At 41.2% G+C, this 69,297-nt stretch overlaps 8 protein-coding genes and 1 pseudogene across 11 annotated transcripts in view; 2 read left to right on the top strand and 7 right to left on the bottom strand.

The window, feature by feature from the left end:
• The window catches only part of edc3 (enhancer of mRNA decapping 3 homolog), a 3,034-nt gene extending 241 nt beyond the window's left edge, over positions 1-2,793 (bottom strand). Inside the window, exons 1-7 of the mRNA XM_084016776.1 lie at positions 2,663-2,793; positions 2,259-2,424; positions 1,927-2,153; positions 1,496-1,834; positions 1,244-1,397; positions 489-706; positions 1-377 (exon numbers count right to left, since the gene is read on the bottom strand). The exon at positions 1-377 is cut by the window's left edge and continues 241 nt beyond it. Coding sequence (XP_083872902.1) covers positions 43-377; positions 489-706; positions 1,244-1,397; positions 1,496-1,834; positions 1,927-2,153; positions 2,259-2,422 — 1,437 coding nt within the window. The 5' untranslated portion in view covers positions 2,423-2,424; positions 2,663-2,793 and the 3' untranslated portion in view covers positions 1-42. The remainder of the gene's footprint in view (positions 378-488; positions 707-1,243; positions 1,398-1,495; positions 1,835-1,926; positions 2,154-2,258; positions 2,425-2,662) is intronic.
• Positions 2,794-5,044: 2,251 nt separating this feature from the next.
• LOC311018832 (uncharacterized protein) lies at positions 5,045-10,153 on the top strand (the record flags this gene model as incomplete). Its single annotated transcript, XM_084017901.1, has 16 exons — positions 5,045-5,128; positions 5,223-5,348; positions 5,634-5,738; positions 5,824-5,949; positions 6,032-6,261; positions 6,349-6,616; positions 6,728-6,830; positions 6,954-6,999; positions 7,106-7,175; positions 7,781-7,859; positions 7,956-8,038; positions 8,111-8,185; positions 8,533-8,655; positions 8,732-8,884; positions 9,550-9,610; positions 9,945-10,153. 16 exons carry the CDS (start codon positions 5,045-5,047, stop codon positions 10,133-10,135), a joined length of 1,923 nt encoding a protein of 640 aa, XP_083874027.1. The 3' UTR covers positions 10,136-10,153.
• A 38-nt stretch (positions 10,154-10,191) lies between these two features.
• Positions 10,192-14,430, bottom strand: syt18b (synaptotagmin XVIIIb). Of its 2 annotated transcripts, none has more exons than XM_084016774.1 (5): positions 14,085-14,430; positions 12,839-13,848; positions 12,284-12,440; positions 11,173-11,333; positions 10,192-11,065 (listed from the first exon to the last, which is right to left on the bottom strand). In XM_084016774.1, exons 1-5 carry the CDS (start codon positions 14,227-14,229, stop codon positions 10,925-10,927), a joined length of 1,614 nt encoding a protein of 537 aa, XP_083872900.1. In that variant the 5' UTR covers positions 14,230-14,430; the 3' UTR covers positions 10,192-10,924. The 2 variants fall into 2 exon arrangements, with proteins under 2 accessions (XP_083872900.1, XP_083872901.1); XM_084016775.1 differs by having other exon boundaries at positions 13,016-13,848.
• A 1,339-nt stretch (positions 14,431-15,769) lies between these two features.
• On the bottom strand, positions 15,770-26,722 carry LOC311018033 (AT-rich interactive domain-containing protein 3A-like). The gene is made up of 9 exons (XM_084016770.1): positions 26,506-26,722; positions 25,169-25,795; positions 20,860-20,934; positions 20,688-20,760; positions 19,606-19,789; positions 18,636-18,883; positions 18,245-18,514; positions 18,058-18,147; positions 15,770-17,217 (listed from the first exon to the last, which is right to left on the bottom strand). Exons 1-9 carry the CDS (start codon positions 26,530-26,532, stop codon positions 17,087-17,089), a joined length of 1,725 nt encoding a protein of 574 aa, XP_083872896.1. The 5' UTR covers positions 26,533-26,722; the 3' UTR covers positions 15,770-17,086.
• A 1,846-nt stretch (positions 26,723-28,568) lies between these two features.
• Positions 28,569-31,522, bottom strand: cox5aa (cytochrome c oxidase subunit 5Aa). The gene is made up of 5 exons (XM_084016783.1): positions 31,363-31,522; positions 30,414-30,530; positions 29,041-29,162; positions 28,819-28,940; positions 28,569-28,722 (listed from the first exon to the last, which is right to left on the bottom strand). The coding sequence occupies exons 1-4, from the start codon at positions 31,433-31,435 to the stop codon at positions 28,827-28,829; spliced, it is 426 nt and encodes a 141-aa protein (XP_083872909.1). The 5' UTR covers positions 31,436-31,522; the 3' UTR covers positions 28,569-28,722; positions 28,819-28,826.
• Positions 31,523-32,463: 941 nt separating this feature from the next.
• On the bottom strand, positions 32,464-33,390 carry LOC311018042 (ribonuclease P protein subunit p25-like protein pseudogene; annotated as a pseudogene). Its single transcript has one exon. The product of its transcript is annotated as a ribonuclease P protein subunit p25-like protein pseudogene (transcript).
• Positions 33,391-35,059: 1,669 nt separating this feature from the next.
• LOC311018032 (protein mono-ADP-ribosyltransferase PARP6-like) lies at positions 35,060-40,351 on the bottom strand. Its single transcript, XM_084016769.1, has 22 exons — positions 40,269-40,351; positions 39,838-39,936; positions 38,895-38,989; positions 38,745-38,805; positions 38,544-38,634; positions 38,390-38,456; positions 38,091-38,240; positions 37,868-38,003; positions 37,607-37,738; positions 37,407-37,502; positions 37,221-37,313; positions 37,016-37,141; positions 36,866-36,931; positions 36,643-36,710; positions 36,485-36,533; positions 36,210-36,322; positions 36,044-36,116; positions 35,802-35,871; positions 35,605-35,684; positions 35,446-35,509; positions 35,271-35,355; positions 35,060-35,164 (listed from the first exon to the last, which is right to left on the bottom strand). Exons 1-22 carry the CDS (start codon positions 40,269-40,271, stop codon positions 35,068-35,070), a joined length of 1,914 nt encoding a protein of 637 aa, XP_083872895.1. The 5' UTR covers positions 40,272-40,351; the 3' UTR covers positions 35,060-35,067.
• Positions 40,352-44,442: 4,091 nt separating this feature from the next.
• pkmb (pyruvate kinase M1/2b) lies at positions 44,443-51,249 on the top strand. Of its 2 annotated transcripts, none has more exons than XM_084016771.1 (11): positions 44,443-44,496; positions 45,639-45,817; positions 45,941-46,032; positions 47,355-47,486; positions 47,617-47,803; positions 47,923-48,193; positions 48,285-48,435; positions 48,522-48,674; positions 49,537-49,703; positions 50,341-50,522; positions 50,671-51,249. In XM_084016771.1, exons 1-11 carry the CDS (start codon positions 44,477-44,479, stop codon positions 50,775-50,777), a joined length of 1,641 nt encoding a protein of 546 aa, XP_083872897.1. In that variant the 5' UTR covers positions 44,443-44,476; the 3' UTR covers positions 50,778-51,249. The 2 variants fall into 2 exon arrangements, with proteins under 2 accessions (XP_083872897.1, XP_083872898.1); XM_084016772.1 differs by having other exon boundaries at positions 44,471-44,492.
• Positions 51,250-52,099: 850 nt separating this feature from the next.
• LOC311018029 (potassium/sodium hyperpolarization-activated cyclic nucleotide-gated channel 3-like) lies at positions 52,100-67,165 on the bottom strand. The gene is given in 9 exon segments (XM_084016764.1): positions 52,100-55,423; positions 56,157-56,321; positions 57,225-57,465; positions 58,088-58,234; positions 59,298-59,434; positions 59,437-59,515; positions 60,415-60,576; positions 61,337-61,760; positions 65,891-67,165. Coding segments are annotated over 9 exon segments (3,540 nt in total). The 5' UTR covers positions 66,520-67,165; the 3' UTR covers positions 52,100-53,867.
• Between the last annotated feature and the right edge of the window lie 2,132 nt (positions 67,166-69,297).

The following is a 69,297-nucleotide window of genomic DNA, read 5'->3' as shown; positions in this document are numbered from 1 at the left end:
GAGGGTGAAAGATTCAATCTGCCATGTTGACCATTAGTCCCATTATGCAGAGTGCAAGGGGATGACAAATTTGCAGCCAAAAGGAGAAATGTATTTGATTCCCACTTCCTGGAAGACCTGGCGAGGAACACCTATGTCACACAGATAAACCCTGCCAGCCCCCTCAGCCAGGGGAAGGGGGAGGCAAAGAGAGAGAGACCACTTGGCCTCGACAGCCTGCCCCTTTCCACTACCAGGAGGGTCTATGCTGAGCACTGGCGCTCGGTTTTGATTCGCCCAGTCTGCAGCTGCTCGGTACCAAGGCTGTTCCATCAGGAATGTGTTCTCGTGGCAGTCCAGGCAGTTTATGATTAAATCCACTGGAGTGTCTGGAAGGTCTGTGGAGTTAGAGAGAACGAGTGAAAAACCTGACTTCACATAGAATGCAAAATGTAAACAAAACATACACAAAAATAGAGTAGAAAATGTAATCAGAAAAATATGCCCACCTTTGATACTTGACACCTGTTTGCCACCAGTCTTGTTGAAGAGTGTGATTTCGCTGGTGACTGAGTCGAGCATCTTGACAAAATTTGGCAGGAACAAGATGACCTCCACTTCATGATTGGCCAGGTGACGACCACAGCTGATGCCCTGAGCACCCTGAACATGAGGGCCGCACAGAAGAGCCACTGTGGGACGCTGGTGTAAGTTTTTTGGAGTGAATCTGGAAGAAACATGAAGAAGAAACTAAAGTTGCTTTCCTGAATTTTGCAATCTGAATGCCAGTAAATTAATATTTGGCATACAAAGCAATAAGCTTCATGGGTAATTTTTAAAAATGTATGAACAAGTTGACATAAACATATGTATATTAACTGACATAATGTGTCATATGAACACATCATTGAGATCAATATATTAGTTAAACTTTGCTCCATGTTGTGACATCTTATTTAATTCTGCTTCTTTTCTTCTTATTTAATAATGAATTTATTCATTATTAAATATTTGGGGTCTTAAATCAAAACACTACAATAATTGAGAATTTTGTTACATCTGATATTTACCTTGCTAACAACGCTCATCAACTGTAAACATAAATGTAAGTAACCAATTTCAATAGAAATTGAACACAGAACTACTTGGCAGATCGTTTTTGCAGGATACTAGCTCAGCAGGCATTTAAATACAAGTAGGCCTCAACTGTCATCGAGCTAAAGATGTTTCCATCAATTTTTACAAACCATGACTCCATGCTTACCTGTTGGGCCCACCCAGCAAAGTCAGTGCCATCTGACTTGCACACACTCCCGTCATCTCAAGTCTTCGCTCCAGTGAGAGACCATGACGCTCAGCGACTGACAACAGACGCTGGTGTAGTTCATAGGATATACTGGGTACAACAAGCCCAGAGTCTGTGTGGCAAAAAGGATAAAAGTATATATATAACAGTGGATTTCACATACTTTGTTTACTCCTAGCATTTGCTTGCTTACAATGTGAAACGACTTACCAGTGCAGTACTCTGTGGCCCCAGGCTGCGGTACCGTAATCTGTCTGTACACAACAGGTTTGGCCTCCAGGATGTTTTCATCGTGACGGTACCGTGTGGGTGTCTGCTCTTGAGGCGTCCCACGTGACCGTGCACCATTACGGCGCTCTGATGTGTCAATTTCTGAGAAAACCGCCGCTTTGTCAAAAAGAGCCAAGTTTCCTTCAAAATCAAAGTCTGTGCCCAGTCCGTCATCCATGGCGTCCCCAAAGCACTCGTCATCTCTGTGCTTCATCTGACCATTCTTTACCCCGTTCTTTTTCGGTGTCACTTGGTTTGCCCCTCGACTACTTGAAGACCCTGATGGGGAAAAATACACAGTAAATCTCAACAAGGCAACAATAGCAATATAATAATTATTATGGGACCGAGCTGTACTACATTGCACTTACAGGAGTTGTGTCTTCGACGAAATCCTTTAGGCTGGCCAGGCACGTCCAGGTGACGATCTCCGTAGCTTTTCGAGCAGTGCTGAGGAGAGTTGAGTTTCTCCAGAGACCTGGGGTCAGCCTTTGGGACTGTCACTGGAGCACTGCCTGCCTTCGTAGATGCAGAAGAGTTGCTCCTAGCGTTGCCATTTCTGATATCTAAAATCTTCAGTTCCTTTATGTCAATGGCACTGCAGGGGGAGAGAGGTAAAAATAAGATATTTAATTTACAGTAACAAACACTGACTATCAATCAGCCCAATCTGTGAAACGCATCAAACGTAAATGAGCTTTACCTGAATGTGACCTCGCGAACAGGACACTTGACGCCATTATGGAAAGGTTGCCTTAACGAGATGGTTTGGCTGGACTGGTCCACAGACACCACCTCTCCTTGATAGACTCCCAGCGTTGGCCCACAGTTAATTGACACCAAACTTCCCACCCAATCCGCTGCCATGACTGCACAACGTTTAAGGACAGAAGTTTTAATTTCATAAGATTTGTAAACAAAAAACCCAAAGACGTTTAGTTACATTTACAAATCAACTTTCTGTCAGTAGGACATTAGAAATACAAATGGCTTGATGTTATCGAACTTATGCTAACTGACTAGCATTAGCGTCGGCCTGTTATCGGTCGTTAATTCCAAGACGCAAAAGCTGTATTTGATGAAAGACGTGGGGTTAACGTGCTGTACCTTTACGAAACGGATGCAGAGTACACCTTTCAAGAAGACAAATAGATGAAGTGTCAAATTTAGCACTGGAAGGAAAGCTGTAGCTTCTTTAAACGGCTAGCTTTTAGCTTATTGAATGGTCAAAAGATGCTACTGCTAGCTTCTGGATGACTACTTCCGGCTTCCCGTATACGTTGTTTTCAAAATAAGAGCGTAACTGTGAACATTTTAACATAAATGAAAATAGTCTAAATCTTTACGTTTACTACGTAGCGTGTGTGACTATTTTAACATTAATCTGGATGTGGAAACCTTGAAGGATGGAGCTGAATAACTGTCTAAGTGGCCTATGCAAGAAACACTCTGGATTTAGTCAGTTGCATGCAATATTTCACACTGTGCTGAAGAGTATTTGCATGTTTATGCAGCCACTAGACTACCATGGCTATAGACAATTCATTCAATGCATACATGCAACATAAAAATCACATACCTAAAAGCCTAATTTAAAAAGCATTTTTTTCTGTGTTCCTAAAGGAAATTATAATCAATCCAGATCCACATTCACTGACATAAATAATTAAGGGCTAAGCTTTGTGTATTATGATCAGTGTTTGTGAGATGTTCTTAACAACTCACATCCACAAACAGTCAGCAGAGTGAGTGAGATCATGTGGAGACTATCTCAGAAGTGTTAGCACATGACACACCCATCCTACTTCCTCCTGTTTACCTGGGTTACCATGGATTTACTTCGAGGGCTGCACACTGAAACGCTTGGAATCAAAGCTGTGTGTCTTACAAGCAGAGCAGGTGGACAGGAGAGGGTTTCTGCAGCAAGGTACTGTGAGATAAAGCAATTTTGTGCAGACTGCAGCTATTAAATCAAAACATTTCAGTTTATTTTCTTAGCAATCACATAATTATATAGACATACTTGTATTTACATTTAGAAAATGTGTAATTAACCAGTTAATTATAAGACATCTTAAAAAAATCTGTAAATCACAACCACACACACAAGTTATAATTATGTGTTTAAACTAGTTGTTGACCATCATGCAAGCAGTGGAAATATTAAGACACAGATCCAAGAATAGCCACAGACCTCAAGCTGTCACCTTTGTGCGAAGACCTATCCCGGATACTTAGGCAGACACGTGGGGGGATGAGAACTGTAACTTCTCCCATACAAAAGGGAAGAGATGATTCGGATCTAGGAAGACACTCTAAAATGTTTAGGCCCTACAGAGGTGCAAGTCCATTTTCTCTCAACTCAGACCTCGACATGTGGGACACTAAATCACGCTTTACAGCTCAGGTAAGAACTGGTTCTGTAGAACTTGTTGTTGTAGCTTTTTTTTTTATATAAATGTCTGTTTTTCTTTCTTAGACCTCAGCATGGTGTGGGATGGCATCTGTCTCTGGGACAGGATTTCTAACCAAAGTCAGCACAAGGTGAGAGGGAGATTTATATAGTTTTTATGTGAGAGTGTTCATTTTTAAAGTCAGGCTGGTGATATATGTTTTGGCTGATGCTCTTTCAGCACATCTGGCAGCACCAGTGGCTTTAGGCAGAATGACCCAGGTCTAAGGAAGTGGCAGTCATTGTCCCATCTGGCGCCCGAGGGTGCTCCACGATCCTTCCCTCCATCTCCAGGGGCCGAGTTAAGGGCAGCCCGTGGTGAAAGTAGCTTTAGAAAAGCAGGAGGGGTGCAATGGCTGCAGGATGCTCACGAGCGTTTAGACAATCAGCTGGACCGCCTGAGGACCAGAAATCCACAGCTGAACAACAACATAACTACCACACAACTGCTTGACATGAAATATAAGGTACGTTTTGAAAAACATGGAAAGAAATTGCAGTCACCCCTTTTTTTGTTGCACTTTTCTCTCTCCTCTCCGCTGGTGGTTTGGAATGGTTTTAAAGTTTTTCTGCTTCATTCATTCAAACCTTTATTAAAGTTCACTGACGTTGCCCTCATTTACAGTGATGAGTGACACAAAAAGATAAACTACAAATGAAACACAAGATAAAAACAAAGATTAGAAAAAAGATGAGATCAAAATGTTATTGATATACAGTGGTTTGAGCTCATGGTTATGAACTGCTGAAAACAGTCAATCCAGCATTATTGTAAAGTTGAAATAAACAAATACAAATGAGTGTTTGTTATGTGTTTCATTTGCACTCTGCGTCCTAATATGTTTGCACTAATGCGTTTCAGGAGAAGGAGGCAAGTGAATCATCCCAATCTGAAACGAGCCGGCAACATGGAGAGCTTCATGAAAAGTAAGTGCGATAAAAGACATGGAAAATTTGAAACACTTTAGAAAAGATTGAAAGTCCTCATGTGAAATTCACTCACAAGGGTCCTACAGCTTGAGAAGGAGCTGTTGCGAATGAGGTCTCCTTTGGTCAAAGGAAGCAATGATCAACCAACCGACAGGACATTCCCACTGCGTCAAGAAGACTTTAACCAACAGGTGTGTAAGTTTCATATGCCATGGAAATAGATTTCTGTTATAAATAATACATTATTCTGTATTTTGTTTGTCATGCTCTTACACTTGAATTCAGCTGAGGCAGAGGGTTGACACAGAGCTGTGTCAGCTGAGAGAGGCTCTGAGAGATGCTGAGCTGAGGGCAAAGACACAAGAAGAAGAACGAAACCAGGAACTGCAGAAACTCCAGACGTCTACAGAGGTCAGAAATCTAACATTTTACTGCTGATTCTTTTTATACTCAATCGCAAAGATATGCTGCAGCTGTCTGTTGCATTTCATTTCTGCGTACCTAGACGCAGAGAAGACTGTTGAGTGAAATAGAAGAGTTGAATCAAAGAAGACAGAATCATTCTGAAGTGCAAGAACAGCTGAGTGACGCTAACAATAAGATCAGCCAAGCATGCCTGGTCAGTTTCCTGTCTCTGATTCAGTATTACACCTATGCTACAGGAACTTTACCACAAACATCTTTAATTCTTCTCAGGAAAAAGCCATCTTGTCAACTCAGGTGCTGAAGCAAGAGAATGAGATAAAAGAACTGAAAGTCAAACTGACAGAAGCCCTGTCTGACCAAAATCATCGGATACAGGTATATTCCTATATTTAACATGTCTGACGTATCTAAAACCAAAATATAACATGGGATTATAGGACAAGCTTTTTTGCATGTGCAGGAGAGGGCAGATCTGCACCAGAGGGCCCCGGAGCTACAGCTGCACACAGCCCAACAACAGTCCCACAACACCAAACAGGACCAGCAAACTGTTCTAATGAAGGGAGGATTACAGGCTCTCAGAGAGGTTGCAAACTTCAAATGTGCATATTTTTGTTAAGTTTCACTTTTTAGGAAATCTTTATTAAATGATCCCATCTGTCTTCCAGGCAAATGAAAAGCTGACACGTGAGCTCAGGATAATTAAGCAGGAAATGGAACAAGCACAGTCTCAGCTATGGGATTTAAAAGCAGAGAGGATCACCAACTCCAAACAGATCACAGATCTGGAGGCCCAACAATGTCTGCTTATCAGAGAAAAAGAAGAGCTGTTGAGTAAAAGTCATGAAGGTGGACATGAGGAGTTAACCGATATGAAAGAACATTGCCGCCAGCTCAGGTGAGATGTTGATCAAGCACCTTTCTTCATATTGTAATGTAGTATATTTACCCTCCCTTTACTGAAACTCTCAAACTATTTGTTCAGTGAGTCTGTGGAAGTTTTGGAATTAGAAAAACAGAAACTGCAGGATCTGTGCCTGTGTTTGGAGGCTAAGGTCCTTGAGAAGGAGGAGAAGCTTCACCTGCAAGAGGAAACGCATCGGAGACACAAAGACGCAGTGAGAGTCCAGAGCAGCAAGGAACTGAAAGCTGTGACCTCACACTGGGCAGAGAAATGGCAAAAGGTGGCTTTGACCCTGCAGTCCACACAGAAGGAGCTGGAGGAACTCAAATGGAACAACTCCAGGAATGAGGTAAGGCTATCCCTTGGAAATAACTTTATACATCAGTTGATTTAGTCTAATCAATCTTATTACAGCTCCAATCTGGCATCTGGGGTTATTTAACAATGTGAACTTTAACAGAAGGAATCAGACTCGCTGCTAAGGGTTGAGCTTGATGCATGCAAACAAGAGCTGGAGCTAGAGAGGAGCAGTCAGGCTCTGCTTCGCCGGTATGAAGATAAAGGTGAATGCACTTCTTTCTGAGCAGAATGTGGCACCTACAAATATTCTCAACAAGATTACACAAATTGTTTTATTACTTAACCACAAGGGGGCGTTAAAGTGCTGTGACCTTTTGCGTTTGCAGGCGCTAAGAGCTCAGCACAGACTGAGGACACAGGGACACAGACAGTGTGAGTGGATTTTGATGAGATTTTCATTTTCAAAATGCACCATCAGCAAAAAATGTTCAGAGATTCAATTCTGTGATGTTTCTCTTTATCATGTACACTTCATCAGCTTATCACAATCCTCTTTGTTATGGGAGCCGCCGTCGGACTCGCACAGCAGCCAAAACAAAGCCCCCCAGGTAACGAGATGTTCCTCCCTGGCTGACCTCAGTGTGAACTTAATAATAATAAGGGCGGTGGGGAGTGTGCAGTAAAGATGCACTTACATACTATGATGTATTTTTATGTAAACGTGTTCATATTTTGTGTGTGCATACTGGCAGTTAACTGTAATGACTAATAGGTGTGTATACAAAGCAGTGAGATTCAATGGCGGAAGCAAAACCTGTCAGAAAAAGAGAAGGACATGAGGGAGGAATAAGCCTTGTTTGAAAGTTGGTGATGATTGTTTTAAAGACTGGGAAGTGAGTGTGTAACAGGTTTTCACCAGCTGTGAAAGGAAGGAAAGAAGCTTTTAAGTGAATAGAAATGCGGGGAGAGATAAAATTAGGCTAAACTCAAGGTTTCTGTTCTGGAGCTCAAGGTGTGGTCGCTATATAACATGTTGTCTCATCAAGCTATGAATCAAATACATCATAGATTTTAACCAGCCATAAACCAGCAGCTGTGTTGAATAATCAGCACATCTCATCTTTCTTTATCATAACATAAGTTAATCCTTTTCCATGGCAGGGAAATTAACAATTTGTTTATTGTCTTCTTTTCTTATGAACGCTCGTGATAGAAGTCCTCTGAAGCTGATCAAGACAATGGAGGCCAAGCAAATGTTTCCACCTCTGACTCACTGAGGGCCCAGCTGGAAGGTATAGGAGCCTGCTTTGAAAAGAAACCTACAAGGACATTGTGCTGATGTTACTGTCTGGCTCACCTCTACAACTTCTACCTCCACGTGTTTCCAGTGAGCAGGAGGAGGACTAACCAGCTGCAGCAGGAGGAAGCACCGGCAGTCCAGAGGCTTCAAAGACCGAGGCGGCTTTACCCGGTAACAGTTTGTAAAAACAACATCTTCAATGTTGGTGAGGAACATTATAAATGACAGACTCCTCGTCTACAGGTTAAAGATGAGAAACCATCTGTTGAAGTCAGTCCAGTTCAGACGGACCAGCAGAGGAGGATGGTCACCGAGCAGGTACAGTATATATTGCATGATGCCTTTCTTTTTTCATCCAGCATAGTGGCTCTGTGGATGGTAATGTCAGACTTGCCATCCGCTACTTTGGTTTGAACTGAAACCTCTTATTAATTAATAAATCCCACAATATAAAATAAATGATTCGGAAATAGCCCATTCTGCATAATGGCTGCTTTGACTTTTGTGTTTTTACTCCACTTACTCTGTTGAGTAAAAGTTGAGTTGAGCATGTAGTTTAAAGCTCAGCCTATGGGGCTGCTTGTGTGGCTGGTCTTGTTTTATAGCTGTCATAAATGCCAACACGCCTTCCAAGAGCAATATACTATATTGTACTATATTTGTAGTTAAAGAGTCTGTTTAAGGAGCTCGAAGAAAAGGAGGAGAGAAAGGTCGACAAACCATCAGTAGCAGGTCAGACTGGAGCCTCCTCACTACAAGACTGGTCCCAAACACCTAAAGTTATAAAGGTAAGGAACAAACCAACATATTATTTATAGAGATTAAAGAGATTTCACTAATGTGAATATGTTTTTTTCCATTCAGAATTCAGTGGAAAGGAGGAGCTGGCAACAGGGCTCTGGTTTGATGCCAGTATTCGAGGAGGATGAAGAGGGCGGTGACCTGCCAGGAGGGGAGGAGGGAAAGCCCGCAGACGAGGCTCATGCTGAGGAAAACCTCCACAACCAAAGCCAACAGGTTGTACAAGCTTAAATTACACCGAGCGTATCGGTTATCAAGTCGAAAAATCCACAAACAGTCTAAACGGGTTGTATATGCAACAGCTAAATGACTACACCCACATTAAAAAACCTCCACCCACCACACCGTTCAAAAGACCTGCTGTACTCGCCTGTCTGCATGCTGGCATTTTCATAAATAATGTATTAGCATCTGCAACTGATGCAAATTAATATAATTGTTGGAATAACATATCATATCATAAAATGACCGCATATTTATCCATTACACACATACACACGCACACACACACACACACACACATATGTGCACTAATCCCAGTTTCTGCTTTAATCAAAGAGCCCACAGCACACAGTGAGCGGTGTCAGCCTGGCTGCATACTTAAACTCTATGTGAAACAGCTATAATCTCACATATGACTCTTTCTACTGGGTAAATAATCGGATTTGAAGCCGAGGAGTGAACCGGTCAGCTGGAACACATCTGACTCAATGATTAGAGGCGAGGAAAGAGTTACAGTGTGTCACTGTCTTGTACTGAAGGCCTGTGACTACCAAAATATGCATAAGCAGTCAAAAATACAGAATTAATCTGCAACAGAGGTCTTTTCCTGCAATCTAAAGATGAATTGAGAGATTTGAAAGCGTTATCTCCTCTGCCAGATGTCAACTATGAGTGCAGAAATCCACAATCTGAAGGCAAAACATGAGAATCTGCTACCAGGTAAAGTTGTTCATAAATCAATGATCATTAGTGTAGAAATGTGCTGTGATCTGTTTATAGTTTGGAGCTTTTGGGAAAACCATGGGATGGTCTTTATCTCGGTCAGGGACATATCCACAAATACTAACGTGTACTAAATAGCATGGAGCACATTGTTTATTCAACCAACAAGCTGGTATTCTCATCACTATTGGTGGATAACTCCCTGATCTTTATCAATTTCTCTCCTTCTATCCGTTGCCTTCTAATTTCTGCATGGCTTTGAATATAAAATGGATATGATTTTGAAATAGTATTCTTTGTATAATTATCTCCCCCATGCTTTCTACTTTAGACACACTAACGTGCAAGCAGCCAATCCAGGACTGCCCTCCTACAGACCAGTCTCACTGTTCAGATGAGATCGATCTGCAGCAGAAGAGGCACCCCTTCCTCTATCCTGATGGAACATTCCTGGCTGAACTTGTAGATATCTGTAGCCCTGATGAAGATGAAGAGGAGGGAGTCCACAAAAATTATGTGTAAGACTAGTGCATTGGGCAAAGGTTGCTGTCTTATCATTGCAGGATGCTACAGCAGTGGACGCTAGTATTGATAAAAGTCACGAAGCTCCCTCAGGCAAAAGTGTGTTATATTTGACATGATATGGTCCGTCACATCATTTAATCATTCAGAAAAGCATTACAGATGCACATGAAAGATTGTTTTGGGGAAGGAGATTGCCCTTCGACAGTGGGAATCACGATGGAATGCTAAACGCCAAATCCAAGGAGCATCATCGAAAACATGTGAAAGGGTTGCAGATCCAAGATTTCAAAGCCAAGGAGGACGAAATACTAACATTTTCACTTGTATAATTGGCTCACATCACAATAAAAATTTGTATTCCATTTTTAAATGACTAAATATTAGAATAATCCTTCAGGAATTACAGATAAAAACATTACCTTCATGTGTTTCCTTTGTTTACATTACATTCTCTGATAATTCTCCTGGCTCCCAAAATCCATGTAGAAAGTCTGTTCTAATGTTTCATAAATGCATTGTTGTGTTATAAGCCTCCACGTTCAAAACTCACATCTGCAAATGTTAATTTGTCCACGTCCCTTCCCATAGGATAATTAAAAGGTTCATACATTGAAATAAGGCCATTGTTAAGATTTCGTTGCTGAGTGCCCACATATCCACCTATTAGAATTGTCAATAAACACATAATTTGATATGCAAAGGGAACATTAGCTTTGTACAATTCATGGCAAAGGTGACATATAATATCTCATTTTCGTACAGTAGAGCAGCACACCTGTCAGATCTCTATAGGGGCTCTGGTTGCACAGTGTGCCAGCGTGCCTGCTCCACCTGCAGGCTGCACATGTCCCGCCAGTGAGCACGTCCTGCATCTGCAGCCTCGGCTCCGATAAGGACTCGACCGAAGACTTCACCTTCTGAAAGCACCTGAATTTGAGCAGGAATGAAGATTTTGCTGAGTTACATTTTAAATAGATGTAGCGATGATGAACAGAAAATTGCATTTGAATCTGGAATCCCAACGCAATCTTTACCTGCACGATCATGAACTCGAGCATAAGGGGCAGCTGACTGATGTCTCCTGGAGGCAGGTCAAACAGGAAAGATGTGTTCCACACATTACAGGACCCTACTTCAGTTTCTCTGCTGCCGATCACAACTCCTTCATGATGCAGGTTGATCATCACCTGGTATTCTGTGCACAGGTAGTAAACATTATGAAGTGTCAAAGAAACCCTATTCTGGAATAAACGTTAGATAGGATAACTAAGATTCAAATGGATGCTGGAAATAAAACGTTTATGTGAATGAGCAAAATTAGAAAGAGTAACACTTTAATGTATAATCACAAGACAGCTATTAAAGTCAATATTTATATCAAATCTTTTTGCTTGCTCTATCACAAGCCGCCAACCCCACGGTTGCGATATCTTTTCAAATTCATCAGTTTCTTAGTTATTTAGATCTAAAACACAAATCAAAAGGTGAAAATGATGAAAAATCCCTTTTACACACTCTGTCCTTTACTGGGTTTAAAACAAAGGAAACCAAATCATTTTTACTGTCCTATACTTTAATGTATGATCAAGTAAAACAGCAGCGAGAACGTATAAAATACATGTTTTCCTCCTGTCTTTATCCATAGTAATGCATTTCTGTCCACTTGTAAACTTTCGGAATATAATATAAAACAAAAAGAGATGATCAAAGTCAAATTTATGTGACATAATGTACAATAAACGGATATCACAAAATCTATCGGCTCTTCATACAGGATGTGCTTGTCTGCAATAAAAGTATTGCCTTGACTGGCTAATGCAAACAAAGATTAGATCTGTCAGATCAGAGAACCAGAGGAGATTGGAACATTTTTTTCCTGAGGATTGTGAATAGTGAGGGATTATGAGGGACAATGTCATTAAAAAAGGGGATGATCTCCTGCTGCATTTGGGTCCTGTAATACATCATTTAATCCCCTAAACATAAAAGCAAACATAGGGAATTACTTTACCTCTGCCCCTGAAAGGCAAAAGTTAGTTCTGCCCACCCATGTTTGCATAATGCCTTTATGCATGGTGTCCTTGTGGGATCTCTAAAGCATATATACATTTCGTCAGTTGAAGTGACATCAAACGCCGGTTTTACCTGCTGCTTCCAGCGCGTGAACGAGGCTGTCTAGGTTATCTGCTCTGAGGACTGTGACTTTGATGCGGTGGGCCAGTGTCTGATACTGAAGCAAAATGAAGATCTGTGGAGGACAGCTAAGCCCCTTACACATCGGTGCATCTTGTGAGATCAGACTCTGCAGTCAGAGAGCAGAGAAGGAAACCGCGATCAGCAGGAAATGCAGCATGAGGCTTTTGCTTTGCAGAATACAAAAATCAAAGGAAAGTAAAGGTGTCGTTGCAGTGACCACAGAGATCACATGCCTATATGTATCACAGCTACACAAAATATAAAACAAAATACACATTTTAGCCTCCATGTGTTCCCATTTTTGCTTGTTTTATCAGATAATTACTACTGGGCACAACAGGCAACTTCCCTCAGACACACATCGGCTCCTAAATCCCTTCGCTAGAACTTCAATGTTCATTCTTGACTTTTAATCTTCAGCGGCCTCTTCAGAGGTTAATCCGTCCATACCACATATCTTGAAAATAAAACGTCCACACGTGTGTTAATTCAATACACCGATACCTTTTGGGGATTCCACCTGTTTGGGTTAAGCTCTCTTGTGAAGTGAAATGGATGCTCTGCTCTCCAGTCTCTTCCTCCACAATCAGCCTCCAGTTCACCCAGTGTGTCGCTGGGAGGTTCCCGTACGTATACAGCTATTCTCAGTACACTCTTTTGGAGCTCCTTCACAGAGCTCACCTTCAAACGCAGCACCAGGCTGTGGGTCTCGGGGCCGAGGCTGCTTTGGGCCGAGGCCCGCATGGGACAGGGGTACAGAGGTGGCAGGCTGCCCAGCACGGACACATCCTCCAATCTGTGGGGCGTCCCAGTGAGACTGAGGACATGGACTGCCAGGGTTTGCTGCTCTAGAGAGAAGGCCATGCTGAAATGGAGGCAGGGTTTTTGTGATATTGACCGTTGGCAGCTGGCACTGGAGCCGTAGCTCAGCGGAGCCAGAGGGATTGTTTCTTCAGGCATAGAAGGAGAGACAGCACTGGGGCTGGTAAGCCTGCTGTGTTCATTGTAAGACATTTTATCTCCAGTCACCATGCAGTGCCTCTGCAGAGCCTTACATGTTTTGGACAACAGCCCTAGTTTGGGAAACACAGACAGGGAGGCATGACTGTCATCAATGGGTTTATAAAGGGGTGATGTTAGTGGTGGTGTGCTGAGGCGGCGCAGTGAAAAATAACAGCTTGGCTGCTCCTTCTGTTCAGAGCCAGCTCGAGCTCGTTTAGAGAGTGGCAGAGAGGTAAACTCTTCCTCCGAAGGGGCAGGGCTGGTGAAAGTGGAGGGGTACTCCACGACGTCTCCGTCCAGCTCCTCGTATCGCTGCCTGGACGCCGTCACTGCTGCTGAGGGAGGCGGGCTCTGGGCAAAGGTCACAGGATCAGCAGGAGCTGGTGCTGACGTCACAGGATCTTTGTCTTTCTCCGCACAAATCTGGCTGTTCCTACAGCACAGAATACATCCCAGGAGCAAACTCAGACAAAAGACTATCAGGCCGACCACAAGAAGAATTTGGAGGTGAACTGTAGACAAAAAAAGAGATGAATAAAATCATTCAGATGGCAGCTTAGAAACGTTTGTAATTTACGCTCATGCATTACATAACAGAACATGTACTATTTTACCCCATTTGCCTGAAAACATCTGACTAAAAACACAATTCACATGCCTCGGCTTATTTTACCAATAACTCTTTTAATCAAGCACATAAGCATATAGTTTTAGACTTATTTAAAAAACATATCTCTTAAGACCATACCTTCCAGTTGTTTGGTGAAAAGGACCTGCACCAGAAGCCAGAAGAAGAGTACAACCATGATGCCCTCGATCATACCCTTACAGCAGAAGAGCAGCACCGACTGCCACAGAGGCTGACCTGGGTACTCGTCGTCATGGTAAGGCATGGTCCCAACAGTACGCTGAAGGTTTGTCCGTGCCTATTTCAAAACATCCAGGGAGAGTTGCCCAGAGGTCCCAGTAAAAAAGGTCATTTGTTTGACTTATGAAAACACATTCTGGCGTTCAGTCCTAGAGATATCTCCCCAAAGGTACAAAAGACATCTGTATTCCATTAAAACATCTTGGATTTAGAACGAAAAGTTTCATCGTTAGTAGTCACTCATACAGCTACAGCCAAGCGATCTTTAGCAGCTGCAGGTGTCTTTCCTGGTTCAAAGTTGATAAATCATCCCGTTGTCCTGACACGCAGACAGCGTATTCCAATCTTCATCCCAGTACAGTGACCTCCTCATCTGCTGAGTGACTTTACCAGCATTAGTCCTCCATGGCAGGCGGGGGCTGTGGGCGGGGAGATATCATCTCATAATACCTCGAAATTGTGCTTGTAACATCTTTCTTCTACAGTGTTCCAGATGCCAATCCAGCAGTGTCACTATAGAATAACTATCCCAACAGTAAATCCTGCAACCCATCCCCCGCCCTCATCCTCTGACCCACGAGCACTTATCTCCATTAGCATAACCTCTGTTGTACGTCTGCTGCACAGTTCAGGAATTAACTACAGATACAGACTCTTTCTGTACTTCCTTTTTCACATACACAATGTCTTGATTTTTTTTATTTTTTTTAACTTTTTAACCATAATCTGATGTGAAATACATTGTGAAATTGGTTCGTCACTACTTATGAACAAAACGTAATTGACAAGTTAAAGGTTCAGGACAATAAAAAAAAAAAAGATTGTTCACCGGTTCAGGTTCTTGGTTAAAGACATTAAGAATAGACAAGATGACGTGATGACCAATAAAATAGTAATACATGTACCGATACATGTTGCATATTACACATAAACTTGTGTGCAGTCTTTTATAGAGGCAATACTACCCCCATCTGGCCACTCACTCATTATTATTTTATTTGTGGTGTGTAGACCTCTGTGTTAGAGAAAGTAATAATGAAGACCAAGCCCAGCAGTTCACTACTTTAACATGTAGCTTGACTGTTTTTAATTTACCGTTCATGATGGCCCTTTCAATTAGCTTATGCTAGCACTAACGCCAATTGCTAGAGCTAATCAAGGTTCAATGGTCAATTTATTGTTATTGTACAACAGGGATGTAGCCCCATTATTGCAACATCAGAAAAATAAATAAATAAATAATAATATTATTATAAGACAGTGATGGGTGGAGGATGAATTAGGGAGTCAAAGGCAAAAAAGGCAGCTAGCTGGGATTATTTACACATAGTATAATTAACTAATAATTAACTAAAAAAACGACCACACTATTTTAAAAACTAAAATGAACACAATCATAGGCATGCCACGTGAAATACAGCTGCTACCTGAACAGCTAACCTTTCTATGCAACATGATGATCCTTCGACTTACGTTCATAAAGACAAAAGCCAGAGAGCTTCACAGAGGAAACACTGGCTTTGTGTAAAAATAATTAAGTAAGAGTCGTTTTTTTACAGCACACAAAAATGTTTTATTCCTCATCGCCACGTGTCCAGGAAATACATTAATCAAAGACCAAAATCAGAGTATAACATAACCTTGATTTTTGAATTTCACAGTGACATTTGCTTGCATGATTGACATGTCTACGTGATTGTCCACATACAGTATATTTCAGCTGATCGCTAAATCAACACATGCTGCATTAAGAATTGCATATTTCTCTAGAAGAGTGAGGTAGCACTGTTTCAGTGTTCACTTCAGCTTGAGGTCATTAGTGATACATTCTCTGCCTTTATGCAAATACAACACTGCAATACATTATGAGATACAGTTTGACAGTGATGAGTCCGGAGGACATTCCTGAGAAACTTACCAACATGGGAAGTCGATTGAGGTAAATGTTGAATGACTTCCATCCCACACACACAATTCCCAGCAAAACCTCGTCTCTCAAGTTTTGCCTTTGATTCAAAGCTGACGTGAAATAAATGTTCTGTAGTTTTGAGGTCGAGCCAAATGATTAAATAAAAAAGTGAAATGAAACGATACAAAACATTAAAAAGAAAAATCCAACCAACCTGCAACAATTTTCTCTAGTTCCTTAGCAAATGATGGTGTATTTAATCCCTGAAAGCTGCTATGAAAAGCATCAACTATGAACTTTCTCTCAGGTTAAACCAAATGTTTACTAAGAGGGATACAAAATGGCTTCAGCAAAACGGTTACAGACAGGAACGATGACACTGAGCTAAGGCTTTTTGGTCTTCATTAGCTCCACTTTGGCAATCGGGAAACTACAGGGATGTTAAATAATTAGCTATGAAAGCAGTTGACACCCAAAGAAGCTCTGTAGACACTTCTGAACAAACTTGTAAAGCCTTTTTAGACATGAATGCCAATATATGTTATAACAGAAAAGCATCTAACAGGCACAGAGGTAAACTATGATCTGAATCTATACGCCAATACCCCCTCGACAAGACTCATTTAAAGTACATTACACCGTCAAAATATTCAAAAAACAATGATAGATTTCCTCATGTGTTACAGCGGAGTGTCCCAAAAGTCTGCACTGCTTGAGCGTGAATAAACAGGAGGTGTACTAGTACAACTAGAGGCATATTAGTACAGCTAAACGGTGTACCGGTACACCCAGAGGCGTACCGGTACAACCAGAGGTGTACTAGTACAACTAGAGGTGTACTGGTACAACTAGAGGTGTACACTGGACAGCAGTATAGCTAGAGTTCAAACAGTTCTTGCCTGACATGATAAGTATGCATATTGCTTGAATAACTAATAAATGAGATGAGGACAGCTTTAGAGAGCAGGGAGGCTTAATGTGGTCCCTTTGAGGAAGTGGAAGATGAAGAGGGACTGTGTGAGGACGACATGCCGCTGAAACCATTTGTTCCTGTGAGAGTCTGCGACGCTACAGCAGCGGCAGACTTCTGGGCAAACAGCATTCCTGCAATGCAGAGATCAGAGAGAAGAATGAAGTTTAAAATCAAGTACTTTAGAGGAATAAAGGCCGTAACGGCTACTGTCTACGCAATAGAGAAAGATTAAAAGTGTGTATAAAAGACGGTAAATACAGTAGTATTAAAAGAATAGTTTGAGATTTTGTAAATGCCAAAAAAATGAATTATTGAATAACTTCTTGCTGGGTTTAGATGAGAGGATTGATACCAATCATGTCTGTACAGTAAACTAAATGCAGCTGCCCCCCTTAGCTTAGCATAGAGACTAGAAACAGATGGAAACTTCCGCCCAGATTTAACAAATCCACCTTTAAAGCTCACTAATGAACTGAAATGATATCTCATTTGTTTAATATGTACAAAAACAGTGAAAATCTCTGCTCCTAGCCATGAAATAGTCTGGCACCCCCCGCAAAACCACAACTTTGTACAGATTAAACAGACAAGATATAACATGTTAACCATTAAGATAAATGGTTAACATTATTTTCTGATTGAACCGGGCTAGCTTAAGTTTCGATACTTAACTAGACAAACGCCTGCTGGGTGAACTATTCTTACGCGTGAGTAAACAGTAACAGAGTAAACCAAGATTCTAGTTGTGAGTATGAAATAAAATGCAATCTCACATTGTACAAGAATGTGCATCACTTTCACCATATACAATAAAGTTTACTAAGAATATATATATATATATATATAAATAAATAAATAATATAATCTAAGTTATAATAAATATATAAAACATATTTCCGAGCTGCATCTTTTTTTATTAATTGAAAAACAGCACAAAAAGGTAAAGCCCTTGTTAAAATGTAATTACTCACCTGAGTAAACAGTGCCATTGACCTCCACAGACACATTGATACTGGCTGCTCCAGAAGTGGAGATACTCAGAGACAAATCCTGTTTGCTTTCTGTGGGAGAGAAAATAAAATCCTCCAGTTAATGGACTTTCCTAAAATCATGTTAGGTGAGGACGGGACCAGGATTATTACGGCAAAGCCAACCCACCGTGTCCGTTGTTGTGTTTGAGGTTCATGGGGTTGAAGTGAGACGCAAAGGCCAGGAGGTTCTGTTGGAGGGCCTGCTGCATGAGGCGTTGCTGCTCTTCTGCCATCCGCATCATTTTCTTCTCCGGCCCCTCGGCTGCAGCTCCTCCGGCCCCTCGCTCCAGTCTCTCTCTGAAATGCTCCAGCGTGACAGCTTGAGCCAGCTGCTGCTGCTGCCCCAGGGCCAAAGCCATGGGCAGCCGGCTGGGCATTACAGGGGTTGACATCTCATCTGATCGGAAAAAAAAAGATCAATCTGATGATTAGGAAGTACCTTAACCCCCCCTGGTTCACCCCAAATAGTTAAAACATCCTTTAAAAATCAAGTCGGATTGGTTTAAATAGTGTCCTACCTGTGTTTCTCTTTAGATTTGGGCTAGCAGATGAATTCAGGCCGTTTTGTCCGTTCGGGGTGGTTTGCATGGATGAAGAGAGGAGGGCTTGTGGAGCAGAGCTCGGGGAGGGGGAGTAGCGGTATAAACTGTTGGTGTAGCTGGTACGTCGACCTTCTCTGCGATTACTGTCAATGGCAGCCTGCAGCTCACCTGGAGAACTCAGACCCTTCTTATCACACTCAAACGGGTACAGGTACTTCATATACCTGCAAGGAAATGTTTCACATTAGTCTCAGGATCTGGTGCAAATTAGCACCTTTTTTTAAATAAAGATAATCTGGGTTTAAAATATTAGACATTTAATTCTTCCATTGATACTTTTTTATTGATAATTAAGAAAATATTTTCAGTGTTAAGAAAAATGTGTTTTACTTACTTAAGCATATCTTAGAATGTCACCTAATAATACTGAGAAATGTGGGTTAAATATGATTGAAATATCCATGTTTAAGCTAACAGAGAGGCTAAAACTGACATTATTTTGATTACTATTTTAAGTAGACGTGGACACAGAAAACAATTCTAATTTAATCTGAAGGAAAGAAAACAAAACTAGTGAGTTTAGAGAAATTATTTAGTCATTCTTGCCGCATGAAATTACATTTTGTCATTATGTAGTAGATTACATAGCTGCCTTCAAGATAAAAAAAGGTTGAAAATAGATTAATATTTCTTAATCTGATAATATAATATAATTAATTAACACTACTGTAATACTGTAATGCAAGCATTACTAAAATGGTGTAAAAATATTAAAAAGGGTAATATTACAATTATTGGGAATTTTTCTTAGAATTATTGTTCTATTTTAGCCAATTTAGAGAGACTTTTAATTCAAATTTGGACAAAATATGAATTCAACAACAGCGCCTCTACTTCTTCATATGACACATTGTATTCTTCCAGTTAGGATGAGAGGGACACCTACTGGGTGCGGAGGGTGAAGGCTGCGCTGGTGATGGACGTGGGGAGGTTGAGCCCTCTGGTGATCTCCCTCCAGATCTTCTTGTTAATAACCTCAACCAGGCCTCCCTTCTCTGTCACAAGCTTATAAAGCCTGTACAGGTCCAGCACCTGCTTCGCCATGATGGGGATGCGGTTCACAGGCGTTCCTGAATTAATGAGAGGATAATGACAATGAAGTGTATTCATTTTCTTGAATTCCCTCAGAGAAGTTGGCATGAGGCAAGAGTGTTCTTGTAAGAGCACAAGGAGGAAAATAGTATATTTGGATTTATGCACCTGAGGGCCAGAGATTAATGTTAGGTAATATGGCTTAGCATCTATAATCTGTGTGGATAGACTTCTCTAATTCAGCTTATTTCAGATGGGTGGGGGGTGGGGGCAATTCCACAACAGCAGCTCTGTTGCTGCATTGATTTGAGCACGTGGGGGGAGGGGTGATTTTACAGCCAGCAGCGTCTGCCAATCACAGGGTTGACGGCTAACCCATCCAAACCGGCTTGGAATAAAGCCAATTACACAAAGGGGCTAAAAGCAGTTGTAGAAATTAGATTTATTCCTGCTTAAGATGAACATGTCTGTCTCACACACACACACACACACACACACACACGCAGACGCAGACGCACACAACACACACACACACACACTGACCCCGACTGTGGCACACAACGTTGTCCCGCTGCACCTACTTCTGTCTGTCTGGGATTTGTTTTCATTGGGCAAATCTATCTGCATAACTGTCTTTACGTTAACACCGTTATGCAGAGCTATTGACACAATATTTGAAAATTAACTAAAATTAATTAAAATTAGTTTATTCTACACAAAAACACGCTAAAGGGGTAAATCCTTTTTTTTAGGCAAAACAATTGAGCTCACTCAAAGCGGTAGAATTTGAAAGTCAGCCACAATAAAACATAGACATTAAAAAAGCCTCCAAAAGCATCACTTTTTTGTTAATTTGATGCTCAAAATGCAAAGATCTCCCTTCACCACTCCCAAAAAGAAGAGCTGTTTGTAAAACCTGAAGGCTCTGACTCTTACCTCGTTTCTGCATGTAGACAAAGAGTTCATCAAGAAACTCCTTCCTTTGTGGGTCGTTATCCAGTTCATAAAGCTGCAAGTTAAAAGCAAACTCATCAGCAACAAGCAAGTTAATGTTAGTCTGAGACTATTTCAGCTATTTTCTTCACAGGCCTACATTCAATCTGCTGACCTTGGCAAAGTCTCTAGATGGTTCTCCTCTTATTTTTCCTCCGTCATTCTCCTCAGCCCAGATGGCGTTTCCTCTCTGTAAATGCAATCATACAGAGAAACATCAGCCACATTGTCATGGTGTCATTTTGAGTTTGCTCTTGTATGGCTTCCAGTTTTCTTTGTATTCTTATTTTTACTTCTAAGGATTTGTTCTCTATTTATCTGTACTTATCTGTGACCTTTCAATAAAATTTAAATTTAAAATGTCATCTTATATTTCTGTCTGCTTCAAGCTGGGAACAGTAACAAGTTAGATTAATGAAAGGTCCGATGCTGGTAGTTTAATGTGACATGTTATTCCTCCATCACCTCCCCCTTAACATGACAGTTAAAGGTTAAAAATGTGAGTAGAGGGCAGTGTGTGTGCAACTGTGTGGAAAAGCCTGCTGAGATGTTATTGTCCTGCTGACGCATACCGGGAGCTGCAAGTATGGTTGGTAGAATATTCTGAAGAATGGTCTGTAATTACATTAGGCAGATGATGTCATTTATGTTATTATCCCTCCAACCTTATTCATATACATTTTATGAATTTAAGGACTATTGTGGATCTTGTTGCAGCTTATCAAACTGTTTTCTTCTCAGACCTCTATCATTGCTTTGCTTTCTGGCTGCTTATGAGAGCTCACACACACACCATTCAGTTCGAGCTCTTGTTTTATGTTTTATATTAAAACAAGCAGGTTCGACAACAAACCATGTTTTTGTGTGCGACAGGGCTAAATGCTTCCATTGTCGTGCTTGCGGGTAATAAAAATAATGAGAGAGTTTCTGTCTTTTTATTGTCTTCCCTCATAACAAAGGCGACTCTTCATGGCAACTCCATGTGAACTGGGGGCTTATACCCACAACACAAAATACATGGGGACCAATAAATTGTTGGCTTCCGGTCCAACTGTAACTCACCCCATGTTTACAGTAAAAACACTATTCAAACTGAAAATGCTTACACACAAACAGCTGCGTGATATTGTAACGTAGAGGTTCCCCCTCAGCCCTATCAGAGGTCATTTGAATTTTAAATCATCGCATCTCAGTCATTCCTTACTATTTAAACAATTTATCCATTACTTTGATCCAGCTGTTTAAACTGCTCTACACACTTTCACACACTCTGAATCACAACATGGGTGATAAAATAGTGTTACATAATTAAACAGTAAAAATGTGTGTATCCACTTTACACATAAAACTGCCACTGGGGTGGCAGAGCTATTGACACATCTAATGGCTTCAGCTTAGAATTTCTAATAAAGGACTTCTACTCCCCTCGCAGAAGGCTTATTGATGTGAAGGTAGATAAACTTCCCAGTCTTTTCACCGTGAAATGGAAATAAAACCCTTCCCCCCTTATTGATGAGCAAGTGAGACCTACTGTGGCTCTAATAACAAAGAGCTTTCAGTTAATTGCTCACAGAGTTTTCACACATCCAGCCCTGGGAATCCTGATAGTATTCAGTATGTAGGTCAGGAAAAGGTTTCTTTTGTTTTGTTAAAAAAGGCTACTTTTTATTAGGTTTTAGGTGGTTTTATATTCAAATTATATGACCAGGTTCATGCAAATTACAATACACACGGAATAATAATGTAGCCTATGTAATGTCTGTTTAACCATTCAAGATAAAAAATAAATAAATAAATAAAAAACTACACTTCATTAGAAATACTCAAACACTAGCCGGAAACCGCCTCTTATAATGAGCTTCATTATAATCATTGGGCTGCTCCAGCAGAGCCGCAGCGAAGTATCCCTCTCCAAATGTCAATGTATCCACAGGGGGAGCAAATGTTTAATCCAAATCAAATTATTGAGCCTTTAGTCACCCGAACAAGTCAAGATAATTTATCTGGCCCCTTGCTGTGCGTTGAACTGGGGCTGGGAGCAAACAGGGGCCTTTTATCCCCGCCCACGCTACATTTAAGGGCAGACAGTGAGACCGCACACAAGGAGTGAACAATGGCTGCCCAGCATGGGGAGGCTTGTACAGCATGTCCACATCTTCAAAGATGTTTGATTAATGAAGCGACTGCAAGAAAACATAGAAGAGAAGGAGCCGATTTTAGGCTGGGCAGAAGTTTACAATATAGTAAATCCTTCCAACCAGCCACCAGCAACATGCAAGAGATCACATTTCAAGATAATAGTAACCTTATTTACATGCATGCCACAAACCAGTTCTTTCCTTTTACCAATTGCAGTCTTGATCTGCAATGAATTCTTAAAAAAAAAAAAAACAATACTAAAAAATTTAAAAGAAAATCTACATTTCAAGCAAAGTGGAGAGCATTTTTAAAAAAAATGTTTTTACTTTATGACTTGTTATAGGATGCATACCATTTTACAACAGCTTGCCAAGCCTAGGCTCATTAAAGTTTCCGACAAACCAGCAATGATAAAGAATCCTATCATGCTTTTTAGCTTAAAAAGAGACATATTATTTGAATGTCCAGGGTCATATTGTACTTTGGCTTTCTACTAGAATATGTTTACATGCTTTAATGTTCAATAAACTACAGTTTTCTTATGATGTCTTTCTGAATATACTTGAATTCACCCTCTGTCGGAACCGCTCCATTTAAGTGCATTTCAATAGAATTTCGTTGCTAGGCAACAGCTTGAGTCGATGTTTGCTTCCTGTCAGCTGATGTCATTCACATACAATGCAACCAGAAATTAACTGGGACACATTTAGAATATTAACATTTAAACTGTAAAATGGTCCATATGTTGTACAGTTGTGACATCACAACTGCTGGTGAATCCTGACGGCTCATTTAAAGACACAGTTTCTGAATACAGGCTGTATTTCTCCATGGATTGAGGGTTTCACAGCATTTAGCACTTATATCGATCTGCTTTATAGTAAAAAAGACAAACATGTCATTTTAACCAACTTTACACATACGTAAATAGAATTAAGTTGAATATCAAAAGCAATTCCACCCAAATCTCGACACAAATGGGTCAAAGGAAGCGCCTCACATACATTTATTCTAATTATAAATTAATGTTCTGAGAAAAAACACACACTTACACACTCAATTAAGGTCTTTCCACAACCCGTGATTATGCTTTCATTAAAATAGAATGCATGTTCCTCATTGCTCCGGGTGTTGTGTGCAGGTCTGACAAAGGAAATGCAATTCCCACTACAGTAGCCATATAATGTATTGATTACTTGCAGTTGAATTAAGCTGCCGTTGTGTTGCCAAGCGACGGCTAAATTATGCAAAGCTATCCACTGAGCTTCATCAACAGTGAGGTGTCAGAGCAAACAAATTGTTTTAAAAAAGGCTAATGAACACATAAGTTTGTCGATTCATGTAGAGAAGCAGCAACTTTTCACTCCAAATGTAAAGAAAAGCATAAAATAAATGCTCTAAATAATGAACACGAGTTGTGTCAAACTGTTAACAAATACCAAAAGCCCATTCTGCTCCCCTGAAACTACTGTAAGTAAACTTTATGGGTAGCTGTTTGCTGGTATGCTGCAAGGCACTAACCCAGCTGTCCCTCTGGTCACAGGCCTCATTAATCATAATGTATTGTATTGAAGTGGGGCCTTTTCAAGGGACACACACACACACACACACACACACACAAGAACCAATCAGATTGGTCTCCGTAAAGAAAAAAATCTCTGAAGGGACCTTCTGTTTCCTAGAAGTAATCCAACATATCTGTTGGAAAACTCCAACATCCTAATGCTTTGTCTTATTTAAAGGAGATCCGTCTTATATAATGAGTGAAAAGTCCACCCCCTACCCAGCAGTTCCTTACAGCAGTTAACCCATGAAGCCAACCTTGTCCACAAACACACGTATGGTGCTATTTCATTGAACCACTGCTCTCATTTAATTCCATCCCTGTCAGGCCTGAACCGGCTGCTTTGAACAGGATTGGACCATGGCCAAGACCAATTAGCTTGGACGCATGATCAAAAGTGTGAGACATGAGGTGGAGTACAGAAGGAGATATCTCTGGCCTGGCCAGTAATTAAACACTATCAAGTTTTGGGCATCTTGCCAATAGGAAACAACCCTTTGCCCCTCATGGGCAGTGAGCCTGAATCTCAGCAGGAAGAAGTCAACATTAAATAAGAGTTAGAACACACACCAGGGGAGAGATACAGATGTATCTATGATATACCCAATGGGATTTGATGCATCTGTAATTTATTAGAGATAACATTCCCTAAAAATATATATAAAAAGTGAAGAAAAACGATGTGGCTTTGTTTGGGCAGTGAAATGAAAGGGTAACTTACTTGTTTAAATGGCTCGTCATAGCCCCAGTCAGCAAAGCCATTGGGTGACGTGAATGCGTGTTGGCCTGCAGGAGACATCAGCTCCTTCTCCTCATTCTCCTGTTTTATTGCTGAAGGCGGAGATTCAGACATTTGCTTCACAGCAGATGACTGAGGTGTAGGGTAAGGAGCGAAGGGGAAGCCTGCAACCTGCTGGAGTTCAGGCTGCTTCGCTTGCTGATGAGGCCCGTCCCCCGCCTCTTCCTCCTCCTCCTCTTCCTCATCATCATCATCATTATCATTGTCTTCCTCCATCTCATCATTGTCCTCAGGCTCATCCGAGTCTTCATCTTCCCCATCTGGATCTATTCTGCTGAGATGGCTGCTCAAAGCGTGTTGAGGTGCTTGATAAGTCTGTCCATCTGCTTTGCCATATAATGCAGATTCTAGTCTGGAGCCGGAGGCTCTCGCTGCAGCAGCGTGTTGGGCAAACAGGAGCTGGGCGTGAAGAAGATGTTTCTCCTGTAGGTTCATCTCCAGTTTGGCCCCTTGTTGTCTCTGCAGTTGCTCCATCACCGCTTCCAGCTTCACTCCAGCGTGACCCGACTGTGGACAGCCAGCTGAACTGCCCTCCTCTGATAAGCTTGACTGGGGACAAGAAAAAAAAATACAAATCAACTACTTAATTGAGAATTTTTTGATTAGGTGTTTTTGCTTTTATATGGTGGAAAATAACATGGAGGTGTAGGTAATGAACTGCATGCAACACATAAGAAGGCTAAAAGAAGAAAAAATAAACTTTAACCAAATTGTTGCTTAAATACTTGGTGTTTTGTCTGCATGAGTTGTACATATATATGTTTTGGCCACAAACAAATAGTCAATTAAAGTGAAACTTGTTTTAAAAGAGAGGCTGAATTGGCCCCACGTAGCACAGCCATGGTGGATTAAAATGAAACAAAGCTTGATGGCTAAAGACAATATTTATACACCACACATTAATTAAATTGAGAATTAATTACAGGAGGATATACAATGTTCCTCCCAGGGATTTTCTGTGTCCTCACTTTGTTAAAAGCTACTTAAATATGAAAAAGGTTGGGATTAGGTTATTTCACGAGTCATCGAAATCATTCGGTTTTAATCAGTGAAATATAAATTATTGAACAGGGCCGATACATGCGAAGACGTGGCCTGTAGTGGGCTCAAAGTCACGGGGGAACAACGAATAAATAAAGCGAACGCTACTTCGTCACAGAGCAAACCTTCGTGGAGAAACATCTACATTAATCGCCATTTGCTTTGTTACTGTAACAAACACGAGTCGGAGCGCAACCAAAGCGGTCGTCGACACTCACCATTTGCGCCTTCGAGTAATCCATCATCGCCAACAGGTCTTGTCTAGTTTTTCCTTCTTGCCTCCGGCGGAAATAAATCGCATCGCATGACCAGTTTCTTTTCTTTAACAGAAAAATATCCCTCACATACACACCGAGGTTTAAACCCCCCCGTTGTCTGAAGGCCGGAGTGATCGGAGCTGGAACTGGAGGAGGGGTAAAACTGCTCTGCGGTTTACCTCCCTGGTCACTGCGCATGGAAACTCAAACATCTTTGATTGTCTTTGACTGAGTGGCCTACACCCCCAACTCGCATGAATGAAAGGCCCGCCCCGTGCATATAGGTCGTAAAAAGTGGGTTTTCTTCGCTGCGTATCCGTGGAATACCCTCCCACTTCACAAACAAACCCCACCGTGGCAATCATCCTACACACTTGTATGGTCGTTGAGGAAATAACGTAAATAAAATATGACAAAACATGAGTTAAGTGTGAAGCTGCTTCATTCACGTTGCGACCCAGTCTGACCTCTACAACCCTTCTCCTACACTGTTTAATAGGTTTACATTTCACAGCACATTTTGTCTTTAGAATTTAGAATTTTCCCCCAAAACGTTTTCTTTATTGTCTATCCTCACGGTGGCTTTAACAAATGTGTTTCAGTCAGCTCAACTTTATTTCACTCAATGCTAATTCATATCTTGGAGCTCAAACGAGAAATACGGCTTTTGACTTTTACGTTGGCTGCAATTTGGCACCATTGGTCACCATTTAATGCTTTTATTTTTGAACAACCCAATAGAATATGTGACAAACTCAAGGCAGATGCTGTTGACATGACCTGATTGGAGATCATTATTTGAATTCACACTTTTGAGCTCAATATTTGTTTTCCTGAGCTTGAGAGAAACACTTTACTTAAATTGAGAAAAAAACCACACTAGTTATTCACATAGAGAAGCATTGGCTACCAAACTCATTCCTCTCAAATATCTAAAATGTGTTTTAAAGTGGCTTGGAGTAGGACCAGATGCATTGTGGTAACTAATGCGATTGACAATCATTTATAGCAGCTTCTCCTATTTTTCTGTTGAAGGCATCAATGTTAATGTTTTCAAAATTGTTTTATTCATTAGCAGTTTTCAAATAACAACAAAGACCAAACTAAATGTTTAATATTGAATTATTCATCTGGAGTTTCAGCTACATCCTGACAGCACCAACTAAACTGTAGCAAGATAATTGGAATGCTTGCGCTTCACCTCATAAACCGTCTTTACCTGCTGCCACAAATAAATAAATTGCCTTGTTACTACACATGTGCAACTCTCAACAGAGTAGGACGCAAGATGGCTTGTTCCTTATACTTCCACCATCAGTTCAGTAAAAAAGATGTTTCATTATTTTTCACCAGTGAGTAACTAGATTTACTAGCCCAACATTAAATTTTACCTGCTGAATGGTACTGATAAAAAAAGCTTGTTATATCAAGTAATTGTGTCCTATCCTTCCTTCAGCATATAACACCGAAAGGGACATGAGAGCATGACAGTTTAATACCTTTGACTGAATCGTTCACACTGCACTGGTTTTGCTAGAAAAACCACTTAATTGGGCACATTCCAAAATTGCAAAAGAAAAATGTTCGACAAGCTCATTGAGCAAATAGGCAGTATTCATGGTAATAAGAATAACTTGCCAATTTTTAAATATTATCCATATAATACAAGCCCACTGCACGCCTCAGAAATGTTTTTAAATAAAAATGTAGTGACATGGGGCAATATTCCAGTTATTGATAATAACATTACACCATTTTTCATTTGAACACATTTATTTTACAAGCATGTAAATTTTCCCTGAAATGAAAACAGATGTAATCTATATTGAATACAGTAGAATGATTTGTACATTCATGTGAAAACGCTGCTCCCTGGTGGCAAAATGTGACTCTCACAAGAACGTCCTCACAGAGTGACAACATGCACCGTCACAAGGGACGTTCTGCTTTCCTCTCAATTAAAGCAACTTGAGTGTATGACTCCAAAGAGTGTTCAAACTATTTGAATGATCCCAAAATACATGTGACACTCAACAGACACTTTCCTTTATTATGTTCATCAATATTTTACAAGCAAAAGAACTTAATAAAGGCCAAATTAAATATCACACGTATTATATGAGGCAAACGGTTAAGCAAAACGGTTTTGTGTCCTGGGGAATTCCAACGTCATTAGATCTGAAAAAACAAACAAACAACATCTCTCTTAGATTGCCCCTTTGACAAATCTGGTGTGTGATAATACACACAAAAATGATCTGATCATTTTAATACCTTCTCGTCTACACTTTGTCAATGCCGAGCTCTTCAGGTGTAGGAATGCCAAGCTCGTCTAGTGTTGGCCGCAGCTCTTGGATCAGATACGGGTAGATCTCTTTATGAGGGCCGGATTTATCCTGAGGAAATGAGACACAGTAACCATTAACTTATGACTATCAACAAGCAAAGATGCTGGTTAAAAATGACCAGCACCAGGAGATGCTCTTTTTCTCTCACCTTCACAGCTTCCAAAATTCGGATGGCGCTCGCCAAGTCGTTTAACCTCCGACAGGCTCTCAGTGCTGCCTCGAGAATCTTTGGCTCAGGTACCAGATCATAACCAATCAACGTGTTCATCCCTGAAAGAAAGAATTACATCTTTTAAATTGGAAAACAGAGATGGAAATGAACACATTCACGGCATTTCTTTCTTTCGTCCTATATAAATACATCCCACGAAAAGACCAAAACCAGTAATGAACAGTCCCCACCAAAAAGCACTTTTTTGTGTAGTAGAAGTCTGATCGACTGCATCTTCATCGGCAACATAAATGAGCCACACAGTTACTGGGTGACATGTTCCTTCATTAAAATGAACGAGTTGAGCTTTTTCCACACACACCTTCCCGGAGCTGAAAATACTAGTCCATGTGTGTAAAGGTGTAGACGTTTCAGCAGTAGGTATTGCTCTATTTACTTGAGTATGTTTGCTAAAAGATACCATGATCTACTGTTTCAGGAAATTACTGAGCCCGTTTTAACAATGAAACTATATTTATAACCCATTTAAAAAAAATGCATTTTCAGTAAGAGGCATGAGCACCGAGAGCCACATCTAAGGTTGGAAAATGTGCAAGTACTGAGAGACAGACTGGTTTTGGTCATTTATGGGAAAGGTTTACAACAACAAAAACATGGAATAGTTCCTCCCTTATTCTTGTTCTCTCAAAATACAAGTGCTTTCTCCAGATGTTTTAGTGCAACGTTCAACGGAACCATTTCCGTAAGTTTCTGGGCGTATAATTTGTCACCTTACAATGAGCCTTTCCGTTTTGCATTCCCTCCTGAAACTCAAAACATCTCTTCTGTTGTGTTGTGCCCCCCCCCCCCCCCCCCCCCTTCAAACTAAATATAGCCCTGCATTGAAAGAACGTGTGATTCCTCCGATACCACTGAGATGATGAAATATGGAGAAAGTTCAAGGTCCATAACAGAGTAATGTGTCTGAAGGCTTATCAAAAGCCAAACACTGCACTGCTGTTTATAATACTCTGTGACAAGAATATAATGTATTACTCTGGAAAGGCAGTACTGTGTCAATCACTTTATAGATAGAATAGTAAAGTTAATACCAATAACCAAAAATAGCCAGCCTGGCTATGTCAACAAAGCACAGTGGAGCCCAAATAACTATGTTTACTATATATATATTAATTAATGTTGACATCGGTTCTCAAACTTAAGTAACAAATTAGCACTAGTACTGAAAACTTAATAATAAAACATTGCCCTAGTATTGAATGTACATTGTTACTCCCATTCAACAATGCAGCAAATCCTCAATGTGACCTACTTTACTGAGTAAGTTTCACTGTCATCCATAAACATACCTTTTCTCAGCTCCCATGCATCAATGTCTGACTTGTTGAAATAGGTGACCCAGCGGGCATCAAACTCCTCATCGGTCTCTTGCTTCCCATGTGAGTAACACCTTGAGGCCAGGAGAGCTGCATGATGGGAAACAAATTTTTGTTGGACGATCAATCACCAATAAATTAATGCATGCGTTATTAAATTAGAAGGGCACAGCCTGCCAAGGGTATCAACACTGAGTAAGGTGCCTACGCACAAATGCTGTCTAGTAATGTAATGTAATACTGCTGGATCGCTGCCAACGACCTGACATGACCTACCTGCTGCACCCATCAGACTGAATACCCTCCGATAAACAAACGACGTGTATAGTGATGCTAAGGATCTTATAATACATTTAATAAGATGGGGGACAATGTTAACCTAAATTGTAGTTATCATACATCCGGCGTTTCAGCTGCACTTCCTGACAGGTAAAGATAATATAGCAATAGGTTTGCTAAAACATTACACCAGCCAAGTAACGTTCACGTGATTCCTGATTGTTATTGTTATTTTTGTTGTTAGGAATACTGGTGACTAGTTGGGTGAACAAAGCGATAGTCGACATGCTAACCTAGTTAGCGTGTTAGCACCCAGCATCAGCAGCAGAAACAGGCCCCAGACAGAGCCTTACAACTGGGTCATTGCAAGGACACGGACACCACTGAGCTGAGCACCCGGGCAATTTCACTCGGGTTATGTTTTATATGTTAGTAATAACAGATATTAACATAATTTCACATGTGTAGCTCATGTTTAACAGTGCGGCGTTTATTTACACGCGATAGATATACTGTCTAAGCTAACATCAGCTAGCTATCTTAGCCTTGTGGGCGCCGCAATGTGCCGACAGCCGCACATTACTTCCGTTAAAACTTCGCCGGGACAGTTTCATGAGATACTAAATTACAACATAACAAATACCTTGATGTCCTGGTTGCGTACGGGTTAAACTCCGGACACCGGAGACCGAGAGTCGGACGGCGGCTCTGAACATGATGCTAGACAGCCAGCTACACTAAACCGGTGAGTTGTTCAGAGGAAGTTAGCGCTCGCCTGCTTCTCCCGTCACGTACGCGATCCCGTCCTGCGCATGTGCAAAGTGCTGCTCGGTGGGGTTTTGTCTTATGATGACCCTTTCTCTGACTTTGACCCAGAAATACTTTAATTCTTAGAAGTGCCCATTCCTTAGCCTTGTATGTTTTTTTCTGACTCTATTTCAAGAAGTGGTGCCCCCAATGGAAGCTGCATCGTGCTAAAACCCAATACATATTATTTATGTGTATACAATGTGTTCTAATTTCCTCACCAATGAACCAAATATATATCACAATTCCTTCAAAAAATATCCTATTTCTTTATGTAAGGGTTGCCTATATGACATGTTCTGTCAGGATGACAATTAGAGAATGGGAGTTAAATAGTGCCAACACTTGTGGTCTTGAATACTGTTATTTTTCCATTTTACTGTAAAACAGGAGGGAAAAAAGTCTTCCCAGATAAGAGAGATTATAAACATGAACACAAACCAACTGATCAAAATGAACTGACTTCTGACAGTGTACAAGCTGCAATATGCATACATTATAACATAACATAATAATAACATAAATTTGCCTCTTTAAAATAATTAAATTGTTCTATTGCATAGGGGTTCTATTGCATATTGCACATGCTCAAAAAAGGGCGAAAACCTCAATGTTAAGATGCATGGTAAATTTATTTGAGTTATGTTACATCTTTAAAAATGTATTGCTACAAATCATTCAAATGATCACATCTCTATTCATTTTCAGTGAAGTTTTATGCTGATGCAATATTGTAAAATATGTACTGAGAGAATGTCTTTCAGTTTGGCCATTGGAGGCAGAGGCAATTGTCCACTTTAGGGTCGGGATATCATACATTAGCATTAACATTTAAAAATTGAGATTCAGAGGTATTTCATATTTTAGGCAAACTTGATGCTTCTAAATAATCCATGATCAAAATAATCACATCAAGCCTTAAATTTCTGATCCTTCATGGAGACGGTCATGGAGAACATACACTACTCCAGGCATCCAGACAGACTCTCTTAGCTGTGAGCTGTGAGGAGGGACTGTGAGCTCTGCATCTCTCTGGGTCCTCTGTGGGAACACTCAGGGTTTGGGGGTGTTGGTATCCAGGCTCCTGGGGATCCAGAGGGTCTTTAGAGAGCAGGATACAGATGGCAGGGACTGTACTCTGAATGGTTATGCCTGGTTCTCCCTGTTGTGGACTCTCCCAGACCTCATTCACTGTCTTGTAGTAGAGCTTGGACACCTGGTGGAGTTCTCCCACTTTACGTTTCAGGATCTCCACACAGGTGATGGTCTTGGTGACTCCTCTACCTGAGCCAGTGAAGACCACCTGTCTCAGTGATGTCTCATTGCTGTCTTTCCCCTCCGCTTTTATGCGAGCTGTTGCAAATCGCAGCAAATTGCGTATCTTGCTTCCTTCTTTCACGCGCATGTGCAGGGCGTCTGCTGCCAGGCCCGGGATCGGATAAGGACTGCTGTCCTCTGTGCGGCTGACTCTCCTGAAGTTGCTCTGGCCAAGTTTTGGAGACAGAGATGAAGATGGGACATCAGGGTCGAACGAAGAAGACTGCAGTTCCATTACGATGCTGCTTGTAGCATTTGAACTCCTCATCTGACCCTTGAAAGGACCCCTGGGTTCAGTCATTGTTTAGAAAGCAGTGAAAAAACAGGCAGGAAGCTGTTTCTGAGCCTGCGGTCTCCAATTATTTGCATACCTCCCTCGATATCAGAAACAAATTTCTTGTTCGTTTGGTCTAAGAAACGAAAAACTGATCAGCTTTGTAATCCAAACTTGTGACTTCTGCTCTTCTTTCTGTCCTCTGTCCATATACTGCATTTCCAGTTTTGTCTTCTGAGCACTGAGATGACAGCCAGCAGTATGAAGAGGGTATTTCTTCCTCTAATCCCATTGAAGTGAAGAAAAAGATGTCCTTGCTCTTTTCAGCACTGAGGACAGCTGATGCCAACAAACACATATGAGGCTCAGAGACATGTCGAGTCGGACATAGTGCTCTTAAAGGCACACGCAGCATTTAATAATGTCTGTCACATTGCAGTTTGTTGGGTTTGGAGGGAAGCTTTTGTTAAACCCTGAAGGGTGAGATTTTATTTGTCCATGTGGATGCTTGAATTATACGGATGAATTAACATGAGTTAATGAGATTTAACAAAGCGTGCAGTTGAAACAACCCATTGTTTTAACTGAATTGGTTTTGATTGTTGACATTCTTAATGTGCCTTTTTGCAGATTGTACACCAAAGTGTAATCTCACTGAGGTAACAACATTTAGAAGTAAAATAATAGTTATGTCAACATATCAGGGCTTTTAAGGCAACACTCCCTCTGCTCTACCATCAGAGAGCCATATGGTCCTTGAAAAATGTCTTCCTTTGGGCTATTGCAGCTACTTCACAGTTCTCCTCCCTTCAGTCCATCGCCTGCTGGGCTGACCCAGAAAATGCTTGCAACCTCATTTGTGCCTCTTTTGAATCAATGACATTTATGAGGACAATCATACCTTGGAGCTACTGCTTTTTTTAAATTATGAATTTTTTTTTGCCAAACTTGCATAAAACCAGAATTTATGCAAACATATCTGTATCCAGATGCAAACAGAGGATCTTTAGAGGAGCGGAGTCAAGGGAGGAGGTCAGAAGGCAGCTGTGGGGCTCATATGGAACCAGTACTCTGTTATAATGGTGCATTTCTGCCTCACAGGATGGTATGCACCCAGTGATATTCATTGACTCAAACTATGAGCACAAAGATGTGGTTGTCAGTGGTGGCAATATAGATCAAAACAAAAAATTAGCCATATTGGTATAACATGCACTGCATGTGCCACAAAAACTCATGTGATCATTTTTGTGTGCGACTCCTGTGACACATCTGGAATATTACGTCTTTTTCTTTTTTTATAAACAGGCTCGTGTCGACTCCCACGTTTTGAATATGATCACAATGCTATCTTATTTTAATATCTGCAGCAGCTTGTACATACAGACATTTAGAATTATAAGTGTCATAACAGGGGTTTTGTTCACTCTGTATTAGCAACGAGAAAGCTCTCTGTAACTGTTATTGGTTATACTTCCATCTTGTGGTACAAAACGTGTAGTGCACAAATAACAAAGTGGCCCTTCCAGATTTAAAATTGACAGTTTATCTGTTGGAAAAATAAATAAATATTGAAAATCTTTATTTAAAAAAATGTATGGTTATAAAAACATAAAAAACAAGCTAAAATAAATAAATAAATAAGTTATAAGGCTTTTTCAGGTTCATCACGCAAAACAAACATTCATCCAATATTATTGCAGTTGATTACAGAAAGAATAGATGCCATCTTTTTGTAGTGGTACTTTTCTTCCTTTCCTTTGTTCTCATTCAAACAAAAGCTGATACATGTGATATAAAGCATTATATTATGTTCACATGTCAAACCATTAAAAGCCAAATTCAATATGAATATATAATTATATAATTACAATATATATATTTTATATATATATATATATATATATATATATATAAAATTGATAACATTTTATATATAAAATGTTTTTCTCAGCACGGCTTTGAAGCAATTACTTTTAAAATGTCCCTATGAATCCTGGCTTCCTGAGTGTTGATGTGGACATCTCCCACCTGGCCGTTTTCATACCTGAGAGAGACAAAAGCACAACGTTGTAGAAATCTACATTATGGTCTGGTGATGTATCCTTACACTGGGAGGCAGTTCTGTCTCTGTGGCTTCATGTTATACTCACACAAAGAGGAAACGTGTGCACACATGGTCGGATATCGGACAAACCCAAATATTGCCATGTTTTTGAAGATCCTTTGAAGTTATTACTGTCAAGAAATGCAGACAACGGTTATAAAACACTGTCACAAAATCCTATTATCACATCAAGGCTCTTTGTAACACGTATGTAAATTTACCTTCACAGAGAGCAATGCAGTTTAGATTCCTGTTTTGCAGAAACCTGGCTTGTGCTGGCTGTTCCTAAGACAAAGAGAGAATACGGGATGAGATACAATAGAGAAGGTGTCTCATACAGAGTGCAACGAGACATTTTGGAGAAGTGGATGATAATCTACCTGTTTGATTTTGTTTATTTGGTTGTATTTCATCATGAGCTCTTCTTTGGTGGCCATTTGGTGTCGCCCTTTACCCATCTCTGTACAAAGAGGATGGATCCGTTTATAAAGCATGCTAGAATCCACAACTAATGGCAATCATTGTATACATGTTGTATGCCGAGTATCATGAAAATAATTATAGAATGTATTCATACCAGAATATCCAAATGATATACTTGAGATAGGACTCAGATAGATGCCTTTTCCATATGCTGCTCCATGAAGCTAAAATAAGACACAATGGAACACTTCAGTACATTTAAAATTGTAAATATTTCAGTTCATGTCTGAAAAAAGAGAATCTCCAAAGTTGAACTCTCCACTTTGACGTGACATTAGATTTAAAGTCTTATATTAATATTGGAATCAAAGACTCTTTGGCATGTTCCGACTGTACCTGTAATTTGGTATAAGAGGCATTTATCAGTCCATTTCTTAAAATGGAGTGCCAGTTTTCAATGTGGGAACCACTGTAAGAAGAGATGATAAGGTCTAGATTACATTCTGTATGTAGCGTTGTGATAAAAGTTTTATATCAGTGGCACAGCTTTGATTTTACTCACTGGAAAGCAAAGGTGCTGCCGTAAAGTTTCCTGGCAGTTTGAAAACGAGCTTCTTTGGATGGAGGGCTGCTGATCAACAGGAACTGATGCGGTGTGTGCATGAAGTTAAGTTGCTATAGTGCACCAAGTGATCAAAAATAGACAAGAGAAATACAATTTTAAGTATCAAAGTAAGTATATACTGCATATAATATTTGTCCTTCTTGTTTTAACTTCTACTGCTGTAAAACAAAGTATGTTTAAGACATCATATTCATCTGTAAACTATATCATACCCTGTTCAGTGGAAGCTTGACAATGTGTGATCTGTTGCTTGCCAAAATCCTGTCAGACATACAAACACACACCGGGATTAGAATCTGAATCATTCGGCTATGATGACATATAACATTAATGAAACCGAATAAAGATCTGTTCGGATTGTGTCACTCACCATTGTAGTAAAGGATGAGCGAGAGGGTCTATCTCGTCCATCTGCTTCTTTGTTTCAGAATATGGACCCTGGATATGATAAAAAATAATATATATTTCTTATATTCATGCAGCTGTCAAGGAAACATTCACCAGCTTTACAGATTATTCTCAGACAAGAAATAACCACATATGTATTTTGAAAATGGTGTCATGAGTATACAATATATTTAAAAACCAGTCACCTGTGACATCCTCCGGATTAACAAAACACTGTCCAGTGCTTTTTGCAGCCTGTCATAGCTCTTTCTCTGCCACAACAACAACAATACATTATTCCTTTACAATAAAAACACTGAATGAATTACAAATCAAGTAATGAGTCCAGCTGATACCTTAGGGCTGAAGGCCAGGGTTTGGGGGTTGCACGGATCCACAACAGAAGGGTACGGTTCAAATATGATGCTCTTGCGTGAAGACTGGAGGGCAGCTCTGCACATGGCCACCAGCAGGTCGACTACCTGTAGGACACAACCATTACTGCAACACATCTTGCATAATGATATATTTTATTGAAAATAGTGTGTTTGTGTTACCGACCTCTGCACCGGTGGCCACCTCCTCTGTAGCTCCAGACATAACCCCCAACGTATAAAAGGAAAACACACATAGCTCCCTGGTGCAAACTGCCGGCTAGAAACACGCACAAAACAAAATAGTGACAATATCAGTTAACAGTCCACATTTTGTTGTTATCAGTAAATCACCTATTTTTTTGTAGTGTACCTTTAACATGGTGCCATTCTGAAACACATGTCGCTCATCACAGACCACACAGTACTCATTCAGCGTGGGGAGTCTCTGCTCAGCATACCTCATTAACTGTGAACACAAAGAAAAACATCATCAGATGATTAAAGGTGCAGTTACTCCTTCATTTTGATCTCTGACTAAATATAATAGCACTCAGGGTTATTGGGGTTTACCTGCACCAAGAAGCCGTGCTGCAGAGTTGGGGTGGTCTTACAGTGTCTGATGGCCTGGGAGGAGAAAAGCAGCTCGATCAGCTGTTTTGTGCTAAGCTGTGCTGATGACTTGACTGCTGACGGCACCACCCTCTGTGGAAGGAGGGACACAAACAACTTGTATTAAACACTTACACAAAAACTTGGAAGGATTGTTGCAAACACAGCAGCAGCCATCAGAAATACTGGATTGAAGTCGCAGCGGGCGTGTTTTGAATTCACCTTTCCACTGGGGGTGTAGGTGAAAAGCTCTCCTGTGGGGTTCTTGATGGTGAAGGAGTTAGTAGGATTTGTGAAACGGTTCATCGCTGGTGAAATGGTCTTCTTTTTAATCATGGGTTCCTGGACCTCTCTGGACCTGCTCACAGTGGAGGAGGATGCAGTGAGTAGAGACTTCAGAACAGACTGAATCAGTGAGAAAACTCCTTGATTCTTTGTCACATACTTTGATGGCGGGAGCCAGATGCTAAGTCTCGCACGAAATCTCTTGATGGGTCCACTTGGCCTGAACCAGCTGTGTCTTCGCTTCTGTCGGACTACAACGTTCTCATTGGTCAGATGTTTCCACTCCTGTGATAAGAAGATGTTGAGAACACTGGAGAACAGAAACGAAGGGTTAGCAATAAGTACATCTTCATCCATATTAGCAAGTTTATCATCTAAAGGTGACATCTGTAATTATGTGGAGGGGAGTCTACTGCAACGTGAAATAACTGGCATGGAAATTCTAGTATGAACACTCACTTCTGTAATTGTTTGCTAAGGCTGAAATGATCAGTGCTGGACGGTTGAAAGACTTCGACCGAAGGTGCTGGGGCGAGAAACATCACTTAATCATGTGTCACATTGACTTATAGTATATTTAAATGTATTGTAAGTCTGGTTTGCAGCTGCTCACCAGGTCCGTCCAGATACTGAGATGAAGAAAAGTGCAGACGGATCACGATGGGCTCTAAAGGGTTAATTCTCCAGGCCTTGACCACTTCCTCCTGTTGACACCACACAGCACAGTCATATTAAACACACCAAGATGACACAACAACAACAACAACAACAACAACAACAACAACAACATAGTAGGCATAGTAGGTAAACTTACATCCAAAAGGTTGGCATTCATGTTTAAGTCAACATCCACGTCATCAATTGACCCATACTCCCTGGAAGAAGAAAAGGAAGTAGAAATTTCACAATGTATAGAAGCAGCAGTTTTCCTTTTTAGACCACAAATAAGAAAAGCTGTTCTGACCTGAATGAGACCGCAGAGTCCGAATACAAAGTCCTGACGGCCTCGATGTCAGCATCCAGCTGAGAGTGGTGAGTCAGGTCAGTGGCACAGCTCTCCTGCCGAGACAAACGCTAACACACTTCACCTTCTGGTCCAACAGCTCAGCACCCCAGGGGGCTGATGGACTAAACCAGTCACACATATTTACAACAATGGCTTAAAAGATGGCTTTACTCCTCCTTAAGGTATAAAACGGGAAACACTTTATTGTCACAGACCTCTATATTTTATTTAGCAGTTTATACTCACACTATGCTGTAGTTGTAAGCCGATATAAGGAGCATTTAAGTGGTTAATAATGTATTTGTCAACTGTATTTGGATCACTCTTGTGCAGCATAATGTATGTTGCATAATGAATGATTCAATAACATACGATTCTGACTTGTTTATTGTATGAATTAAGGATATACATATTTATCACTTCATAAATACTTCTTTGCTGCTGTCGAAAGCCATCAAAGGAATCTTATAAGTGGATCTTGAGGACATTTTTTTTGTCAAACTGAAGATTTAAACCCACCTGTGAAGGATCTATACATAATATAAGAGTTAATATTTGAGGATATGTTTGCATGTGTAATCATATATCATAAATGTGTTATAGTGTGCAATAAATCATGTACACCCTGTTTATATTCCTGATGCGTCTGCCAAATGCATGATAAAATCTTAATAAACTGATATGTCCTTATATCTGTCTATAATGTTATGAAGATATATTGTAGTTTTGTGTGTCAAGAAAGACTTGAGTCCAAACTTTACTCCACATTACTCCTAAGGGAACTGTTGCCATCCTGCGACCATATTATTCTTGTGATTTTGAGTCAAATTTCATATGCAACCATTTCTGTAGGTAGCTCTGTGTGGTGATAAAATAAATTAGGTTAAAATAACATTCAAACCTCCACAAAGTAATCTCTTAGAGGGATTCCACACAGGATATCCTCTGAGTCGCTGTCCTCTTCAGTTTGGCTGTCTGTCCACTGCTGGCACCTGGTCTCCTGTCGGGTTAATGGGAGAAGCTGTCAGTCAAAAGATCCTCTTATTTACACCGCTAATTTGTTCCTTCTGTCCACGCAAACAAAGTCAGTAACCATGCAGACCGATTTAAACACATATGCACTTCAGCAATGTATCATTTATGGAAATTGTTGCTGATTTAATGCTGACCAACAAATTGTTTGATTGGCTGATGATTTAAGGTCTAAAAAAAGAGACAAGCCTGTCAATTCAGACAACATACTGCCCTACATAAATCCAGACTGCCATATTAAGAGTATAATATGAACATAATGTGAATGGGAGAGGGATAGTTGGGGCTTATTAGACTCACCATGTGTTCAGCTCTTTGGCACTTTTTCTGCAACAATCAAGAGGCTGACTGTGACTGACAACTAAACACTACGCTGGAAAAACATATGACACTTAATTAGTTCAGCTGCCTCTACAGTAAAAATATAACACATTACTTTCAGTGTGTTCTTCACAATTAAAGCTATATTTTCACAACCAAAATTATTCTTATTGCCTCTGCATCTGCACTATTGAAAATAAGGTCATTCAAAAGACAGGAACATGTAATAATGTGTTAAAGATGTCACTGACAAAAAAGTTCTTACCTTTTATTTCTGAAAAAAACCTTTGGTTTCCCACATAATCCACTTGAACAACCGTCATACTAATATAGTAAATACTAATTAAAAAAACTCTAATCCCTATGTGATGCTGAAAAAACAATGAATAGTCCTGTTTGGTGGCTCGGCTGGCTACTTGTGTTGCCGTCCTCTCCCCCTCTGGTTTTGAACAGCAGGAAGTCCCACATGTCTTCAGTCACATGATTGGCTGCAGATACTGACGGCCTGATCGGCTGAAGCTGGTCCAGAGAGAGGAGAGGCAGAGGATGAGACCAGAGATGTATCATACTATCCCTCCAGACCAGATCAGTCATGTTCATGCATCACTTTTAAGACTACGTTGAGGACAAAGTTCCCTGGTGGTACACTTAAAGGATGGTGATATAGGTGATGTTTGGGATTTATTAGTCTTCCTGTCTGTCTGCTGCTCTGCAGTCTGACCTTAATCTGCAGTTACCCTTGTTAGCAGTCGCCTGCTGCTCTGCAGTCTGGCCAGATTAGACACTTCTAGGACTACATCTGTGCAAGTATTCACTCAACAAGTGCTTTCCTCAGAGTAATCCACTTAGACGTGAGTTGGCTGTTTGTGGACGTGTTTATTTATAGTGGGTGGGCACAATAGCATGACCCCTGTACTTTTACACTTCTTCCATTCTGAAGGCTATGAACAGTAAGAACATAAAGGAACTGAATACAAAGCATCTGACATTTCTGGTGAGGTGAGTCATCTTGTGTCAGACAAAGAGGCAACAGAGCATTGTGAGCTGCACAAAGGTGGCATTGCAGCACAGAAATTTATTTTTATATAGTCATTTTTGAGTCGCACTCACTCTTTTTTTCATTTGATACACCTACTGTTATATCACAGCTTACAGGCTTCATCTGCCCGCAAGATGAACAGTTTCTGTTAGTTACACCAAACAGTCGAAATCAAGAATTATCAGGAAGTAAACTGTAAGAAATAGATAATTAAAAACTTGGAAATCTTTTATTTAAACAGATCTCTAATTGAGGTTATGATCCCTCTTTCTCTCTGGGTACAATTATATGAGTCTCTCAACCAGCTAGACCTCTCAACATTTACAGCATAAAACAAACACAATTTGAACACGACATCCAATCCATCATTGTTCTGTAACTCATGTCATTTGTAGAAAGCATTCAATTTAAAAATAGACTTGAACTTGTGCAGCTAAAATAAAAAAAAGATATTGTAATTAGTGAGACAATTTAGAGGCTTAATTATGTACAAAAACTTCATAAATGCACACAGTTCAGCAGGTTGACTCTCATCCAGAAGACACTTCAACTTTTTGTCCACAAGAGAGAGCTGTGGTTGAGAGAGACGCTTGACTGTATTGTACTACCTGTGAAATGAAACAGTACTCATGGAATGTCACTGACAATGAAACTATATATCAATATAATATATTATATATGTAATTTATATATCCAAATGTTGATTTGGGTGTTCACAACGCTGTTTATATCTACAATTAGTTTGAATTAATGTTTTCAACTATGAGTAATGCTGCTTTTGTGCAATGCATTGTGGGAGAACAGTGTCCAGCCAATCAAAAATGAAGCAGGTTTAGACCCATGAAGAGAACAGTGACAAGGAAGCAGCAGGTGGTGTTAAATGATTTAATGGGGAATACACTTACAGAGGGCAGTCCAAAAAGAGGCAGGCAACAGAAGCAGATCCCAAAAAACAGACCAGGAACACTGAAACAATGGGAAACTAACTTTCTTCAAAATGTGAAACATACAAAGGCAGGTAGTGAAACAAAGACTACTCTAGACTACAGACTCATAATCATAAGTAATAATGTAGTATGGATTTGGCTGTAAATGTGTCTTGACCAGGAGAACTGTGGCATGTTTCTGTGGCCAGTAGCTCTGCTGGCCTCAGTCCATCTTTGGGTTGTACATTAGCTGTACACGGATGGGAGGAGGGTAAAAGTCAGTTTGGAATCAGATTTCCAACTCTTAAAGCATCACAGCATCCACTTTCTCCAAGAATATTTAGGAGTCGTAAATGATGGGGTCCAGAGGAAATATTGCTAATTTTATTCATTCTTATGTTGTTAAACAGCATTGACAAAACTACATAAAACTGCTACATGGTAGTAATTTAAGCAAACATTATTTCATTTTTCAACTACAAATACGGCTATCATTACTTGACAATTGTAAAAATTAAAAATAATTACACACACAGGATAGAAAGAGTGCCACTATTGTACATATGATTGGATTACTGAGCAGGGCTGAGATAGCACATTTGAGTGCACTACATGTTGAACATGGCACTGGGTGGATCTGGTTTTATGTGGCGGTACATCATGTTCCTAATATGTTCCTCACACATACATCTGCCAGAGTACACACTAACAGTGACAAGCAGACATATGGGGTTACACTATCTTTGGTAACAGGGTGCCATGTGTTGCTATGTGATTGAATGTAATGCTGCATTTGTTCATTTGTGTGATATGTTAGTAGATTAAGTTTGCCTCTCTGCAAGCATGTTGCTTTTGACCCATCAGCTGTCATACCTTTCACTGCATAAACCTTTCAGCTTGGATGCATTTTTCTTCTAATTTACAATCCCAGCCCCTCTGAGCTCATAAAAAACCCTAAAATAAAGCAGTCCTGCTCGTCACACTGTATGACATGAAGTCTGAAATGTAAACAAATAAATAAAAGAGATGCTTTTTCAGCTTCCAAATGAGATATCATACTGCAAACATAAAGGGAGGGGACATTTTAGTTTAATTCAATTAAATCATCATTAAATCACAAAAAAACATCTAAATGAAATAATGAAAAACAATAATAATAATAATAATAATAATAATAATAATAATAATAATAATAATAATAATAATAATAATAATACAATTAAAAAATAATAAAAATAATAATTCCTGACATAGTTGTGGCCAGATGTGCATCTGAAGCAATGTGGGATTTTGACAAACAAACATTTCTTATTAAATGTTGCATGATGTTGGTGCTTATTCGACCTGGAAAGATAGATAAAGGGAACAAATCCAAAACATGTGTTTTTGTATTTCTGCACTGTAATGTCCTCACAAGAACAGAAAGTAAGAAATACATTTCCAATACACATATTTAAAGAGCTTTAGCAGATTTACAGTCTGTGTTCAAGTAATAATGAATGAAAGCTTAGTGTAAGAATTGCATTTAAGCATGGCTAGAGTAAAGGTTCGGGTCAGAAATAAAAGCCCAAATATGGGCTGGTCCACACAAGTAACCCATATTAAACAAATATGTATATGTAGTGAGTTATCAAGGCACTCCACCATAAAACATCTTACATTGAAACATGCAAATGACTTAACTCCTTGGTCCTTGAGATAAAATGTAATTATAAATAAAATATCAATATAGTACTATAATTACTAATATACTATACAACAACGGTACCAAAAGTCAGAAAAGAAAATGAGAGTAATAATAAATAATTAGATATATGTAATAAAAGCAGTAAAGCAGTACAGACTAAATTATAGTTTAAGGGCACTCTGTTGCTCATAATTTAGGGTGCCTCAGGTCCAAATTTTTGACCCAGGCTAATATTATCAGCGATTTGTGATTGGCCAGGCGAACAACACTCGCACCTGCGCTATATCCTTCCTCAATATTTGTCCAACATCTGTGGTTTTATCTAGAAATTTGACATTTTATTTTATATTAACGTACATATAGCAATTTACATGTGAAAATGAAATGTTCAACTCACTGTCAAAACGGTAAACGGTGCTTTAACTCTTGCGCCCTATATCACGTGTCACCCGGCGTCGTTCGCACAGGAAAGTAGTCCCGGTCAGTGAGGGGAATAAAACCTGTCGCTCCAACAGAACCATTGGCGTCTTGGTCCATGCAAAGTTCACTCAGTAGGTGAGTAGCAGCAAGTAGACTCAACTATATTACAGATCGCGCTGAGAGGAGCTTTTCATTTAGTTGTTTAAATCAATTTTTAAAGTAAAGAAACTCATTTTTAAATAAACTTTGTCTTCAAAAATATCAATTATAATGCATGAGTGATTGTGTTACTTATTATTAGTTATCTTATTATGCATGGACATAATCATCATGCATACATTGTATTGAGATATAAAATATATTTCAAATATAAAATAAGCTGTACCTAAATACAGTGCAAATACAGTTCCTTTATGCACACTGTGCATACGTAAAGTCCCACACACCTCTATAACGTTGCTTTATTTGTTAATCCTGTAGATTTGATCTATTTATCTGTATCATTCTGGCACTATATTTCTGCCTCGCTTCTTGTGCAGATAAAAACATTTGTTTGTACTCAAACTGCATGTTCCTTTAAACTTTCCTGTCTTCATGCAACAAACAGCTGGCAAAAGTATGACCTATGACAATTTTTTTTCTTTGCAATTGTCTATTATGGTACACAAAGTAGTCCTCAGAATTCCTGCAAGGTGGCTTTGACCTTGTATATATATGTATTTATTAACTTATTTACACTTTCCTTTTATAGTGTAATTGTTATGAATTTATTATTATTATTATATTATTATTTTTTCGGACTGACAACACACAACTCAGCTTCTTTGTCCTTTTAATGAACATTGTTTGGCTTCTTGATATTTTTGTGTAAATTACCATTAGCCTCTGTCAAGTGACCGGCTCCTCTTCTTCAGCTGCACATAATCTTCCAGCGGAATGTGGGAGAGTGCAGTCAGACAGGCGCATACTGTTGTTGTTATTCTTTGCACAGGCTGTTCGGTCACACTGAAGAGGTCACACCTTCCTATTAGTGTAGTCCATTTAGACATTCGATAGAACCTTTATGTGATAATTTATTACCTTAATGTAGCTTCTATTACAAGATGTTGGTCTCAGTAGCTTTTGTGTCACCATTAAGATGACAACTCAAAGTATTTACTGTCTTCTGTGTGTGGCCCATGAAAAAAACCCTCCTATAATAACCTTCAATACATGTCAGTGGTCAGATTGTCAGGTACTGATTGATCATCACGTTGTGTCCTCCTCTGTCTCCACAGGACATTTCCCGCAGACACAGATCCAGTCATGTCGAAGTCAAAGGATATGGGCTCTTCCATCATTCACACTCAGCAGATGCATGCTGCCATGGCAGACACTATGCTCGAGCACCAGTGCCTGCTGGACATCGACTCGGAACCCGCCGTGTCTCGCAACACTGGCATCATATGCACAATCGGTCAGACTCCTTAACAAACCCTGTTGATTCATCGCTTGTTGCACTCTTAACGACCAAAGAATTTTCAGTGTATCTTACAAATATCACATTCAGCATTGTATTCATTCACCTGTCTCGATGCAGGACCTGCCACCCGATCTGTGAACATGTCCAAGGAAATGATCAAGTCTGGGATGAACATTGCAAGAATGAACTTCTCTCACGGCACACACGAAGTGAGTCGAGGATGAGAAACACAATCCCTTCTTTCTAAATGACCACATGATTGCATCTCCAAAACTTCACTGCATGTGCTTTACCAGTGGCTGTCCAGGCCAAAAACACCGGCTGTGACATCACTGATTCAAAGTGGCCACCTAGTTTGAACAGAGACAGAAGTACAGCAGATTCTTTACCCTCTGCAAATGATTCAGGGTGGATTTGCCCTTTACTACTCCAGCCATCGGTGTGATATTACTCTCATGGTCTGGGAACTCTCTGTGGCTGTAATGTGAGCCATGAACTTGGACTTGCCTGTTCAGTCACAGTGTGAATGGTAGCTTGAGATCTGGCAAGACAACTGTACCAACGCCAACTCTTTGGCCGACCTTATACTACTGACCCTTCGCCTTTAAAAGTCATGCCTCTTTACCTTTTTGCACTGTCACCTGAGTGGACGAGCCTTCAAATCTATCTTCAGCTGTATTATGAATACCCACAGTTGATATTTGGATCTTTAAAGGTTGAAAGCAATGCTTTTTTTTTAAATGTGGCTCAACTCTTAAAAGTTGAATTTGAGACCAGTCTGTATTTCAGTCAGGTTTTCAGCAAGAAAAAATAATAAAATGAACAGGCAGAACTCCATAAAATCACAACTTAGTGGATATGATTTGTTGTGAGAAGGGCAAATTAGATCCGGCCTCTGTATCATTGGCGTGTCAGTTGTCAGCACAGCTATAAATAGGTCTTCTGTAAGAGTCAGCCTCGCAGCAACAGTGCGAGTAGAAGACACGTCTTCCAAAGTGAGGCGTTCATCTTTGAATGAGGACAGTAGTCATTCTGTTTTGCTTATTTAACATAAAGTGGTATGTATTTAGTAGATCCATATACACAGACAGTGTAGCAGCTCTATGCATCCATCACATGAAGTAGGAAATTAAATGGATTTGATTTTAATTTAGTTTGTCAAAAGCCCTGCTTTAATCAAATGAAATCATATCTAATCAAGTATTTTGGAAACTATTCATATAATCCCTCACAGCTGTATACCAGTATGTACAGTGAAATTGACATGAGCTAAAAATATACTGCAGTTGTCATTCCAGACTTACTGTGTATAGTTATGTAAGCGTGGTGTCCTTGTGACTGCGTGTCCACCTGTTGTTTGTTCTATGTCCATTTTAAGCATATGACACATGTCGAGATGATATTTCCCCCCTAAAAAAAAGGGTTGGTGCTTTTACTTAGTTCACTTAAAGTAAATTCGGTCACTTTTTATGCTACTCTATTTTTAGGGTTTCAATGTGGTAACATCTGTTTAACACCCCACCTCAAACAGTACCATGCTGAGACCATCAAGAATGTCCGTGATGCAACTGAGAGCTTCGGTGCTGGATCTATTGACTACAGACCAGTGGCCATCGCTCTGGACACCAAGGGACCAGAAATCAGGACCGGACTTATCAAGGGCGTGAGTTCTTGCCAAATGACCAAGGCTCCGTTGAGGCCATTTTTAAATGTATTCCACAATTAACTGTATGAAGGTTTCCTGCAGCCATTTTCTGAGAAAGAAAAAGTCCTCTCTCCCTGGCCTTGTTTAGAGTGGCACTGCTGAAGTTGAGCTCAAGAAGGGTGAAACCATCAAGCTCACACTCGACACCCAGTTCATGGAGAAATGTGACGAGAAGGTTCTGTGGCTTGACTACAAGAACATCACCAAGGTTGTGCAGATTGGAAGCCACATCTACATTGATGATGGTCTGATTTCCCTCAAGGTTAAAGAAGTTGGTACGCACAAAAGCAATCATCCGTTTGGTCCATCTTGTCGGTCTTTCATGCCGATTTGTCTTTCAACCTTTCTGCGTAATGGTGGAAATTGAGATTCTCTTCATTATGTGTGGCCTAAGGCAACGACTTCCTGGTGTGTGACATTGAGAATGGCGGCACGCTGGGCAGCAAGAAGGGCGTCAACCTGCCTGGAGCTGCCGTTGACCTGCCTGCCGTGTCTGAGAAGGACATTCAGGACCTGCAGTTTGGCGTGGAGCAGGGTGTGGACATGGTCTTCGCCTCCTTCATCCGCAAGGCTGCTGACGTTCACGCCGTCAGGAAAGTCCTGGGCGAGAAGGGCAAGAACATCAAGATCATCAGCAAGCTGGAGAACCACGAGGGTGTGCGCAGGTGCGTGGATTACCAGCCGTCACATTTAAATCCGCACAGTTGGGGATCTTGGGAGAATTTTGAAACTGATGTTATTGTTTATGCCTGATAGATTCGATGAGATCCTGGAGGCTAGCGATGGCATCATGGTCGCCCGTGGAGACCTGGGCATTGAAATCCCAACAGAGAAGGTCTTTATCGCTCAGAAGATGATGACCGGCAGGTGCATGAGGATCGGCAAGCCCATCACATGTGCCACACAGGTCTGTGGAATCAATAGGATGACTGTTTTGTGAAAAGCATTTTGAAAATGAAAAGTGTAACAAAGAATCTTGCTGTTTCCCTTCAGATGCTGGAGAGCATGACCAAGAAACCCCGCCCTACTCGCGCTGAGGCCAGCGATGTTGCGAACGCCGTGCTGGATGGCAACGACTGCATCATGCTGAGTGGTGAGACCGCCAAGGGAGACTATCCCCTGGAGGCCGTGCGCACACAGCACATGGTGAGAGCGCCATTGACCGTTACAAGACAATACCAGTGTTTGCATGATTGCATTGGTAATCGGTTGTTCATGTGTTTGAGAAAGCTGTAAGAGATCCCGTAGTATCAGTATCAAAACACTTTTATGTATATGACTTAAGCAACATGTTGCACTTAACAGAGGAATTCTCAGCTGTTGGCCACTTTCAGAAGAACCGAACACTATGGATTTGAATAATTTATTATAATCATCTGACCACAAGTTCCATGAGTTGGTTAATTGTCCTTGAATAATAAACAATGAATCAACACATTGATCAAATGTGTTTACAACTGAATATACAACTCAGTGACAGTAAATACAAACGGTTCATGGAAGACAGGGATGCTTAAGATCAAGTGTGTTTTGTGGTGTAAGTTGTATTTTCTAAATCATGTAGAATGAAGAGAAAACAGCTGTCGCATCCTTGGTACCAGCTTGGGTTTTTACTGACAGCTCATTTAGTATTTGTTCAACTTGCTTTGAGCATCCCTGTTGTACCGCCCCTCCCTCCGTCCATCTGCTGTGCTCTTTTGCATTGTGCTTCATCTGTGTGTTCATAATACTCAATTAGCATGTGTCTGAGGATCTGCAGTGCACAGCAACAGTCCTTCATGTCTCAGTGTGCTTTAAGCTATGAAGACCTCCGAGGTTAACTACCCCTTTGTTTTGTCCTTTAATATACATACATAAAACATGCTTTATTTTATTTTAAAATACATTTAAATAAAACATGCTTTTATTTTATTTTATTTTGCAAATAAAATAAGACTAACTCCTGCAGCCTGGCTGTGAGACTGCAGCCTAACATGACTGTAATTCATTTTTTTTGTTTCATGTTCAGATTGCCCGTGAAGCAGAGGCAGCTATGTACCACAGGCAGATGTTTGAGGAGCTGCGCCGCACCTCTCATCTGACCCGTGACCCCACGGAGACCGTCGCCATCGGTGCCGTCGAGGCTGCCTTCAAGTGCTGCGCCAGCGCCATCATCGTGCTCACCAAGACTGGCAGGTGAGAAGTCCTGTAAATTTCCTCTGTGAAGCTGACTCATAATATCCTACACACTCCCACTGTGAGCAGAGAAAGTGGTGCATTATAACATTAATCCCCCCGCCTCTACTCCCCAACACAAGCCCTCGGCTCAGACAAAGTGTGCCAGCTTTCACAATCTGTGCTCCACTTGTGACCTTTTGAGTTCTGAACCCTGACATTTAAGTTAAGTTAATTTTAACTCCCTGTTCATTCCTCTCCACTTGAGAGGTCATCGGCAAAACATATGATACAGAAAACGCATTACTGTCAGCTGGATGGATTTCCTAAAGATAATGCCACAGTCCAAGCAGCAATAATTAACATTTCCATATTCACAGTGGATCAAATGAGTACTTGGATGTGAAGGAGTGGCAGCTAATTATCTCAGAGAGAGGTATTTGGTAGAGACCAAAACAGAGCTAAAAGAGGACATTTTGGGCACAAATTCTAATGAATACCTAGCTTCTGGATGTACAACATTTAGTTCATCATATCAACTTAAAAATGGAATTGTCTCCACTGTCCTCAAGTGGCCAAACATCAATTGTTGCAGGTCTAAGTTTTTGGGGATAAAATGAATATACTCTTTGTACTAATAATGACATGCTACCTGCAGGTCCGCTCACTTGCTGTCGAAGTACAGGCCCCGTGCCCCCATCATCGCTGTGACCCGCTGTGGGCAGACCGCCCGACAGGCCCACCTGTACCGCGGCATCTACCCTGTGCTCTACACAAAGCCCGCCAATGATGTCTGGGCCGAGGATGTTGACCTGCGTGTGAACTTTGCCCTGGAAGTTGGTGAGTGTTGATTTATTTATTTGTTTATTTGATGTTTTTGTTATATTATGGGATCAGGAGGCACTGGTTAACTTTGTCACCATGACTTTATATGTAATGAAGTGAATTGTTATTTTTCCACTCACGCTTCTCTTTTCTCGATCCATAGGCAAGCACCGCAAATTCTTCAAGGCGGGCGACGTTGCCATTGTTGTTACCGGCTGGCGCCCAGGTACAGGTTACACCAACACTATGAGAGTTGTGCTGGTGCCTTGAACGAAATCATCATCAAAGGACGACCGCCCCCCATCCGCTTCCCTGTAACCTGCCTCCCCCATGTGTCAGACTTTTCTTCGTTGGTCTTCATCACCAACAGAAAATCCAAAACCAGGCCGAAAGGACTTTTGAAGGTGTCTTTTACAGACAGTAACTCCCTGATTCCCGTTGTCCATAGGTGTAATTTATTGTCTAAATCCTGCTGCCAGAGACTGAACTTCCTTTCAGTGGAAACTCTTCTGTTGTGTGTGTGCCAACTCTGTTTGCACGGTGAACAGACTGTAAATCAGTGTTCCATTGCATGCACAGTCAAATACACGTTTTGTCATTTCCTTGTGTTTGGGTTCTTTAATTATCCAGGGATAAACATAAGTATGTACTGCAATTGTCTTCACCCATGCTGAACTGACAGTTGGCACAAAATAATCTGCCATGAGGAGTTTCTACCCATTAAAAGGAATTCCTGGTTCAACTGTGTTTGCTCGTCATCACTTTCACACCAAACTGAGAAAAGAGATGTTACATATTCCAGCAAGATCCATCCATCCATCCATCCACCCATCCATCCATCCATCCATCCATCCATCCATCCATCCATCCATCCACCCATCCATCCATCCATTCATCCATCCATCCACCCATCCATCCATCCACCCATCCATCCATCCATCCACCCATCCATCCATCCACCCATCCATCCATCCATGCATCCACCCATCCATCCATCCACCCATCCATCCATCCATCCATCCATCCACCCACCCATCCATCCATCCATCCATCCATCCATCCAATCCATCCACCCATCCATCCATCCATCCATCCATCCATCCACCCATCCATCCATCCATCCATCCATCCATCCACCCATCCATCCATCCATCCATCCATCCATCCATCCATCCATCCACCCACCCATCCATCCATCCATCCATCCATCCATCCAATCCATCCACCCATCCATCCATCCATCCATCCATCCATCCATCCATCCATCCATCCATCCATCCATCCATCCACCCACCCACCCATCCATCCATCCATCCATCCATCCATCCATCCATCCATCCATCCATTGTATTGTAGCACCGAATGCTCACTAATCCAGAAGTTATCAACTCCATGAACATAGCAGATCATTTTCTTTGTACTTACGAGTCAAATATCTGACAGATTACAATCCTGGCTATTTTGAATGTGGGCACTATGCAGTTCTTTATTCATAATCCGGCTTAAAGGCTGAAACTTCGCCGGCGTTTTATCAGATTCTCCTTACATGCCACACTCTGCTCTTGAAAAGAAATCAACAGCTCAGACGAGCATCATTGACCATATGTTATTTTATTGCACTGAATTCAGTAGCTAAAAATAAAATATGCCTAATATACACAGGTGGTGGAATCCTCAGATTTGTTGATTAAAAGGCAGCAAAATGAGAAATAAATATATAAATAGATGAATGAGTGACACCTCCTCTCCTACACACACACACACAGACACACACCTTTAAATTGAATGCACTCAAAGTAACCTTACACTCGACCCCGAGCCGACGCCTCTGGCAGGTAGTGTGGTGGTGCGGGGTTGGAGGAGAATAGTAATGAGAGATTGATCCAGCCCATTGGCAGTGACTGGCTAGTGACGGATAGTATCTCTCTTCCATCAGGGGGGGGTCAGAGTCACAGCAAACTTTGTTAAAGCCACTGGACAGGATCCTCCCATGGTTTGACCCGTCGACCTGCTCACAGGTCCTCACCGGCTACAGGTCCACACAGAGAAAGAAGTATCATCTAAACACATGAACGTATTAACAAGGAGAAGGATTTAAGAGTCTGTTTTTTAGAAAAGCAGTCGGTGATACACGTCTTATTGATTTAGCATAGCATCACAAAGCAGCAGTTGTTTAAAAACAGATGTTAAACCTTACAATCAAATAATGTAAAACGAAAGAGGTAAATATGCAGCAATATGTGACCCATCAGGGTTTCTTGTTAACCACATGTCTGAGTAACTGCTTTTAGCCCTTTGACTGGTGCAAGAAACATTCAGATCAGTCTTAGTGCATTGCTGGTTTCAGGATGTTTGATTATCCACAATTGCTTTTGTTCCATTTAATTCCCTTGTTTGAATCGGTTCTAAACTAAAAACAGAATCTCAGTCATGTGTTCCTATCCACAGTACCTTTGTATACCCATAAAAAAACACTGATTATTGCATACTCTGCTGATGGCACACAAACAAATGTTCTGTACCGAAGTTATTGTCAGACTGAAATGAGTTGGCATCAGTGGAGCGCCTCGAAGCGGTTGTGGAAATGCCTCTGAAACTGGTTTCACTTTCCAGTACTCGACTGAAAACTGTCATCGCCCTCGAGTTCAACACTTTCCAAAATGAATCCTGCTTCTCCCACTCAGACAGACAAACATTACATTCATTTCTTTTTTCTTTTTTTGTTGAGTGATCTGATTTGTGTGACCCATTTGGGTGTGCAATATTGCTGAAACGCTATCTTGGAAGACATGCCGTCATCGAACCATTACGTTAGGTGATCTCTGAAACGAGCAAAGTGCACAGTCTGTCTCCCCTCGAATCTCTTAGTAACCTAGCATTCACACGACACACTCTGTGGTGGGGAAAGGGACATACAAAGAAGGACAATCATTTTTGGTTTCAATCATAACTGGACACAACTGTGGACAAATTTCCAACTAAATGGGGGCTAGCTAGAAGGTTACACTGGGTTTGCTGGGTTTAAACAAAATACTTATAACAAATCACAGAGTGTGGTTATAATACAATACGTAGAACAATTGATATTTTCATGAGGTGCTATATATACCCATCAATAGGTTTTGGATTGTATTACTATATTCAAAAGATGCATTATTCTGTAGAAAAAAAATCCATCATTGTCCATAATTATCCCAGATCCATTCAGTCTGATTAAAAATAAAACCACCGATCTCCAATCTGATTAGAATAACACACCCTCCTACCTATTATTTTGACAAAGTACTGGTTAATACAATGCCAATAAGGAGGTGACCTCCTCCTTTATGTTCAGGCATTCAAGGAGGGTGTGTCTGAACCTCACAAGTTGGATGGAAGTTTGGACTGCTTCAGTTTGGTCTCTAGGATCTCAGCAGGGGATCCAGCCTGGGGGGAGTGAACACCAATGGACTGGTTCTGAGGTTCAGGCCCTGAATGTGTCCGACTGACAGGAGTCACCTGACCTGGGATCGGGCTGTAGGGTTTAATGAAAGTCACAGGCGAGAAGAAGGGGCCGGATGCCTCTGCTGCCACTTCCGGGAAGCCGCTCATGGCCAAAGGCCTTTCCTGGTGTATAGAGCTGCGAGAGCCTGAGATAGTTTTTATTTCCTGGGAAAAGAGATCCACCAAGGACTCGGCCCTCTCTTTGAAGGTACAGGCCATCCTGGCAGGGCATGAAGTCTGAGGGGTGAGAGGGCTGTGAGGGCCCACAGCACTGGGGAGCTCACTGTGGTAAACTGTCCTATGACTCACAGGGCTCTGTAGGTTGGGACTATGGATTGGGGGCGTGTAGCAGGGCGAGACTTCGGCGGAGCCGTACTGCGCCAGGGATGCGAGGGCCGAGTGCTCGGGGACAACCTGGGGGAGGAAAACGGACTGAAGACCGGCAAGGCTTTGCTGCGCCAGGCTGGCTGCGGCCCCGGCTCTGACTGCAGACCCTGGCTGAATAAATCCAGCGGTGGACTGAGTGCCGGTGATGAAGGGAAAATGTGGGAAGTTCAGACCACTGGTTGTCCTGCCGGCTCTGTCATGACTGTACCCCATATGCTGTGCAGTGGCGTGAGAGGTTTGCTGCAGCTGGCTTAGTAAAGGGCCAACTGAGCTGCAGATGAGAGGGCTTATGGTGGAGGCAGAGGGGGCTGGGAATCTCCCTGCTAGCCTCCCTGGCACCCCCTGCTGGAGTAGACCTATCGGGTGTGGTGGGGTGGTCAGAGCACCGTGGAAGGGCTGAGAGTGGAGCTGAGCGGAGCAGGTGTAAGAGACGGTGGTCTGGCTGATGGGAAAGACCGAGGCTATGCCAGAGTGGGGAGGGTGGTGGGGGAGCTGGTGAGGCAGGGGGGGCAGAGGCTGCAGGCTGCTGGTGAAGATGGGCGGGGATGTCAGCGTTGGTGACACAGGACCAGCAGCAAGATTCTGTGCCCTGAGAGACGCCAGTGTGGGAGTCTCAACGCAAGATCTGAATTGGTTGGTGCTGGCAGGGGAACCGGGCCCTGAACCACAGCTACTGGACGTGTTGGCACCCAGGAGGACTCTCTTTGGATGGCCAGTGGGATCCTTCAGGGTGCCTGGTGCCAGGGGATGGTGGAAGAGCATGGGAGGCAGCTGGGAGTGGTGGGCTAAGGCCAGAGCCAGCGGCGTGGTGGCAGCAGCAGCCTGGAGCGGGGCCTGGATCAGCGGGGCCCAGATGACTGGGACGGGTGACGATGGAGCAGGGGGATGGTGTAGACTCTGTGGGCTGGTCTGGATCAGCTGCGTGCATTGGGCCATGTCACGGTCATGTTGCACTATTCTTTGGATGATCTCGCTCTCTTGGAAGTTTAGTGTGCCAGAACTTTGGTGATGCTGGACTTTATTCTGAAGAACAGAGTTCCTTTTCCCTGTTGAGAAAAAAAATACTGCATTATCAGGAAAACTCATCAGAACATTTGCCTCTTAACTAGACAGTTTAAATGTGATATCATAACATATCTATATATATCAGCAACCAGTTTACATGGATGTTTAACTAAACATGTGCGAGGTGTTAAACCAGTACAATGTGGCTGAAACAACAAAGATGCAAAACATAATTCAGAGGCTAAACCCTAACAGGTTTCTTATTTTCTACACTCAGCTCAGACAACAGCTCACATACATACATTTTATTTTTATATATTTTCTTTTCCTATTTATAATCTTATTTAATTTGGTTAATATGTCACTGATTTGTATTTCATTGTTTGGTTTCACATTCATAGAAGCCTCCTGTTTGAAAGATTATGGATGTATTCATTATGTTAGAATAATGATGACATTTATTATTGTATCCTTTGTGAGTTTGATCGGCAACATTTTCTTTGTAATATTTCATTGTTGTGTATTGCGGAAAAAATCAATTCAATCAAATCAATTCATCCTTGACTTATAGTAATATTTCATTCTCTCCTGTGTTTAAATGTGCATCACATCAGCAGAAGCCTGTCGTTTTTTTTTTTTTTTTTCATTTCTTAAGTGTGCAACCAATATTATAAATAATATGAAATCTCACCACTTAAATAATGAATCATATTTAACTGTAAAACAGGAAAGTATCTCCCACACACAGGTTTGTTCTCTTGGAACAGGACTTACCAATGCGGTCCAGGCGGTCCAGAGCCACGGTCTCAAAGGCCCTCCTCATCATGGGATACTCCTCCAGCACCTCGTTGAAGTTGTCCACCGACAGGGAGTACAGCCGGCAGTAGTTATCTGCTCTCACGCTGGCTGTCCTCCTTCCTCGAGTTAGCAGGCAGATCTCTGCAGGGAGGAGAGGGATTTTTCAAACAAATAATGTGATCTCCTATATGATCATTTTCCACATCTCTCAAAGAAGTTGTCTGCTACAACCACATTTCTATGTCTTTTAGATCCATTCATAAAGGGAAGGCAAAAATAGTATTATTAGTGTGAGACGATAAAAAATGAAAAGGCTGATGCCTCTGAACCCCACAGATGGAGCACTTAATGCAATTTCTGCAGATTACAGTTTGTCCTGACCTCATCTGTCGTGCCAGATCAGAAAAATAAAATAATGCGCCATTTAAAAAAAAAAAAGTAGACATATTTTTCAGGCCAGACATATTGAGGATATAGACACAAACACACACACGGACTCACACGCTCGCTCTCTTTTTTAAACACATTTACATTTCCACATCTGTGTGCGTGTTCAGCTGTGTTGAGAAGCTTTAAGCCAAACATATTTAATGTTTCGGGATTCCCATATCATTGTCTTATATCAAAAGTGTCACACCGCTTTAAAGGTAAATCAAATTATATGTCGTGCATGTTTTTTGATGATCACATTTCACTTTCCTACACAGCCGCTTATTAACTCAAATGAGAACGAGGTTGACAACAAATTGAAAGTTCTGGATTTCAGCATTAAATATGGCGTAAGTTAAGGGGAAAACCCCACAGATGGAATCAAACACACAAAGCTTTGCTCCTCTTAGTCCCCAACCTTTTTAAGGAGATGATGTGGACAATTTTTTCCCAGTTGTAATAGTCGGTAAAGTTAATCTGCTGAGTGCCGGAGTAAAATAAATCAAAATAAACCATGCTATCAGCACTCCTCCACATACATTCAAACTGACTGTGGTGCCAGAGACAGAATATATTAGCATGCAGTCCACAGAGCAGGTTCTGTGCAGACATTACCGCCAAAATAAGAGCCATCAGACAGCTTGGTGTCATTGCTGTTCTTGGTCAGGACACTGACGACGCCGTGCTGGATGAAGTACATCTTCTTGCCGATGGTTCCCTCTCTGATGATGTAGTCGGCCGGCTGGAAGACCTCGAAGCGCAGCTTGGTCAGCATGGAGGTGACAAAGTTCGGATCAGCGTTGGCGAACAGAGGCATGGAAGCAACCAGTTTGCGACAGTTAAAGTTGATGATCTCCTGCAGGACACACACAAAAAAAAATGTTTTCGATTTTGAGGCAAGGCCTTCGCAGCACATATGTCAGTGTCAGTCCATGTGTACATTTCAATCACTATAAAAGCAGGGCGGTTAACGGCTTAGTGCTCCGTTAATGAGGTTCTCTGTCCTCATAAAGTCTCCAGCCATTACTAATCAGATTACATGACTATTAACATTATGGTGCAAAGTAAGGGATCGCATAAATAATTAACTGTAAACCATTTAGAACAAGCATGCTCGCTTCATTAACTCTGAGAAACATAAAGCCTTTGAAAAAAAAAATACAAAACCTTTCTGGTAACACTTAGCGTTAATATTTAATGCGTATTTTCTGATACATGATAATGTAGTTTATAGAGCAGACTCCATTTATGGGTGCCAATAGGAGGAGTTATAGTTATTGACAAATATATTAATGAATACTTATATCTTCTGATATCTACAATATATTGTGTTATTAACTAATTGTTTTTGTTTTTAAACTGCTTATAAATTCCAAATAGGAAGTGTTTACCTTAAGATGTGACGTTGAAGCCAACATTATAACAACTCAGCTGTATTATCAACAACAACAACAACGACAACGTAGGTGACCTCTGACCTCCCGCAGCGGCTCATTCAGCTCCTCCAAAATGCTTTCCTCGTCGAACATCTTGCCCTGATACCGGTGTTCGTAGTATTCGTGGATCCTCTGGCGCATGTCGGCAGGGAGCTTGTGGAAGGACATGTACTGCTCCACCTGCTTATACTGTAACAACAAATCAGGTGCAATTATTACAATTATAATCATTAAAAGTATTCAGCCCCCCCCCCCCCCCCCCCCCCCCCCCCAAACACATGCACCTGTAACTGTAATGCCACTGCATGAGAAAACGCAAAGTCATGTCAAAATGAATATATTAAAGTGATTGATGTGTTGGCTCAGAGGTGGACTATAATGTGCCTCATTATGTTAACAGTCAACTGTCAGGCCATCTGTGAAACCTGCCCACAGAGCAATGTTGTGCCTCTGTCCCATCTGACAAATATAGTTGCTCTCTGCAGGCTGCAGCTAATAACATTAACTACTGTGTCCTTCAGCGGTGTACTCTACCAGCAAGGCACCATGAATGGCCCGTGTACCCGATCTCTGGAACATATGTGACGCTGTAAGTTGCTGTTTAGCTTTTATTCACTAGTTCTTTAACTCTCTCCGATGTCTCTCTGCTATCTGTGTTAAAAATCCATAACAGTGGCTCAAAGATTGGATCCCTCTTAGATGTTGCTCTATCCCTTCTCATCTATTCAGTGGGGCTTCTGCTCACATAAATGCCTAAAGATTTATGATACAAATAGTTACGCACTCACTTTTCATCATTACTATTTAAACAACATTTTCAATCAGTCGTGGAAGAAGTATTCAGATGATTTACTGAAGTGAAACCAGCAATACCACAATGAAAATATGATAGTTACTTGCAGGTAAACGTCCTGCAGTCCTTACTCAAGTAAAAGCAGAGAAGTGCCGTCACCTAATTGTACTTAAATTATTAAAAGTTAAAGCACTCATTATGCAGCAAAATGGTACCTGTGGCTAATATTGTAATTTTGTGTTATGATTGATGCATCAGTTAAGAATTGTATTGCTGTAGTTTGTCTATGTTTGTCTAAGTTTAACTAATTTATACTGTTGGGTAGTTTAATCTTTAACAATGCACCAGACTATATAAACTGACCGTATGCAATATGAAAGGGAACTCAGGCTCTGAAATAAATAAAGTAAACGTCTAAAGTAGCATAAAATGGAGATATTTTGGAGAACAAACACCAACCTTTTCTTGGTACTGCCTCCTGGAGGAGTCCAGAGACTGGATGAGTGCTGTCGCATGCCCCACAAACATGGCAAAGCAGGTCGCACCCACGATCATGCTGAGGATGGTGAGCCACACATCAGCCATGCCGATCGGGGGTACAGGCCATACCCGATGCACAGCATGTGGCTCATGGCCTTGAACAGTGCGTAGGAGTATTGCTGACCCCAAGTGTCATTCTGTAAGAGACGAAGGACAAAGTTAATCCCTGCAGTATTAATGCTGCAGCACATCGTTGTGAGAATATTCACAGTTTAAGATCAGGACCACAGGTGACGACGCCTTCATTGTTTTAGGTTTGTTGTGTTTGAAGGCCATAATGAGGGGCTTACTACCAGAAAACACCACACTATAACATCCAGGCATTACTCTCCTGGTTTACTCTGGAGTGTATGTTTATTTCAGTTACCAGAAAATTCAGAGCAAAAATGTTTTTTCTTTAATTATTAAACATGATTGGAGCTGAAACTAATGATTGTTTTTATTAACAATTAATCCACCGATTATTTTCCCAAAACAAATTTGTGATATATTATAATTTGCCACAGTCCACAGTTCAAATATCGACTATCATAAATGACAAAGAAACAATTGAATATCCTCACATTTTTGAGGCTGAAACATATTTACTTAAAAAATGGCAAACGATTAATCGATTATTAAACAAGCTGCAAAATAATTTCTGTCAATCGACTAATCGTTGCAGCTCTAAATTAAATTATTGTGTGGTTTTACAGTTCCTAAAAACTGTGTTTCAAACTTCAAACAAATCTACATTAAAAATCAGCGAGTTAAAGTTTGAAAAAAGCCCTTTGAATATGATTTATTGAGTTTAACATTATGACTGCATTACGTGGGTGTGGGTTGACAGTGACTAAAGAACCCACATATATCAGATTATTTTTATTCAAATACTTGTTAACTCTTGATTCATGTACGTGACATCATCCTTTTCCATTTGAGACCCACCTACTTAAAACCAGTGAAAAAACATTTCATAAAATATCTCATGTGAAACTATACCTAAACGGTTCAAACATCTGTGTTCATTACCCCATCGACGACATGGACCACTTACCACCATCTTGTTTCTCGTCACCCAGCAATCAGCAGGAAAGTCCTGCAGCATGGGAACCAGGAACTGCAGACAGCCATCCCAGTGACAGAGCAACAGCATCATACCAATCAGGTTCATGATGCGTACCATGGCACTGGCCAGGTCATAGGTCATATGGAAAACCTGTATCACAGATCATCAGCATTAATCAAAGTGAAACAACTGAACACAAGTCTGTACACAAATCTATGAAATGTAAATGCTTTCTCATGCAATCAGAGGATTTGAAATATACAGTAGATGCTTTGACACAGGGTTTTCTATACCAGACCGCATTGTTCTTAATCTTCTATAGACCACCAGAGGCTGGTTCAGTGTTGCGTAATCATCTGCAAGCAACATTAATGGCCTATAGATGCAGCCTCAGTTTGAATTCTAAAAATAAGATAATGCAGGAAAATATCTGTTATTAAACCATTGTGTGTGAGCCTCAGGGGGCAACAAGAAATCAACACTAAACTGAATGAGAAAACATAGTAGTTGACAATGTTACAGGTTGGAGAAATCTACTATGCAAGAGAAACTCACTATGTTTAACACTTCAGTCAGAGGAACATTTGGGCTGCAACTAGCAATTACTTTTAAGAATATATTATTTGTTTGTCTTTGAAATGTCAGAAAACTCTGATTAATGCCCACCAGATGTTCTCAGAGGTTTAGATTACTTGTTTGTTACAAGCAGCAGTCCAAAAGGTATCAAATTTGCTATCATTAAAGACTTAAAATATTTACATTTTAAATGATGCAAGCTGAGTTATTTTTTTGAAATTATTAAAATCATTATCAAAATTTCTGCTGTCATTTTGGCGAGAAATCGACTAACTGTTGCATATATGAGCTACAATGAAGATCCAAAGAGGCTGTCTCTGCTGGATGGATCTACCTCTTCCCACTGGTGGATGTAGCGAATGAGTCTGGAGAGGCGCAGCAGCCGCAGCAGACTGAGGATCTTGGTGAAGCGGACGATCCTCAGGGCTCGGGCCGTCTTGTAAAAGTCTGAGTCGATGCGCGTCTCCACGATGAGAAAGATGTAGTCCACGGGTATGGACGAGATGAAATCGACCACGAACCAGCTCTTCAGGTACTTGATCTTAATCTGATGCGGGTCCAGGATGATCTCCGTGTTGTCCTCCTTGACGATGCCTGTGCGGAAGTTCAGGACCAGGTCCATGAGGAAGAAGGTGTCCGAGACCACGTTGAAGACGATCCAGGGCGGCGTGTGCTCGTCCTTGAAGAAGGTGATGCCCACAGGGATGATGATGAGGTTGCCCACCATCAGCAGCAGCATGGTCAGATCCCAGTAGAACCTGAAACACACCAAACCACAAAGACATTCAGGTCTTTAGATAATCGGGGGACAAAGAATACAAATACAACCATTTCCTGGTTCCAACAATATGAAGATTTAATGCTTTTAATTGTCATAATGATAGTAAACTGTATGTCTTTGCATTTTGGTCTAAAAGTTTAGAGAGAAATTATAATGGGTATTTTTCATAATATTTGTACATTTTAAAGGCAAAACGATCAATAATAATCAGCAGATTTATCAATAATGAAAATGATTGCAGACCTGGTAGGAGTAGTGCTTATCAATAACTTTTTGGACTGTTTTCTTGAAGTGAAATGGTGGAAAGATCCCGAGAGACACAGGAACAGATTATGAATACATCAAGACACGCATTTTATCAATGGTTGTTGTTCGGCTCACACAGAAGAATTTTAAAGCCAGAGGCAGAAAGTGTGTGTGTGTGTGTGTGTGTGTGTGTGTGTGTGTGTGTGTGTGTGTGTGTGTGTGTGTGTCTATATGCATACTGAATATGTGCTGCATATTTAAAGCAATTCTGGACATGTCGGGACTTCAAACGAATCTCTGTGCGACTTGCAGTCTCACACTGGAACTCACAATCCAGTAGATTTAAGGAGGTTTAGATTGTTCAAACGGGCAGAAACCACGCAAACAAACGGCTCGAGCATAAACATTCACAAAGCAAAGAAATAAGTTAATTCTAGAAAACAATCTAATTCGGTTCAATACTGGGCTGCTGGCCACGGCGACGTAGATGAAATGGCTTATTGGAATTCATTTGAATTGCTCATGAGGAAATATTGATTTTCACAACTAACTTAATCCTCGAGTAGCAGCAGCAGAGTGTTGAATTTCATCTAGAATTGCATGAAAATGGGGTCTGTGTTAAGTTGTTGTTCACAGTAAAGTCACCAAGATATATTTTATTAAAATTCATAGTTTTTTAACAAATCTGGCAAATATTTGCCAACGCCTACACATAAATAGTCATAATGTCTAACACAATATCTCGCTGCTTCAATTACTCTGTTTACCTTCATGAAATCTGATAGTCAGTTGCTGCTTTAAATATTCTCATTGCATATAAACAGGTTGATATCAGAGCCAAACAAAGGCCAAGAGATGGAGGTTTTTTTGCTTCAGTGTCTACATATATGTGAGACGAGAAACCATGCAGGCATATGATTGCATGTCTGATCCATTTCAGAGACCTAATTAACAGCTGATCGATCCAACAGGATCCTGACACACCTAAGGGCTGGCACAAACCGAGATGGGGGGCAGACCTGTGAGGGTGCATGTGTTATACCACTAAGCAGCATACAGTAAACACACTGCATTGAAAACTGCTTAGGCAGAACTAGAGCAGCATTTACTAATTGATTAATTATCAACTACTTAATTGACTGTACAATTGATTCATTGATTAATTATTTAAGGGAAAAAAGTCAATTCATATTTTCTGGTCTCTTCACTTTTCTATGACAGTAAACTGAATATCTGGACAAAACCAGATGTTTGGTTGCTCGGGAAACTCTGATCTACATTTTTCACCATTTTCTGGCATTCTATAGACCAATATTCTATTAACAGAAAATTAAAGGCAGATTCATCAAGAATCAGTATGATTGTTAGTCGCAGCACGAAGCCGAACATTCAGGGGGAGAGAATATAAATTAGAGGCGAATGCAACGTTTTCAAAAGTGCTGATTGGACAAACACCTCATGATCTTGTCAACAGGTATAATTCAAAACTTCAGTCCATGATTGACTGAGAGAAACGTATTTGACTAAATGTGAGTCGTGTGCAATTAAGAGCCACGGGCGGTTAAACAGTGTTCCCTCGATGTGACGTTTTCTGGCCTCAAAATGAGAGTCCTGGAAAGAGGCTTCGAAAAGTAGAGATGTGACCTCTTCCAGTTACTCAGACCAAACGTTCACAGGAGAACAGCAACGAGGGAACCAGTGAGAACATTGTGGTCATTTGTTCTAATCAGCTTTCTGTTGTTCTCTGCCAAACAAAGCATTTGCATTCCTCGCTTCATCGGCCTGTTCATCTCTGCGGTGACACACTGGTTCTAATTGCACTTCCCCTCTCTAAATCCACCGTTATCTCCTGGGAATCCATGTCATCTCCAGAAGTCAGCTCCCATCAGCCAGATGTTGAGTAGTTAGCATTACTGCTCTGCACACGTCACCGTGCTGCAGAACTCTGGAACAGCTGGACAACAAAAAAAAAAAGGCTTGCAGGGGACAGTACATTACAGCCCCTGCAGACCATACAGTCCGCTCATCAGCTGACTGTGCACGCAGCATTCAGGCCACAAAGATCAGACAAATTGCTGGTGTAATCTGGTGTTGCCATCAAAATAAAGTAGACTGTTATGGGGGTTCTGGACCTCTACTGGTCCAGAAAGGAATCGTGCACTATTTGGGTCAGAGTGCAACTATGTTAAAGAGCATGAGAGCACAAAGAGAGGGGAGATACAAGCAAAGTGAACACAAAAAGGCTTAAAATGGTGAAAGGAGCTTAGATCAATCAGGACAGCTGAAAAGGGATCACATTTGTACTAGAGATACTTATCTCTTGCTGCCAGGGCGCAGCTGAAGCACAACAGCCTGCATGCAGCTCAGTGGCTTAACACACACCTGTACTGTGGCTCAGGCCCCACCAGCAATTATATTAACCATATTTACGCAGCGTGCCAGTTTGCTGTGTCTGCTGCTGGATCTGCGGACAGCTTCAATAAAGACAGCAGTTACTCATGCTGCAAAACAACACAGTGTTTATCAAAGACACAAGGAGGAGGACACAGTGGTCACGGAAACAGTGAGTGAAGATGATTTAACAGTGGCGAATAATAATATAAAACTTAAAGGTTTGCACCTGTAACTTAAAAAGGAATGTGCAGGATACGGTGTCCACCTTAAGAGGGCCGGAACATTGCTCCTGCTCACTGTGTGGCCCAAACTGAGCATGAAGTAATGACACCTTATACACAGTTAACAGCTGGGTGTCCTGATTCCTCACATCATTTTCATTCCAATCTCTCTCTCTCTCTCTGTGTGTTCACGGTTTTGTGGTGTGTCCCCTCCCGTCCACACCGTCTCTCCTCCATTAGACTAATTGTACTGTAATAATCTCCACTGATGTGTGCTTCTAATATCTCGAATGGTCATGTTACCCTATTTTGATTACCCCATTTCCAAGCCCCTGCTGCACTCCCTGTAATCCATTGCCCTCGCTAAATGATCAAAAAAAAAAAAGTGTAATTCAGATGAGTGGAAAAAAACAACTGCAGTGACACACATCGGCGTACAACTGGCCAGTGAAAATATGATGACAGTGAGCCTCAAGGTTAAATGTCATGAAAATCCCATGATGGCGGTGATGACCAGGATGCTGGTTTTGCATGCAAAGGAAAATGTAGAGCGTGCGTGTGCGGGAACACAGGTTGGATTAGTTTAGTGCACGAATGTAATTTATAGACAGAGAAAAGAAATTGGTTGGTTTGATTATCATTGAGCCAATTTGTGTGTGAATGAAACCATAAACACACACACTCCTGCATCCCAAACAAAAGAGGGACTTATATCCCAGATATGTGTGATATCATGTAGCTGTCAGTGTGTTTAGAAGAGGATTTTGTGTCCCAGTCAACTCCTTTGTGGTACATCAAATGTTTCCCTGTCAGAATGGCCTGTACAGTAGACTGGTTAAGTCTTTAGCAAAGGATCATTTACAGAAATGAAGCCATTCATCTATCCTAGGTATAGATTAGCCCATCGATGCACATTCATCTTATGATGCATCTATTCTGCACAGGCTCACACTCATCATCATGTTATCATAACATCATCACAGCGATCAGTGCAAAAAAAAAAAACAACACTCCTGGTTTACAGATGATTAGAGTGTGCCTTAGGGTATTAACTTTATAATGACCTTGTCACACATGATGGCATTTTCATGAGAGAAGATGAGGCTAATCGAAGATGTTCAGTTTCCCCCTACATTTCTCTGCCAAACAAACCTGTTGTGTGACAGGGATCACTGCACTTTTTGTTGTTGTTGTTGTTGTAAGACACCACTGTTGGTAAAGGAAGGTTTTCTTGCACACAGATTACCTAAAATCACTGTACGGGTGGATTATCCAGAATCCGGCGGACTTTACGCGTTCCCTCTCGTGCTCCACGGCCCTCTCGCTGCCCAACATCCGCAGGGAGAACTTGTTGACTCCCGGTTGGAGCATCGCCCCGAACTGCCGGTGCATGAAGCCGGCTTGGTACAGCCGGTCGTCCTCGGGGAGGATTTGCTCGCCGCCCTCTAACTTGATGAAACTTGACTGGTCGAACATGGTTTCTTGCCCGGCTGCGCCACTCGGACCACCCACCGCCCGCTGCTGGGCCCCGGGGCTGCGCTCGCCGACACAAGCCTCGGGGATGAGCCGCTGCTGCTCCGCCGGGTCCGACCCGGGAGGATGACGCCCGGTGATGGAGGAGACGCTGCCCCTGAACAAGCGACAGTCCCCGTTCAAGTTGGTCTTCACGGTGACGTCCCTGTACAAGTCTTCGCCCCTGGCCTCCTCGACACTCTTGCAACTGCTTGCGGGAGACGAAGAGGACAAATGTTTTAGGCGAATACTTTTCCTCTTGGTGTCCTTGTCGCCGCTGTCGTCAATCACGAAGGGTTTTTGCCCAATGTTTTGCGGCAAGCTGTAGAGCCGTTTGCGCATGGAAGAGTGGAATCTTTCCATTTTTGTTAGAATAACAATAAGAAGAAGAAAAAAGAAGAAAAAGAAGAAGAAACGGTGCGCTCTAAGGATAGCCCGTGAAAACAGAAGGATGAATCATGAATCTCGTCGGGGTGCCACCGGAGGCAAAACAGTGACGGCGCATCCGCAGGACAGGTTGTATCTTATTTGACACTTGGGACGTGCCTCTCTCGCTCTCTCTCTCGCTCGCTCGCTCTCTCTCTCTCTCTCTCTCGCTCTCTCTCTCCCCCGGGTTCAAACATTGAGATGCGTCAACAATACGCGGCCGCTCCGACGCGAAGGTCATGTAAACGCGGCGAACGGGAAATGCGTGTGAATCCAGGTAAGCCGGCGGCGTGCAGACGAGAGCGCATCAGGATGCAGCATGCTGAGCGTCGGACGTGCCGGAGTGGGAGAACGCCGCCGCCGCCGCCACCGCCGCCGCTGAGCTCCTCAATGACAAAGCATGATCTCCACCTCCCCAAAATACAGGAGCTCTCTGTCAGTGCAAGGTGATGACACACATGCACGTAGCCGGCAGCGGCATTCAAAGAGCGCTGACATCACCGATCCATCGGCCTCCCGCTTTCTAATAACCAGAATATTGATGGGGGGGCTAATCTATCGGGTTGCCATAGGAGCCAGGATGGCACGCGCGCTCACCCCGCCCGTCGAGACAGCTGTGGAGGATGTTCCAAGGATGCGATTCAGCCTTGGAGTTGATAGTTCACTATGTTGAGTGGAAGAATTAAGTCACTTCTTTATGCATCATCGTACTAATGTTTGACCATTTCTGTGAATCTGCGTTTATTTGTAGCCTAATAAGCTGTATTTTAGATAAAAGCTGTTATTGTATAAAAGCAATGACTTATAATAGTTGTTTTCCGCTTTTAATACACATTGTGATATACTGTAATAAAAACAGATAGGACAATAAGTCATATCATCCTCGGCTTTTCAGTGACACAACATTGATAAAAAAATAAAAAAACTGTAATAGCACATTGTCAGCTAAGATTATTGGATATATGGTCTTTTATTTTTTTTTAAATGGTGGAAGCACATATAAATGAAGTGAATACAATAAAACAAAACTGGTTAATAAATCAATCCATCCAATAAATCTGCAAGATAATTTCTCCAAAAAAGTGAAAATTCATAGCAATAATGCCAAAGACTGAGGCTGGTTGGTCGAGGAGTCTGATTGTCGTCCCAGTCTCACCCACCAGATAAACCCCTGTGTGAATAATGTGGTTATTTATCAAGTGTTGCACTGCCAAAGAACCGTGCTGACACACACCCATGTGGTGTTGTGGGTGTAGAGCCTTTGGAAAACCCCCAATTTCACACTCCAGCTTTAATTATTTAAATCAAAGTCGTGTAAGAGTTTTTGCTTGTCCAAGTCGAGGGTCTGATAGGGCGTCTTACACTGTGCAGAATAAAAAGCCCCTTGAGGAAAATGTGTCATTTGTGATAAAAGGCTACATAAATAACACTGATTTGACTCGACATGTAATCTAGTCCCCCAAGCCTCCACTGACTGTATACAGAACCGGTTCTCACCTATGTGGTACCTTCAGGGGCTGAAACACCTCAGATGAACAGAGGGATTGCTTGTGCCCAATATTACATCCTGGCATCCTCTGATCAACCTTTGAACCTACAGTGTGAGGACAGAAGCCATTGTGAATAATGTCCAATACTTAATGGCAGAATAGTTCAAACCTCCATCACTTACTGTTACATCACATTGAGGTACAACCTGTTTGTCCACTTACTCCTTGTATTATGGGAGATACATTAATAATCTCAGTGTCTGCAGTTAGTCATTTTTATTCCTGACAATGACATTTTCATTCATGCAGAAAAGTGATTAAATACTTCCCGGCAAAGACCAAAGACGGCAAATTAATTTGGTGAAAGGCTGTTGACAGCTGGCTGCGTTATTGTTGTATGCCTCAATGCAAACTTCAGTCAATTGATTTAGACACACACCCATTACATGTGGCATAATGCCACAAGACAGAGAAAAGTGAAGAGTTTGTTTGTGTCATAATATTCTCCTCACAATGCAGTGATGCATATTAATATACCAGAAGATTCTGATATTTTCTTTCCCCTAATTTCTTTCTCACAATGTTCACATCAGTAACATGGGAATGGAACATGAGAATTGAATGAAATAAATTAAAAGAAGTGATTTCTCTTTATAGAAGAAATGTATATGCTGCTGTCTGCAGACCCTCCTCTTCCTCATCCCTTCAGTAATCATCCTAAGAGCCCCTAACAATCCCAGCCTTGGTGTCAGCACTTCACGTTTGCGGTCCCCTGATCCTGAACCTCCCGAATTAGGAGTTCACACTCCGTGCCGTACACTCCAGTCATCAGTCGCCATTATGTTTGCAGGCAGGATTATCACCAAGTCTCATCTCATATCACATGGCTGATTTGCAGGCAGTTTTTTAGGTACACCTACAGACCAATGGAGTCAAACACACAATAACCATGTTTGGTTTTTATTGAAACGCTTGTGAAGAGGACTGGATTCAACATTAAGGTTGTTTTGGGGGGTGTAGTTTGTGGTGGTGCTGAACTGTATTACACCATAGTGTCTAGTTTGTCCAGCCCTTGTATGTCTATGAGGATGGACTAAATATTCCTTTTAGCTCAGTGTACTGGTGACACAGGGCTTCATGTCTGCCTTTCTGGTTTATGAACTAAATGTGTAGTTAAAAAAAAAAAAAAAACAGAGAACTATTCATGAAATACCTAATGGGAAAC

This window comes from Eutrigla gurnardus, assembly GCF_963514095.1.
Source record: "Eutrigla gurnardus genome assembly, chromosome: 9".
In the NCBI taxonomy this organism is placed as follows: Eukaryota; Metazoa; Chordata; class Actinopteri; order Perciformes; family Triglidae; genus Eutrigla; species Eutrigla gurnardus.
The sequence above is the reverse complement of the archived record's forward strand: the minus strand, read 5'-3'. Positions and strand labels throughout refer to the sequence as shown.

What these genes read in the sequence shown, in the direction of transcription:
- syt18b (XM_084016774.1), bottom strand. Translation starts at nt 14,229, where the DNA reads ATGCCTTACCATGACGACGAGTACCCAGGTCAGCCTCTGTGGCAGTCG. An exon ending in ACAGGTGGAATCCCCAAAAG is followed by an intron (nt 12,441 to 12,838) that starts GTATCGGTGTAT and finishes CTCTGACTGCAG; the next exon opens with AGTCTGATCTCACAAGATGC. An exon ending in TCACGCGCTGGAAGCAGCAG is followed by an intron (nt 11,334 to 12,283) that starts GTAAAACCGGCG and finishes ACCTGTGCACAG; the next exon opens with AATACCAGGTGATGATCAAC.
- LOC311018033 (XM_084016770.1), bottom strand. Translation starts at nt 26,532, where the DNA reads ATGATGGATTACTCGAAGGCGCAAATG. An exon ending in GCCTTCACCCTCCGCACCCA is followed by an intron (nt 18,884 to 19,605) that starts GTAGGTGTCCCT and finishes ATTTCCTTGCAG; the next exon opens with GTATATGAAGTACCTGTACC. An exon ending in CAATGGCACTGTTTACTCAG is followed by an intron (nt 17,218 to 18,057) that starts GTGAGTAATTAC and finishes TCTGCATTGCAG; the next exon opens with GAATGCTGTTTGCCCAGAAG.
- cox5aa (XM_084016783.1), bottom strand. Translation starts at nt 31,435, where the DNA reads ATGTTCAGAGCCGCCGTCCGACTCTCGGTCTCCGGTGTCCGGAGTTTA. An exon ending in TACGCAACCAGGACATCAAG is followed by an intron (nt 30,531 to 31,362) that starts GTATTTGTTATG and finishes CCCATCATGCAG; the next exon opens with CTCTCCTGGCCTCAAGGTGT. An exon ending in GAATTTTGGAAGCTGTGAAG is followed by an intron (nt 28,941 to 29,040) that starts GTGAGAGAAAAA and finishes TCATTTCCTCAG; the next exon opens with GATAAATCCGGCCCTCATAA.
- LOC311018032 (XM_084016769.1), bottom strand. An exon ending in CCCTGGCCTTCAGCCCTAAG is followed by an intron (nt 36,932 to 37,015) that starts GTATCAGCTGGA and finishes TTGTTGTGGCAG; the next exon opens with AGAAAGAGCTATGACAGGCT. An exon ending in GGCAGCACCTTTGCTTTCCA is followed by an intron (nt 36,117 to 36,209) that starts GTGAGTAAAATC and finishes CTCTTCTTACAG; the next exon opens with TGGTTCCCACATTGAAAACT.
- pkmb (XM_084016771.1), top strand. Translation starts at nt 44,477, where the DNA reads ATGCAAAGTTCACTCAGTAG. An exon ending in TGGCATCATATGCACAATCG is followed by an intron (nt 45,818 to 45,940) that starts GTCAGACTCCTT and finishes GTCTCGATGCAG; the next exon opens with GACCTGCCACCCGATCTGTG. An exon ending in AACCACGAGGGTGTGCGCAG is followed by an intron (nt 48,194 to 48,284) that starts GTGCGTGGATTA and finishes TATGCCTGATAG; the next exon opens with ATTCGATGAGATCCTGGAGG.